The following is a 70,206-nucleotide window of genomic DNA, read 5'->3' on the forward strand; positions in this document are numbered from 1 at the left end:
GCTTCCTCTGCTGTCTGAGGCTCATTTGAAATTCAAATATTGCCTCGTTGTTGAGCCTCAATAATATTGACTTTCACTTACTCTCCAGAGGCACTGTGATATTTTTAGGCTGGGATTGTGATTTTTTTTTTTTTTTAACAGTATGCATGTATGCATCTGGGACTTTTATGGACTCCAGGCGGTGGTAGGTTTCTTTATTTCTCTGTGAAATACCAACCAAAGCTCACTGAAATTTCAGATTTACCTGATGTAATTAAGAGATAAAGTACTTCTTATGGGACTGCTTTAAAAATATACATCTCCATCTGAATAATGCAGATCTTTATTTATTTTATTTTTTTTAAGATAATTGAGCCAAAGGGATCGCTCCCAAAAGTGAAACTCCTTCAAGGGTTAACCTAAATCTCTGTTTGCTGAGCAGATTTTGCAGCGTGAACATGAGCAGCTGTCAGACAGTGATGCACATGCTGCAGCTGCACCAGGTGTCCACTAGATGGAGCACTACGTCTCTCAAGTTTCTCATTACAGCAGCATCACTGACATTTTTTGCCTATTGTGCATCATATCTAAGACATACATATACATACATATATATATACACACACACACACACACACACACACACACACACACACACACACACACACACACACACACACACACACATATATGTATGTCTTAGATATGATATCCTTGTCCTGATTAGATAATTACAATTGTACAATGATTGTACAATCAGGACAAGGATGAAGTCATATGTTTTCAGGGACCAATCAGAGTTTGGCAACGTTTAAATCAAAATGTAAAGACACTAGCATGTCAAATCAAATCCTCGCGTGCCTAAAGAAGCAGATTGCACAAAGTTCTTCAATTTTAAACTCCCAATAAATAATCACTTTGATTGCTGCTTAATTGGTCGTGAATATTCAGCGTAATAGACACTGACATAAACCCTGAAACCATTTTCACAGAGGTGAATATTTTAGGATTATATCAGTGATTTATGTTCTGATGATCAACAAATTACAAACTATTAGACTAACGGATGAGAAAACAAATTGTTTCAGTTCTGCTCAAGTTATTTAAATTACACCGAGTAAACAAACCGAACATCCGACCACCAGCACAGGAACCTATATTATTATAAAAGATCACGGGCTGTAAATAAGAAATAAAAGATCAACACTTTCGGCCGCATCTACCGAGGATTGAAGTGTCTGTAAACGTCAGGCTCGTATGACCATCCTAACTGCATTTTGATTTTAGGGTGTTAAGAATAATAAGAGTAATCGAGGCCAGCGGGGCGCAGAAATATAGGGGAAACCCTCGCAGCCCTAATTACACGTTTGAAAAGGGAGTCATCGGCGAGTTAGATCAGTGGGTGGAAACAAATTGTAAAATCAAGCCCTCGAGAAGCAGCGAGAGATCTCTCCCCGGGCCGCGTCGGCGACACACCGATCATAAACAACATGGGGGAGACGGCGGGCAATAAAAGCCGGCAGATAAAACTATTATTACGTCTCATCGTTCGCCACGTCGGACGGACTTCACGACTTCATCCTGCGGAACGTACTTTTATCAGGAGAGCCCGATGAAGAGGCAAAGTACGAGCTGTCTTTTAATGACAGCTGTAAAAGGGATCGACGGGATAAATCACAACGCTCTCGTTACCTTAAAAGTGACATTTAACCTCAGAGTGATAAACCGCGAGCAACCCCGGTTTATAGCTGTTGTGTTAATTTGATATTGTATTTATATTTTTTTACTGTTATTTTATTGCTTTCCTGTATCGATAAATGCTGCCGTGGCGAAAACATTTCCCCGTGGGGTTTAATAAAGTACCTACCAACCAACCAACCAACCAACCTACCAACCAACCTACCAACCAACCAACCAACCAACCTACCAACCAACCAACCAACCAACCAAACCAACCAACCAACCTACCAACCAACCAACCAACCAACCAACCAACCAACCAACCATTCAGTAGGAAACTTAAAACAGGGGATTTAAAGATCTCTTATTTGAAATATTGTGTTTACCATCCGTGCTGCGGGGCCGCTGACAACATCACAACTTGTATTTTCCGTCGGTGTTGGTGAACACAGGAGGCTCATTAATCAGATAAATTGAACCCAGATCTGAAGCACCCCCCCCCCCATGCAGATTCATCCTCCAACCATCTTTTTTTATAAACAACAACATCCGTCACGCCACGTTTCACTGACTGCCGTCGTTCCTCCTGCAGCTTCCATCCCGAGTGGATTTCGAACGAGGCGCAACGAAGTCAACGTGGAAAGTCCCGACTGGTGAAGCCTCTGGCCGTAGATTCTGGTTTTGGACAAATCTGGAGTCTGAAATGAGGATCGATGAGTCGGGAGGACCGGATGGACGGAGTCAACTGAACGACCCTGCAGCCGCTCTGCTGGCGGGAGATGGAGAGGCAGGAAAACACCGACAAGACTCGTGCAGGCGGATCTCGCGCGCACGCACACACACACACACACACGCACGCACGCACGCACGCACGCACGCACACACACACACACACACACACACACACACACACACACACACACACACACACACACGCAGAGCAGTCTGCTAAGTGATTTTCACAGACATGTCTGGAACTGTCACTAAAATGTGATGGGAAAAAAAAAAAGGGGGGGGGTGGCACAGATTTGACATGAATTACTGTGCTGAAACTTTTGCAGACACGCTGGTACTGCTCTTCCAACTCGATTAAATGAAAGCTCTCGGTAGAAAGTATATATTTTTTTCTTTCTTCCCCCTTTGGGTCCACTATTACACTAAGAATACCAGCTGAGGTTGTCACTGTCGAGCAGAAAGACATTTTCATGCCAAGGCACAACGCAGGGTGACAAAGGAAAGATTGAGCAACAGAAAGGGTCTCCGTTGAGTGTCCTGCCATTGGGCAACCGCACAAACACATCATGCTTTTTCCTTTTTTCCTTCTTCCCACAGGACGGCGCGACAGTGCCCGACCGGGCCGGGTTCCCCAAAGGGGAGTCGCAGACCCGCGGTTATTTATCAGCGTATCCTCGAGGTCGTGCGGCAATCGCCCTACGCTTGGCACACTCTTCAAATGTCCACATCAGCAGACAGATAATCAGCGAGATAAAGAATAACATCTTTCAAACTCAAGGAGGAGGAGGGAGGGGGGGGGGGTGATAGTGACGGGGCAAGGGTGCGTATAAATGCAGGAGGCCGGTGGGCATTCGACAATCTCACGGTCTTTGTCAGAGAGCTTCACCGGCAGCCGCCTCCGACCCGACGAGCCATGACGTTTAACGGAACCTGGAAGGTCGACCGCAACGACAACTATGACAAGTTCATGGAGAAGATGGGTGAGTGTGAGAGAGAGCACGCGAGTCCCTCCGTTAATGGGTGACTCGAGTCACGCCGTGTTTTCTTTTCCAATGCTCTGGCCTTATCAGCTGGTTTATGGAGGGCACCGTCGTGTCAAGGCGTTTACACACAGTTTGACGGGGAGGTTTAATTCAGCCGCAGCAGCAGCATTCTTCTTTGGTCCCGGTGTAATACTCGGGAGACTTTTAGATCAATTGCAAATTTACTTTGTAGTCGAGTGTTTTAATATCATCCAATAAATGCACACAAATAAAAATAAAACAAAATCCTGCAACACGTTTCTGTTGGTTTTGTTGTTTACAAAAGACATCAACATGGTGAAACGCAAGCTGGCCGAGCACGACAACCTGAAGGTCACCTTCGAGCAGACCGGAGACAAGTTCCACATCAAAGAGTCCAGCACCTTCCGCACCACAGACATCAACTTCACCCTGGGAGTCCAGTTCGAATACAGCCTGGCTGACGGCACTGAAGTCTCCGTGAGTGCCTCGAAGTGACTCACCGCGTTTCTGAAGCAGCAGAAGTCGGTTCGGGCGCTCCTTTCGTAAATAGTTTGCGTGAGGGGAAAGATTGACGGGTTCGCCGTTCGTAGGAAAAGCGGACACCGTGGCCAACTGAAGCTGCAGCTGAAAGCGATGGAACAACTCCAGAGAATAATTACTCGCAGAGCTGGAGCGCGTACGGCAAATGTACACAAATGTGCTTCAGACCAGCTGTATTGTTTGTTTTTTGTTTTTTTTTGCGCCCAGGGCTCGTGGGAGATGGAGGGTGACGTGCTGAAAGGCAAATTCAACAGGAAGGACAACGGCAAGGTCCTGACCGCCACGAGGGCCGTGGTGGGCGGAGAGCTCGTGCAGGTCAGTCGGTCCAGATGTCTCTCATCAATGCAAAAAAAAATGTTAATCACTGCAGATTTGTGTAAATAAAAGTCTCCGCGAACCGGTCCCGCCCTTCTGTCTCTCCCCTGCAGAGTTACAACTACGAAGGGGTGGATGCGAAGAGGATTTTCAAGAAGCAGTGACCTGGATACTTGACTTCAGATGTTACTTTTGTATAGATGACACAATACGGATTTTTGTTTTTCTAATGATGGGACATGGCCGAGTCGAGCGTATCCTAAAGACGCTTGATGACACATACATCACAAGGTTGTCATTTTAATAGTTTACAGAAACATTGTGACACTACAGCTGTATTGAATTGAGTTGAGTTTGTCTTTTCAAAATAAAAGAAGGAAAACAAGATCAAACCAATCTGTGAACCATCCTCTTTATATACTTGGGAAAACTAACAGCTGATTCTAGTATGTGGAGCCGGGAAGTCAAGTAAATACAAATAGTTGGAGTGTGTGTGTGTGTGTGTGTGTGGGGGGGGGGGCATCACCATGACAACCAAAGACTATTTAAAACGGGACTTTTCACCCGGATTACAATAAGTATATTTTCTCACTTCCCTCTACTGACATGTGGCCTTTCAAACAATTTTATTTGGTTTTGAGATATTCATCTGACTCTATTAGCACCCGAATACAATAAGGGTGACTGGAATTTCCTTTGAATTTTTTTTTTCCTGCATTGAAGAATGTCATTACAAATAAAATTCAACTTCCCACCCAGAACAGACGTCACTGCTGAATTTTTGTTTTTGTTTTTATGTCATTTTAAATGTTGTGAGCAACACCAACAAAAGTCCATTAAATTCTGATTTCGAAAGATGAAAATGAGGGAAATGTGGTCTAACACGATCATGTTTGGATATAACTACAAGTCAGTGAGACGCTGTTTCCTGTAATTTGGGTGAATAAATCCATGAAACATGTCTCAATCACAGAAACTTGACTTCCACGCACCGTTAACTGCCTCAAAACACCAGCAGTCACAGACTGAAGCAGCAAAAGTAATGATCCCTCGCAACATGAAACATATTAGATGTTGATAAGCGTTTTTAAAAAGCCGGGAAATACGTACAATTTGCACCCAGTGGTTCTGCTGTACAATCTTTTAAATAAACAAATAAATCATAAAACAAACTTTCACGTGTCACTCAAGTCTAATGTCGGTGTTATTAAATGCATTGCATTAAATATAAATGAATCAGACTTTACACCTGCATGTCACGCTGCCCGTTATGTCATCACGATGGAGCACAAAGGTCGCCGCTGGTCGGTGACTTTTTATGAGCGTCGTAAGATCATAATGGCGCTTGCAACATTTCGGCCTCCGCTGCGGCGGTGACCTCACGGAGTTCTGCCGTCATGTGCCGAACCTTGAGATCTATCTTCAGATCACCCCGGGGAAATTCACCCCGTGATGGGCCTGTAGAAATATAGCAAACAATGCAATTCATTCAAGAGGGGAAAATCCTTTCAGTCAGGAGGGTGGAGGGTGGAGGGTGGGTGGAGAATACGAGTTGGTCTGCAATGATCCTCTCTGACCACAAGAGGGCAACGTGTGCCTGCATTTTAAATCAGAGTTGCACAAATGTCAGCCACTGACAGTATTATGTAAAATGTTTTAGAAACTCTTTTGTATTGGAGGGGGGGGGGTGCAAAACCCTTCAGGTCAAAAAAAGAAGAGATAAAGCTGCAGCCTGATGCTGCATGATTGAAGTCAGCGATGTTACATGTGAACCAGTTACTGCTCACGATGTGCTGGAAGAGTACTAATAGTAAGTCTGGAGGATCCAAGCTGCCTTCTTTCATAGGGGAGTCACTATGGCGACGTTAGTATCCGTCATGCTGTGAATGTGAAATATTATAAAAGACTAATCCTGCCAGTACCAAATAAATATACATATAAAAGGTTATTCAAATAAAGTAATGAATATTCAGATGCTCACTTTAAAGATGTAACAAGTTGACTTCATAGTTGCGTTAATTAGGCACAAAATGAAAGGCGCAATCTTACAGCCACGGAAAATATTATGTCAAATATTATAAAAAAAACTCTTTTGGATTAGCAGCAAAACACTTTAGGTCAAAAGATACAGCTAAAGCCTGATGAAGTGGCTTCATAATTAAAATATAGTTGTATTTAAAGCAATAACTGGGGTCAGTAATGTTACATGTGAACCAGTTACTGATTTGCTGTAGTATTAATAGCAGCTCTGTTCTCCAGAGGTCCAAGCTGTCTTCTACATAGTGAAGTCACCACGGCGATCCGAGCGTCTTTCATGCTGCATGTGGGTTGGGAAATAGTATGGACGACTATTCCTGCCAGTAGGAACAAATATTTACGAACCGTCGGTTATTCAAATAAAATTGCTTCAGATCGAATGCAAAAACTTAATCCGGGTAAAGTTTTATCGTCACGACACGATTGCAGCGACGGACTGATCGTTCCCGAGCTCGACCACGCGAGACGTGAACAAGCCGACTCGATGCGCGACCGATAACCAACAACCAGAAAGCGTACCGTCGTCCCGACGGACGCCCCGCCCGCCCAAATCTGGACCGCCACGGACATCGATCGGCCGCGGCTCCCCGCCGAGTCCTGAGTGGCACCCTCTTTCATGGAGGTAAAAGCTTGCCGCGCACGAGGCTAATCTGGGCGGAGGCAGGGCTGCTTTGAACACCGGTTTTCCCCCCGAACCCGCCGCGGGGAGGGGACGTCCCGCGAGACCCTTCAGACGCTGGGAGGCTGAACAGATTTTCGAGCGAGGGAAAAAGGAGGGCTTGGCGGGCCTCCGTCCTTTGTGTTCAGATGCGCGGTCCAAAGTGATTCTTCATGCTTTCGCATTTTTAAAATCGGCGACATCGTGAGACACATCTATCCCGCTGATACTCGCGTACAAACGGGATGATCAGTCAGTAAAATATCATGGATTGTAACAGATTTAAGGGCCAGCAATATATGAAATAGCTCAGATTTAGATATTAAACTTAAAAGCAGCGGCATATAATGAAACGTAACTATCGGCACTGTCGTATTGCGACTTTTTGCTGTCGTAAAGAACGCGTTTTGTTCATCCAGCGCTGATTATGGGAGTCTACTGTAAAATGAATGCTGTAATGTCACTGTGCAACCATCGGGAAGCGCTGTGGAGCTCTTTACTTCCTGGGAGAAAAGGTCCTCAGTTGGTCTATGATGTCATCCTCGAGTCGAGTTATCGTATGACACGCACCCTATTTTCACAACAAAAAGAAACACGCCCGCGCGCACGCGCACCGATATAATTATCGGATCTCAACTCAAATTATTAAAATAATATGTACTTATCTGGAGATCTGGCGGAGAAGGCTGCAGGAGCATGAAATCAGTGAGAAACAGAAAAGTCGTGGGAGAGTGAGCCCTCGGTGTTTTGATTGCTGTGAGACAGGAGGGCGCTGAGGGGGGGGGGGGGGGGGGGGGGCACGGGGTGGGGAGAGGGCCCACCCAAGGAAGCTGCAAGCTGTGGATGAGACCAGAGAAGGATGAGGGGGGGAAAAGTAAGACGAGGTAGACGGGGGGGGGGGGGAAGACAAGAGAGCGTGGGGACAAAGGGAACACGGAGAGGACAGCGCAGGAAGAAAAAGCCACTCCTCGCCCCCCCCCATCCCTCCCTCCCATCCCTCCCTCCCTCTCCCACTCTCTCCTCTTCTGCCCTACCAGCTGTGAAATCAAATTCACTGACTCACTCCGAAGGCGTCGGCTTATCTGAAGGAGTAACGATCACAAAAGACACGGACGAGCGCGGCGGGGAGTGTCGCGGCTTTTGGTTGGGCAACGTTTCCAAGAAGACGCGGTCCCGTTTTGGCCAATCGCTGCCCAGACGATGACTGTGCAGGCCTCTGCAGACAGACGCATCCTCCCGGATGATGACTCAGGAGTTAGTCAGTGCCGAATACCGTATCAGCAGGGGGGAAGGGGGGGAGGGGGTTTGCATGATTATTCACGGGGAACAACGGAAGAATAAAGTATTTTTTTCTGATTATCTATACGTATTTTGGGGTATTTTCTTTTTTTTTTTTATTGGCCAGCTATTTTTGTTTTAGACAGGAGAGAGCAGAGGGTGACAGAAATCCAGTCATCTTCAACGCCTCTTCGGTACGAATGAAGGGAACCGAGTCGTCCTTTTCACTCCCAACTTCACGTGAGCGGTGAGAAGAAGCCGGTCGCACCAGGTGGACGGTCAGTTTCCTTAAAGGCAGATTGAAAAGGATTTTTTTTTTTTTTGTCGATTGCTTTTTGAAAACTCTCTTATTTAAAAAGTTTGCCCACCTCGATAAGTGAGACAGAAGGCAAGAGTGGGAACGGTTAGCACAAAGTGACGTGTGAACTACAGATTTGAATCTTCAAAATCGATTAGTGCATGTGACTTTCGTTCTTCCTTATTTCTTACCCCTTTTTTTTTTTTTTACTGCCGCCTGCTTGTAATGCATCACTCCCATCAGAAGGTGGCGGTAATGCGCCTGAAAGCTGCCTGCCAGCCGCCATTAAATAAACACAGGGGAGGGGGGGTGGCAAATATTCCAAGAAAAATCAGAACTAATACTTAAATTGATCCATATCTTACTGTAACTTAATAGTGAGTTGATGTGGGCGATGACGTCATTTATCTCTTAACTTTGCCAACGACCTAAACTCACTGAAGTCAATGGATAGAATTGAAAAGCCAAAAAAATGTCTGTTGCTATATTTCCTGCCTTTTTTTTCCCTTTCTCGTTTTGTTTACTTGAATGTTCCCGTTTTAAGTGTTATTTTTCCACGACTATCATCTACTAACGTTTAAACATACCCGTGTTTTCTTCTCCATCTCTTCTTCGTTGGTTACTGGCAGACTACCGACACTAACGGTGCACACCGCCACCTGCTGGAAGCTATGTGTGTGTGTGTAGGCCTTTTTATAGGCCTTTTAAACAGCAGACATGATAACTTCAGTTTTAATCTAATGACCATCTTAGTAACTTGCATTTCTCTAAAAAAAATGATAATGATAATAATAATAATAATAATTGGTAATAATGATAATTATTATTTCAAGGGGTGCTCTGATGAAATTTAGGTCTACTTGCTAAAAAAACAAAAAAACATTTTTTTTTTTAAATGACAAAACCTTCAAGGAACTAATGTTTTAAATACACGAAGAACACCGTGAATCTTTTAGACGCTCTTCGTGATGTTTTGTCAATAATTTCACCGCAAGAAAACCCCCCGGGTGACGTAGTTTGGTGGAGGAAAGAAGGCAAACCGAAGGGACCGATTGTCCCAAGCAGCGGATGGAATCCAAGGCAGCGGGTTTTGGAAATTGAACTCCGGTTTCGACTGTTTGCCAGACGCTGCTCAGCGAGAGGACATTCTGCCGCTGGAGGAGGAGGACGAGGACGAGGACGAGCGAGAGGCGGGGGGGACAGAAAACACCTCTTTAATGGACTTGTCAAAGGGAGTAACACCATTACCAAGTGTTGCCAGTTGGGTGTATGCATGCATGCACCCAGATGAATATGCACACTTGCACACACACACACACACACACAAACACACTCTGCTCTGACACCCTGCATGAACACCACCACCCCTCCCACCACCACCACCCCACCCCCACCCCCCACCCCCGGGCGAGGACGAGTTGCATGTCATGTGAGAAGCTGCTGTGTGCCACCTGGTGTGACCGAGCAGACGGAGGAGAGCGGAGACAGCGAACGGATGAAATAAATTGGCTTTGGCCTCTTGTCTCAGGAGTAGCCGGTCCCCCCCCCCTCTCCCCCCACCCCCTCCGGGTTGGACGGGCTATTCTTACAGAGGGCAGCGAGAGGTCTGCAGCTCCCCCGGCACACAAACCACTTTATAGGATCCCACACCGTGTTTCGACGCTCTCCTGGGATCGAGTGGGAAGGAGAGGAGGGGGAGGAAGGAGAGGAGGGGGGGGGGGGAGGAAGAGAGGTGTTATCCAATGACAAGTGTGAGAGAGAGAGAGAGAGAGAGGAAATGGGAGCTGCATGCAGGTGGATTTTAAAAAAAAAAATTTTTTATGTGGGTATAAAAAGGCAACTTCTGTAAGTGCAGGAATAATGACCATATCCAGTCTTAATTCTCTTTAATACGAAGGCCCACAGCGACACCGCTCAGGAGGGAAAGCCGCTTTAAGCCTCGCATTAGCCGACGCAGGGTTACTTGGCCGTTTCCGAACTTCCCAAAGCGTTTCATTTTCTTTTGCATTTTCCACACCACATTTGTAAAACGCTATTCATTTTTGCGGTTCACGTTGCAAGACGAAGCGTATTTCGGGAACCTCCGGGGCGACCGACTGTTCTTCCCGCCGGCGCGTCGCCGTCGGTGCGCGTCGCCCTAAAACGGAGGAACTATTGAGTTTGCCGTCGTGACGTCACGTTCGAGTAAAAGCGAAAAAGACTCGGCAGAAACGCGATAGCACAACAGCAGCTCAGCGGCTCCGTGGACATCTCTCTCGCACACTTTTTTTTTTTAGTAACTGACTGGAGGTTAAATATAATTGTGAGGCTGTGAAACTTAATTTATTTCTATTTCATCTGTAATATTTTGATTTTGAGGGGGGGGGGGCCCGTATTTCAAATATTCTTCATCTGGTTAAGAAACATTCAGAAAATAAACATGTCATGACAGCGGGGATAATGTCAATCTTTAATGGCAGATGGCCTGAAATGTCTTCATTTTAACATTTTCATAAAAACTTCTCATTTTGATCACCTTTTTTTTTTTTTTTTTCTTTTGTGTTTCAAACAAACAAACCCCTGCAAATCACGGAAATACAGTTTCTCCTTACAGCGGCCGAAGTACATAAATATCAACAGTACTGTATGCATTGAGAAAAAGAAAAAGAAGAACACACACATGCCGTGAACATGCACAGAAACACACACACACACACACACACACACACACACACACACACACACACACACACACACACACACACACACACACACACACACACACACACACACACACACACACACACACACACACACACACACACACAAAGCTACACACACGTTATACTGAAACAAGTTAAAGGAATATTTTTCATTGACAAAAGGAGGGATCATCAGATAAATTTCCAGGAACTTCTGTACCATACTGCTGGCAAAACACAAAAAGATCCATTCGTTCCAAAGAGCATTTTTTTTTGTTTGTTTTGTTTTGTTTTTTTTCTTCCTCTGGATTTCACAGTGAATTATGTAGGTAAAACAGTATTCACACATCACGTACAGTTTGTTCCAATCGGACCGATACGAACCAAAAAAAAAAAAAAAAAAAAAAAGAAGTTCTAGAAAATTAACCAAATGAATATAACAATTAAACAATAATACTTACAATGAATTATATGATGGGCATCTTCTAGGAACTTTAAAAAGACAATACCCATAAAAACACACGCGCACACATTTTTATAAATACTTGTTCTAATAAATCTGGTGCCGCACTCGGCTTAAAAAAATGTCGGTAAAAGCAACAAAACAAAAAAAAACGCTTCAGAAAATCAGTTGATATGATATATATGATGCATATTATCATTATTCGTTACAAACACCGACTACTGTATACGATTCAACCAGTCCACAGCTGGGCTAAACATTACAGGGAACATTGTTTTTCTTACAGTATCTCAGTTTTTTTGTTTTGTTTTTTGTTTTGATTGTCACATCACGGTGAAATGTGACTTAGCCTCATCAGAAAAGAAAAAAAAAGAATCAGGCGTCTGTTCGCGCACAAACGCGACATGAAGGAGAATTTCGGCGTCAAAATGTCACCGAAATGCGATCAGTCGGTGACATGTCACACGGCGGAGACGTTATTGCAGGCCCAGAAAGACACAAGATTACAAAAGATTATTTTTGTTGTTTTTTTTTTGTTTTTTTTTAGTTTCCAACACTCCAATCATCGCTATGTAAAATTCAAACTTTACAAAAAGCAGGTTGAATCACATCGGCTCCCTAAAAATAGACAAAAGAGACAAATTGCTTTAAGTGAATATCCTTTTTGGATGCAGAGTGGCTCTTTGGAGTGACACCAAAAAGGGACATGCAGCAAAAAAAAATAATAATGTCATACTTCATAAGAAATCAGACTGAGGACTACAAAGCAGTCAAAAATGGAATAATTCCACCAGCCTAGATTGCTCTCCAGTGTGTAAAAAAAAAAAAAAATGCCTTTGGTCTTTTGTTTCTCTATACTGTGCTGCTGTCCTCCCGCTACGCGGCGAAGGAGCAAAAAAAAAAAAAAAAAAAAGTCCTAATTATAGCGGAGCTGGGTTTGCCTCGTGTCTCTGGGGTCGCTCTACCTTCACCGGCGATGGCTTATTCCTGTCGATGCCTCTTTCTAACACATCCGATTACCTCAAAATGCAAAAAAAACACAAAAAAAAAACCCGACGAGAGCTGGGACCGGGCGTGTCCCGCCACTCGGCGTTCGCGTCGCCGCACGGCCGACCGGACAAGAAGGGCTTCCGCGTTGAGCTTTCGTCGCACGAGCGAGCCGCTTATTTTTATTTTTTATAACAGCACAAAAAAAACCAACATAAAAAGGGCAAAGAAAAGAACAGTATGAAAGATCCTCACACACTTTTAGCACAACAGAAACCAGTCGAAACAAAACCATTTCAAACGTCGTCTCGATTACAAAAATACCTTTTTTGTATTTCTTTAAAATATCTAAAAATGTACAGCATCGGGGTTGTTTTTTTTTTCTCTTTTTTTTTTTGCAAAGTCATGCTTCAACATGTATTTAATAATCATAATAACATTAATATGAATGATATACAGAATAGTAATAATTATAGTCATATAACTACATTACCCAGAAGCACTTTGGCCACACTTCCGTACGTCTGGCCTTGCTAAGTGGCTGCATAACACGCGCTCGCGCTCCTTTCGGCGGGACCCCCCCCGTCTTTTGCCCCTCGCGCGCCCCCGAAGTGCAAAAGACGGGGGGACCCGATAACGTTCGGACGGGGCGAACGGAGGCGGCGCGTTCGGCGACGGTACCGGTACCTTTCGCGGAGCCGTCAAAGAGGAAGGAGGTGTTGCCAAAGCGCTGCCCGTAAAATCTGGAGTATGTAACAGTATAAAAAAAAAAGAAGAAATAATAATAATAAAAAAAAAGAGGGACATTTTGGGGAGAGGTGGAGGAGGAGGAGGGGAGGGGGGGGCTCGATGTGTGATGGAGGCTGGGGGGCGGGGAGGGGGGGGGGGTCCAGTATGTCCTGAGGCCCATGAGGATGCTGCTGCCTGAGAGAGAGAGAGAGAGAGAGAGAGAGAGAGAGAGAGAGAGGGAGGAAAAAAAAGCAACACACAAAAAAAAAGAAGAAGAAAGCAGTGAGGTTGCCATGGTTACCACACCTGAACCTTGTACACTAATGACAACACAGCGGATCACGTGGAACTGTTGCACGACATATTCTTACACCCATAAAAATCACACACACACACACACACACACACACACACACACACACACACACACACACACACACACACACACACACACACACACACACACACACACACACACACACACACACACGCTTTCATATCACAAATATCAACTACTGCGTTTCTGGTGTTTGTTTTTAAAACATTTTCAGTTGAGCAAAAAGCTCAAACACACACAGATGAAAGTTGACACCGTGTCAATATGCCTGTTGAGGTCATGTTCATTCCAGCAGATGTCTTCGGCAGTGTGACACTGTCTCCTTTAAATAAATAAAAAATAATAATAAAATATATATATATAAAAAGGGACTTTCACACCTGTTTCTGCAAATCTACACTTTTCAAATCGGACGCGGACGAGAGACCACGGGGGGGGGGGGGGGGAGACGACGCTGGCGCGGCGGGCCCGAGGCGAGACCCTCGCCCGGGGAGCCCCGAACCCGTTAAACTCACCGACGGTGCGCTGCTCCGAGAGCCGGAGTCGGGTCGGTCCTCCTGGTTTCCGACGGGACACGAGAGCCAGTCAGCAACGCCCGTCACAGCCGGCCGCGGCCACCATCACACATCAGGAACCTGAGGACACGGAGGGGACGCTTTAGAGGCGCCGGTCCAACTTTAAATTCCAGTTCTGTTGCATTGGATCGTCCGGCGTTTCTGTTGTTGCACCCGACCACTGTACGGCACACGCCATATTTGAGTTATCATGCGGTGATAGTCTTAAAGGGGTATAAGAGTCGGGTACTTTATTCAAGGACGCTCACATTTAGAGATGATTTAAAGCTAAAGAACAGCTGTGACGTCAGCAGAGGACAGTCTTGCCTCTTGTATCTCGATGCGGTTCTTTTCTCTCCACATCCGGTCGAGGCAGATGGCCGCCAACTGCACAAGGGAGTTATTCTTTCACTGTTGGAGGTTTTATTTTCCTGTTAAAAGGGGAGTTCCCCCCCCCCCCCTTCAATTGTTAAATTGTTGGGTTCCTCTCTATAACACTGTACGGTTCTGTTGTTCGGCGGTGCCTTGAGGATGGGAACGCTCCAGCTATTTACTAATGGCACTCCATAAACTCGAATAGACTCAAAAGAACCGAAACATCTGGACTTTCCTCCGCTAATATTGGGCAAGTTCCAAAAACAGGAAGCTTACACGCCCAAATGCAAAGCGGTTTTTTTTTTGGTTGTTTTGTTTTTTCCCTCGGTCCTCTCTTATCTCTGTCATTAAGGCAGGCTTAGGTTACTCAAGCGAAGTCTCTCTACAGAAATGGTCTTCACAGAGCTCCTTCAGACTCGCAGAAGACCTTGTTCGACTGTTTTGTCAGGATGTGTGAGTTCTCCCTCTGATTAGTGAACTGATTTTGACTTCAGCGGACTGCTCCTTTAAAATGACCGCTTCTTTTTTTTTTGACCAAATCTTTTCAAGCTTGAAAGCTTGGCTGTGACACAGGATGTCTTAAGTACTTATGTTAAGCTTCTGCCTAACAACCATATCTCCCACGACCACCACACACACACACACACACACACACACACACACACACACACACACACACACACACACACACACACACACACACACACACACACACACACACACACCAGCAGACCAAAGAGAAAGGTCACCACCCTCCCTCCAGATGTATCACCTAAAATAGACATCTCGTGGAGGCCGTGGTAACTTGGGACGGGACGGGACTCTGGAACAATAAACAATTAATAAACCAAACATGGCCTTGAGAGAAAGAACGAGATAGACAGACTGTTGCAGGGAAGGAAGACGGGCCGGTTTGAAACTGTTCCCTGCTCAGAAAACGGTGCCTTTTTTTAAATTTATTTACTTTTTTTTATTTTCTTTTATTTGAAGGGGCACGGCTGGCCTAGCTAATGCCCCATTGCGCGTTCAATCAGGGATGAGGGAATCGATGCGCTCTCCAGCCGCTTGGCCAAACTGATGCGACGCATACTTCCAGATCACCCTATTTGTTCTGGCTGAGACACCAAGGTTAAAGACTGAGTTGATCATTGAACATGTCTGCGCGGATTAGGAGCAGGTTTAGTGATTTGCGGGCTTAATGTGTTACAGCCAATAACTCGGGCCCGGCGCATAATGTGAGATAGGTAAACAAGCCGTGTTTGAGAATGTGGAAGGTGACTGGGTTCCTCGTGAATGTGTGGGCTGTATTTTAGTTTTTTTTTTTTTGTGTGTGTGTGTTATTGTCAACCGGGTTTCACGGAGCAAATGTTCCAGTCTGTGTTATCACTGATCCTTGATCTTGTGCTGCAAATGAAGAACAAATTTGTAATCATTTGTCAAGCAAAAATCCCACCAACTAACTGGTTTACAGCCCCTAAAATGTCCATCATTTTCTGGGTTTTTTCCAAGTTTCCTCTAACGGCAAACGAAACAAGCAATTCAAATGTGTTGACTTAGTGGTGGGAACTTTACACTATTTTCTTAAATTCTTTTTTTTTTTTTTATAAAAAATAATTAATTAATAAATTGCGCTTTTGAGGGACTAGCAGAAAATAAAAATAATTGCCAGTTCTACTCTTAAATTAAAGCTTCCTGCTGCAATATTAACACATTTTTGCGTGCTGTTGAAAAGTGACAGGATTTGCGTAGCTGCACATTTGCCTGGCGGTTATAAAATATCTACAGTTAAATTTCTCTTTCTCTTCTCGCATCCAACTTCAAAATCTAGCGTCCACTGTGACATGGTCAAAATGACATCACTGTAAAGTTGACTTGATATTCACGGTGACAAATTCCATCAGAAATAATAAGAATGCTTCAAAGGGTTGATTTTCAAGTTGTAAGTAAAGTAAAGACCGATTTTATTGTCCGATCACCAATATATATCGGTATTGAAAAGATGCTCGGGGTCGATTAGAAATATTTCTCTTTGTGTTTTTTTAATGGTTATTTATGATCATTAAATTCCCAATGACGTTTATTTACTGCTTCAGTGCATTGATGGTTCGGTGTGTACAATAAAATAGCTTGCCTCCATTACATGTCTTTGTCACTGGTGTCAAAAGTGGTTGACAATCACATTTGAAGGCTTCCTGCACGTTTGTTTTATTTATAGACCCCGTATATTCATTGGCTCATATATCGATATTGGCATTTTTTTTTTTTTTTACTCCATAATATCAGTATTGGTATCCAGCAGCACTCGGGCTCTGGTCATGAGGAAATGATCACGTGAACCAGTGACTGCCTCCTGGACGAGCTGGCGTAAAACAAAAAACAGCCTGCATTCAAAAATGGTCCGAGAGGGTAAAGCACGGTTGATTTAAGTAAGTCGGGGAGCGAAAACCCCGCGAACACACCCACGCGGTCCTTTAAAGATCTCTACCTGTGCGACATGGCCGTGAAAAAGATCCCCGTCTGAAGCCCTTGTGATCTGGAGAAAAGCCTTTAGGCCCACGGCCGTGTTTCTCGCATACCAGCGATAGCTGCTGGAGCCGGGTGGTGACGAATGCAGCTGCTGACATGTTTCATGCTCCCGAGACCCCGTTGCCACGGTGCAGTCATACTGTAAGCCTGTTTGTGTGCGAGCGTGTGTGAGTGTGTCAGCAGGGAGTGGGGGTGGAGGAATAAAGTCCCACTTCCTTATTAGTAAAGAGCCCCAGCTGGCCCTCAGCGCTCGTCCAGTGGGAGTCAGTTCAGCGTTGCTTTGGTCAGGCTATTGGCCAAAAAAATGCTCCTGAGGGCAGGCGGGTAGACTGCACGCACACACACACACACATATTCATCTCTCCCAGGGTCACACACACACACACACACACACACACACACACACACACACACACACACACACACACACACACACACACACACACACACACACACACACAAGCATGCATGATAGGGGTTCACACCCACTCCCTACTCCCTCCGACCATGTCTTGTCAGATGGAAAATCCGGATTACCTTTCCCTCCAGTTCACCGGGCATTAACGTCCACTATTAGGTTGTCTTCGGACGGAGCTCTGTGCCAGAGCATAAATGTCAAATATAATTCAGCTTCACAAACATTCAGATGAATGACCCGGCCTGAGCCTCGCCAGGGTATGACAAAAAACAACAACAACAACAACCTGCAGAATAATATGTTTTTGAAGAGCGGTTTAAACTCGAACGAGGCGGCGCGTAAAGTTTTCACATGGTACTTTCCCCCCGGAGGGGACGGATGCCAGGTGATTAGGACAAGTCATTATGGCTAAACACTGCCTCACTCTCAGCTGTTCACACATCCCAGTCTCCCGCGGTTACGCTTCCTAAAGCGAGCCGCGAGTGTTTGCCGTACGTCGGATGCCAAGACGACCGCGCCGACCGGCCACAAGCCTCGACGGACTTCGGAGCTGGAAGCCGCTTCTGAATTGCGAAGGTTTTCGCTGTCACCTTCAGTTAGTAAGAATTCAAAAGCGCTGGCTTGTCCCTCGTTTCTTTTTTCTTTTTTAATGACACACTAATAGCAGACGGATTGTACAATAGTGGTGCAACAGGCTGGAGACTTCTTCTCTCCGTCCGACCCGAGTTCAAGTTTATTCTTGTCTTGCAGCTAGAAAATGTTTCACAAGCACTTTGCTTGGAGGGATTTTGCATTGCACAAATAAGCAATACCCTCATTACAGCCAACCTCCGGGACATCCAGCAACTTGTTGACTTCATTGTACGCGTTCAAGAGACAGACCCAAAAGACACAAGGTCTGGTACAGATGAAGTGTTTGTTTGCAAAGCTGCGGAGTGTCAGGGACAAACCAAGCAGGAAGGTTAACTCAACACTGAGTTTACTGGGACGGGTCCAAGACAGATACTGGAGGGGGGCGGGAGGAGGAGGGGGGGGTGTCGTTTTACTACGGCAACATGGGTCCAGTGAGATTAAACTCACTGCACCTTCACGCTGAAGAAAGTGTAGCCTTTGTGCAGAGTAATGGACACATAAAGTAAGTGTGTTAACAGGGTCCTATCGTAAAACCACCTCTTCAACCCAAAACGCGTTGCACAAAACACACCTCCGATTTTATACCAGATAAAGTTGCTGGCACCTCCGCCGAAAACACATTATTAACACGGCTTGGGAACGTGTTTTGTAAAGAAGTGAAGTAGGCTTAGAGGCGAGGGTAAGTGATAAATGTATACACAGATTTGGACTCTCTGAGATTTTCATCTCTTTCCAGAACCCCTGCTGCTCCGGGATAATCCCGAGACCTCGGGGTGAACGCTTTCTGGGGGAGGGATTCTTTGCTCGAGAGCGGCTCCAAAGAAAAGTGCTCGCGGTGAGGTCTGTGGTTTCTTTCAGGGGAAGAGGGGCACTGTTTCTGGAAAAACACAAAGCTGCTTATTTAGGTGTAATTTGTCAATGCCGTGAGCAACGTAAACACAATTTGTTTCTCCTCCGTTGCAGCGGTAATCACACACGCACACGCACACGCACACGCACACACATATCTCTCAAACCCGGACAACAGAAGCTGACCAGAGAGAGAAAAAAAAAGAAGAAGTTATTTTTTCTGTAATTTGGATGAACTGAGTGTTTTGTTTTGTTTGCTCGTCTGCGAGAGGCCTTGTGTTCGGGCACGTCCTGACGCCGCACATGTTGTGTACGTGTATATTTCTGCCTGTAATTATCCCGATATTCTGACTGGATGTCTCGGCTTCACTTCACCCTCCGCTGCGAGCCGGATGTGGGGATGTTGTTGTTTCACTCAGAGGCTAATATCCACTGGGGCAGCCTGACCGGCCAAATGACTTCCTCCTGGTTTGATAGGGTAGTAATTATTTCCTCCAATCCCCTCCCTCCTCCACTCCCTTCCTCCTTTAACCCCACCCTCCCACCCCCCCACCCCCCCACCCCCCCAGAGACACACACAAAAAAAAAATCCCCAAAACATCAGATTACCCCGACAGAATTTCTTTCTCTCATGCAATGTATTTAAGTCTCTGGAAACAGACAAGTAAGCGATGATGCGGGGTTAGAAGGGGACAATGGAGGACCAGCACCAATCAACAGCTTGATGAATGTTAGCCTCCGTGCTTTGCCTCCCTCCCCCTCCTCCCCCACCTCCCCACCCGCTCCCCAAGGTGTTGGGAGAACATGTTTCTTCCTGTCCCGAGACATTGGGAGGGAGGTTACTGGTGACAGTGTGACTGGCGCCGCGTGGACGGACACGCACGCACACACACACACACACACACACACACACACACACACACACACACACACACACACACACACACACACACACACACACACACACACACACACACACACACACACACACACACACAGAGAGAGAGTCGGCCAACACAGCTACACAGACTAGCAGGGGATTTGTTGTGCTTTGTGGTTTTGTTTTTCTGCAAGCACAACAGCGTTCGGTTTGTCTGAGTGGAGCACACGTGCAGCGCAGCTCATGCGTGGTTACAGCTGACTCGTGTACTTATCAAAGCACTTATTAGAAGCCAACTGCTCCGTGTTCAGTCTGCGGCTCCGCCGAAATGAATTCATCCGTAATTTATTCAAAATAAAGCCGCCGCTGATCTTTTATTTTTATTTTGTTGTAATAAAGGTTCATGAGAACGGCCCTTCCGGGCAGCACCCGGTTACTTCGGCCGTTCACGGTGCATATTCCACATTTACGACCTTTTGGATCGCGTCCTGTTTACGATTCTCCGCCGTGTACTTTGTCAGAGGCGGAAATGCAAAAAAAAAAAAGAGGTTTGAAATGAAAAAATGTATTTCATCCTGCCGGGGTTTGACAAAATGACAAACACGTCTTAATATCTCCTGTTTGGTACCAACGATATTAGAGACCAATATTCAGTGTTTATTATGGCAAAGCTGCAGCGTGCGCGCAATAATAAACCTCGCATACAAGAACAATAAATATCAGGCATACTGGAGCCAATAATTTCCTCTGATCCTCCGTTAAAAAAAAAAAAGGTACCCAGCACTGTGTGATGTTACTGAAGAACCGTTTCAGTGCGAAAGGATGATTTTTTAAAAAAAATTTAACTATTAGCATCTAAAGAGTGAGATATTAAAGGTCAGGTGGCCACAAAACATGACCGACTCTGAGAACATTTCATTTGGTATCAAAAAGCAGCAGAAACACTCGACCGTCTCCAAAACTGTGCTGGAGCACAGTACTTGTACGGAGCGACGTTCTGAACGTTACCCGTCAAAGCAGCCGGTTTTCACATTTTAGTCAAATTTTGCCGTCGGTCTGCTTTACTGAAACGTCAGCGTTGGCTCTCGTTGTATATTCTGTTTGACTCGCCGCTCTTGATGCCCGAGATCAACCGTAACGTCAATGGGAAAAGTCGGCCCGCCGTACCATGTGACCCGGAGCGGGAGGAAATAATGGTGTTCGCCCCCCCCCTTTAGATTGCACCTTTCATCTCTTATGATGATGGGTGAGGAGTGGCTCCTGGTTTCGACCCGCCGTCCTGCACTTTCCCCCGCATTTACTTCTGACGGGCCATGACGCTCTCTGCTCTCCGCGAGGTTGAAGACGAGGCCGCCGACTCGGTGTAACTGCCCGTGATATTCCCGACGTATGTTTAGGAATATCTCTGCGGCTGTTTAGGCAAAGTGTCATAACATTTACTGAAGTAGTTTCATGCCACGGCGGGACGTACACTTCTTCGACACAGCGGGACAGGGTGAGGTGTGTGTGTTTGTGTGTGTGTGTGTGTGTGTGTGTGTGTGTGTGTGTGTGTGTGTGTGTGTGTGTGTGTGTGTGTGCGGTTACTCACACATACTTCAGCAGAACTGCCTGGACTTCCATCCCTGAGGAGTTCCATCTGCAGGCGGGAGCCAACGAATCTAAACACACATGGTCACACGTGAGAACAACGCCAAGTCGGTCAGACTAAATGTTAGGATTTTATTTTTTTAAATTTTTTTTTACTCATTATGGAAAGTTTCAAGGAAGACGTTTTGCAATTTTTTTTTTCTTTTTAAATTTTGGAGGACTCTGCTTATGTTGCTGAGTGTGAGATGAGAGGATTGCATACCTGCACAGGAAATATGAAGCGGCAGGTTAGCTTAGCTCCGCGTAAAGAGCGCCCCCCCCCCCCCCCCCGCTCTGTCGTTCACGATAATATCAGGAAAATCTTAATAACGATAAATTAATCAGTATTTTGTTATATTGTCGAGAATGTCTTCATCACAGAAATAACCACAACTATCATTGATGTAACTTTAGGGCCATATCGTCGACGTTCACATCATTTGTCTCATTTAACTCAAACAGCCAAGACACTTTATTCATCTTTACGCGAGATGCCAACAGACATCGATGCATTACTTGGTTGGCAATGTTGCTTTAAGTTCACCAGATGTCACGGGACTTATTTTTACTTTGCAAAAACTGCTGACATTAACTCGCAAAGCAAAAACATCGGTCTACTCTCACTGAAGAAAAAAAAATGACATCGGCTGATTAACCCGGCAGCCGGAAAGGTGAGCTGGCGTGAACATAAAATAGATTTGATCATTTAGTCGTGTGTGTGCGTGTGCGTGTGTGTGCGTGTGCGTGTGTGTGTGTGTCGTAAGACCTGTTCATGTACACATTCGTATGCCTCACATCAGCATCTGCTCGAGGTCAGAGTCTGAATTGCCGACGTTAATCACAACCCCTGACTGAAATCTCAAAGCCAGATTCTCCTTGTCAGTGTGTGCACACACATCTGATGCAAATGGGTAAAAAAAAAAAAAAAAAAAAAAATGCCGGCGCGGCAGATTCAACCTGCACTCATTTCAAATTCTGACATCATCTGAGCTTCAGCTAGTGTCTTTGCTAGAGGGTCTTTCTACCTTTATAACTTTAGTATCTTTATTATATGCGGAAATATACTCGATACTACTCTTTCGCAGAAATAAACCACGTTAGGGGACTCGGGGGGGTGGGGGGGAGCTGAAACATTTTGTGCTTAAAATTCTGCAGTATTTTAGGCTGAGGGATCAAAGCGAGCTTTCAAAAAAAAATAATCAACAGACCTTCAGAAAGAGTATGTCGAATACCGAGATTGCATGAGAGTCAGCCTGCATCAAAAAGACTTCATGAGAACAATTTCAGAAGATCAATAATGAACTCTCATGTGAACTCACAGTGGAGCTGCGCAGATTAGAAGACCTCGATAAACTGGATAATGGTTGGTTGAAAAAGAGGAGTTTAAATTAATGAGGCAGATGATGGTAAAATGATGATGCAAATATTTCAAACAGCTGGAGTTCACAGCTGTATAGACAAAAAAACAACAAACAGGTTTTTTTTTTTTTTTTTTTTTTAATCAATTACCAAAAACTATGTTCTGTGATGATCTCTTTTCTTAATATTTAATTTTTTACTTTGTAATAATATGTCATGAACTGGGTGTGTTCACTTGAGCTCGCAAACAAGCCTCAATCTGAGGAATGTTAATGACTCATTTGTAATCAGGTTTTCGAGATCAAAGCACGATCCCTCCACACTTCAAAGGATATTTCAGTTTGTGGGGAATTATGACATTTTTTGTCTAAATTTAAAAAAAAAAAAAATTCAAAAATAAAAGGATTGTTCACAATAAGCATTCACTAGAAATTCAGCAAATAACTTGTAGTAGAGTTATTTTTTTTAAAGGAATCTGTTTCAATAAGTAAATTGTACAACTGTGAGCTCTCAAAAGCGAAAGTCCATAAATATGTTTTTTATGTCTCGTCCTGCAGTTTAAGAGCGAACGTTTGGATTAGTTTAGTTTACTTCCTGGAAGTTGATGGGATCCGGTAGCTGCTCGTCTCAAGAGAAGAGTAAAGATGCCTCACACGTCTGCAAAGGATGGACTGTAAATTAAATATTTATAAACTCATTAACTTTACTATCAATGTAAAAATTCAATTGTATCAGATACCTGCTTTGGTGAACAGAGCAGGTGAACATGACTGACGAGTATTTTAGAGATATGCTATGAAATGACGGTTAAAATGTTTGCTTAAGAAAAGGTTTAAGAAAAAAAACAACACGTCAGCGCAGGAACAGATGTGTTTAGATGTTTTTGTGGGAGCTGCAACGTGTTCACATTGATATCACAGAACAACCACCAAACATAACTTGACATATGTAGAGACAGAAAATTCTCCATGCGTTTGCCTGCGCGTAAGAAAAAAAAAAAAATACAAAATCACAAAAATTCCCCGAAAATAGATTCACCTCCATGACTTCCAAACAAGTTTAACCACTCGCTATTTAGTTTATGCTTCACAGCCAATTAGTACTTCTGTAATCTGCAAAATCATACAGTGACTGGCTGGTGTGAGGTGCGTCTGTGGGATGGAGCAGAGAGGGATTTCAGCTCGGGGATAGGTGGTGGGGTGGTGGCGGTGGCGGTGGTGGTGGCGGTGGTGGCGGTGGGGGAGGCGGTGGGAGGGAGAGAGGGTGTGGGGGGGGGGGACAGGAGGCGGGTGTGCAGGTTACCTGAGCGTGGAGCGAGGAGGGGTAGGTGAAAGCGGGTGGAAGCGCCGGCGACAGCTCCGCCGGGTACAGCGGGTAAGACGCCCACACGTCTGGGCTGCTGGGATATAGAGCAGGCACTGTGAGCTCATCTGTGGAAAGAAGAAGAGGAGGAGTGGAGTGAGGAGAGTGGCTAGTGGATGGGGTGGGTGGCTAGAGAGACAGGGTGGAGGTGGAGGTGGAGGTGGCGGAGGGGAGATTTAACCGTCTGAAGTCGCTTCCTCTCGTTTCATTTCTTTAAAAAAAAAAAAAAAAAAAACAACTCGCTTAAAAACAAACACCCGCAAACAATTTGTCCAAACTTTGTTCTGTAACTAGACACAGCAGGTCTGTAAGCAGACTGTTAGCTGTAGAAAACAAATAGACCACGAAGAGGGCGAGGGATTTTTTTTTTTTTTTTTTTGCAGCCTTTTCAAAAGCCAAAAATACAACAGCGCCTGTAATGCTTTTTTTTTGTTTTACTTGCTTTTAAAGGAGGTTTACACTCCAGCAGCACAAGCCAACAATATCTTACCGCCTTACATTTGACGCAAATGCCATAAAAATACAAACAAATCCTACTCGAAGCTCAAACCTCGCAGCTTTAGCGACGCATCGTTGTTCTAACCTGAAGCGTCGAGCGCTTCTACTCCAACCTGAGCGGCGACAACTGTAACAGCTGTTATTTCCAGCCAGCACAGCCGGATGTCGTCAGCTGGAAAATGACCGGCCTCCATTCAGCGCACCTCAGTCTGAAAATCAAGCACCGGTTGTTTCGCAAAGCGCTGCGATTTTCAGCGGTAAAATCAAGACACCTTTTATCGCCGTAATTTACACGCGTGCCGCGCGAGAGCGGAAATCTCCACGGGCGTAGCAACAGTCGCTAAGAGAGGTCACTTACACTCTCGTAATCACATCACTTCAAGGGGAAATGAGAGGAAACCATCTCGGGCACGATGATTTACCGACAAAGTCGGGCGCAAAGTGACCGAGAAAAATCTAAAAAGAAAAAAAAAAATAATAATCGCACTAAAGAGCAGAGTGCACGAGTGAGGAGACGGCGTAACGCAGAGCGAGTGGACGTTTAAAAAGAAATGCAGACTCAGAAAACATTTCTTTGGCGAACCACCAGACGGCCCCGGGGTTGGAAGGAGCGTTTCTCTCCCGGTGACTGTTTATCACAGCGACGGATCAGGAAAACGGCTGATTTTAAACGTCGCTTATCAGGAAATGACAGCGATCCGTCTCTCCTGGAGATCACGTCACGGTTTCATTTCACGTTTCCTTCCATTTCCCTCTGGGGCCTCAAGTACACACTCCAAAAAAAAACACAAAAAAAAATCTAAGATAAGAGCAGCTTGGTCATTCGGGAAGAATGTAGTACCACAGCTGGCCTATGTTTAACTATCAATAGCTGATTCTTGCAAAAATCCTTAACCCCTCAGAAAAATATTTAACTAAACGGAGAAAAAGGTACACAGCTGCATTAGCAAATTCCAAACACGCCTGGTACTTAAGAGGCCTCGAGTCCAAATTATCAGAGCAGCGGTTAACTGTGAACATGCACTGTTGATGAATCATTAATCCGACAGGGGGAGAGCTCGGTATCAGCATCTTGCTTCAAACAAGCTCTTTGTCCAGTTTCCGGACAGGATTTGATTTCGGCAACGCGTCACGAAGAAGAAACCGCATTTGAAAATGTTTCGGTGAGGGATAAAACATAAAAGTAAAACGTCTCCATTTTCCACGTGCAGTCACAACAGAAGCACAACAACAACAAAAAACGCCTCTAAAAGGAAACAGCTGTCCAGGCCAGTCCAGCCTGAACGGAAGCAAGCAGCAGAGACAGACGAGGTAAAAAAAACAAAACAAAACAAAAAAAAACCAGGAGAGGAGCTCTGGGACGGGCGGACGCACGGCCGGGAGTACTCACATGGGTCCCTGCTGATGAACTGGGGCCCGGGGCTCTGCTGGGAGGGGAGGGGGTTGGGCGTGCCAACCAGCTTGTTTTTGGCCATCTTGGTGTTGGCCTTGGCGAACTCCAGCCTCAGAGTTTGGGGAATCTCTGGATCAAAACGGACCCCCTGAGATCAAACAGGAAAGATCTGTTAGCAAGAAATGAGGCTTCCTGGGAAGCGTTTTATCCACCAGCAGTCAGAGCGGTGGAAATGTACCGATAGAGATCGTTTAGTTGGACGGAGCTCGAAAAAGGTAAATATCGCATATTTCAGTTGCGCAATGGAATCAAATTCTAAAATAAATGTAACCATGAACCTTATCTTAAATTGAAATTGAGAAATAATAAAAAAAAAAAGTCACTAATCAGAGTTGTAGCTCAGTAAAAACATCATGTTCTTGAAAATAAGAAAAAAAAAAAAATCCATTGTTGCAGAATTCTTAAAAAACTGGATCCCAAAGTTAAACTGTGGATTTAAAAAAAAAAAAAATTAGGTTTCATCATCTGTTGGTAGATCAGAGTCATAAATAAAATGATTGGATCATTTGTGACCAAATGCCTGATGAGAGTCTGAATATAAATCCTGTCCTGAAGTTTTTACAGGAGGCAAACAGACTTATAATTTTCATAGAACAGCTACATATTTTCTTATCTTTTATGGCTATGATTAAAGCAGTAGTTTCCACAGGCCTTGAAGAGGTCAAAATGAAAATTCCTGGCAGTCGCATTTATCTGCAGAAATGGTCACAAACAAGATATTTTGTGGAAGCTGCCAGGAAGTTGAAAAATATTTTCAAATGGCATCGATTGCAACTTAAGACTGTAACTTGCATTAATAATGGAGGACTTGTTTCTTCTGGGAAGAAACCAACCGGCTTCCAGAGAGAAATGGTTCATATTGATGCACTTTTGAACCCTGAGCGTTTAAAGTTTCCACTTTTCCCTTGTTGTTGTTGTTTTTTTTTTTTTTTACAAGCCGATCAATTTTGGTACTCAACATATTTTCCCCTCACACGATGGTCCCTGTCAAAACATGGACGCGGGCGAGCTGTTTTATAGAGTTCTTAGATGTCCTTTCTTTTCATAGACGGTTGCTGAAAGTCGGCACCTCGGGAGACGCCGGCGTTGAGAGCGATTAAGGTCGACCACGTGAAGACTTAGGAACGATGTAAAAACACTGGACCGGGGATCATTTTGGTTTTTGGCGAGCGCGCCTGAAACAGGCCGACAAAATAAATAATTTTGCTCCCGAGTGAAGTGGTGATGTTATAAATAATAGAGATCAACTGAAAGACTTGCTGTCTCGTGCCTTGAAGTGGTGATGAAGCAGACTAATTTAGACCACAGCGGAGCGAGATGTCGTGCGCGTCTTCCACTCGCGCTGGTTTAGACGTCCGGCGGGAGCCGACTGTTATCTGGAATTGTCGCTTTCTATACTTTTCAATTACTTGTAATCCCACGATTGAATTTAGGGCCGAAAATCTCGGCGGCGTGAAGACGTTTTCATCTGCGCAGACTGGGAAGCCCCGTCGTAAACGGCCCGCCGTGGATTGCGGCGTTATTCCAGCTCGGCGCGCACGCGAGTCCTAAATCACTACCCGATGACACAAACCTGGCGCGAAGTCTTTTTTTTTTTTTTTTAAACAGCCGAGCCCCACGAGCACCTCCGCCGGGCACCCCGACTCAAGATATGTAACTGTAATTTAACATCGCGACATCGAATCCCCCCCACCCCCCCGTTCGCCCTGACGCGCGACGAGCATCACCTCTTCAAGAAAAAGCTGCTGAATTCTTGAGATGCCACAACTAAAAGCCCTCTGACACGCCGCTGCTCACAACAAGTCAAATACAAAAAAGTAATAATAATTCTCTCACATCTACATCAAATAACTCCACACCTGCGGTCGTCCAGATCAGTTTTCCTCACTATTACTTTCGCCTGAGGAAATCTACAGAAAGTGACATAAACAAAGGTCTTCTTCACCCCTGATATTTGTTTACTTTCCTTGGAAGCAACGGGGATGGTTTTTTGTTTTTTTTTACCAGCGACTCCAGACACACTCTGAATTAACCTCATTCGATTGTCTGTAAAAGACACGGGAAAGGAACGAAGGTCAGATCATAAAAAGTTCTGGGTTCTCGGCTCGTCCCTGCAGGCGAAGCTGAGCTGCGAGGAGGGGGGGGGGGGGAATTAACTAGGATTGCCTTGGCTCAGTGCACTCGCGGCTTCTGCCAGCAGAGGCTGCGGAGGTATAATAAGGAACGTGGATATAATGAGGCCGGAGCACACCTCTGTTTGAACTGCGTCGAGTATCCACCTTGAAATGTGGTTTTTTTTTCTTTTTGAGCATCCTCCACATTAATTGTTAGAACGGTGTCGGCGAGAGACTCAAGTGATCTTTTAGAATAGTTTGGAGGAAATCTTACACTATGATGGGAAACAAATCCCCCTTTCTCCCCCCCAGTTTCCTCTGTCTTTCCCATATTTCAATATGCAGATAGATGTTTGCAAAATCTGGTTTATCTCCATATGACCCCCGGGATGTAGCTTTTTTTTCCCTGAAAAACAAGAGCAACTCCTCAGTTCTCAGCCCCACTGAGTGATTCTATGGAAACAGACTCACTGTTGTTGGTTCATAATAAGATGATAATTTTTTTATCCTTTCTTCGACTCCCTGCTCTCGCCGCCTTTGATGCGCACCAATATCTCCACATCTGAAAAATTGACAGACTCTTGCTCGTGTTGTCACAGTCCAACTTTAGCAGGGTGATAAAAGTGAGCTTTCCCCCCCCCCCCCGTGACAGAGATCAACAAAAACTTAAGAAGCAGCAGAAGTGGTGGTGCACATCTAGAGTAGAGGGAAAATAAAATAAATAAAAAACAGTGGGAAAATAAAGGTGTGCGAGAGCTGGCGTTCATTACCGTGTATCTATACTTTGTTTCAAGAGGGCTGAATAAAACCCTGTGAGGATGGGCTTTGTTGTGTATTTGAATCTGCCTCATCAAGGCTTTTCTACTGAGCTACAATCTGAAAAAAGTGAGATTAAAATTAAACCCTAGATCAATATCTCCTATTTATATGTGGAAGAAGCGCTAATTTCTTCCTGACCTTGCAGGATCTCTGATGAAGCTTCAAGAAAAAAAAAAAAGAAGCTTTATTTACTCAAAACAGAAACACTCGGATGTATTTAGAGCCACGATACGATTGCCTTCGCCACCTCTTTCTGTCTTTTCCGCGCGTGATAGAAAATGCGGGAGCCTTTTTTTTTTTTTTACGTTTTATTATTTCCGCCCGGTATCGCGTACATCTGCGCTGAGAGGAAGAAAAGATGCGAATCCGAGGGGCATGACAAGATCTACGAGCGCTGAGCTGGTGCTGGAGAGGGCATGACACTTACGTTCAAGGCATTCTTAGCAGCCTCCGCCTCTGATCGACTGTCAAAGCTGACAAACCCCACTGGCTGGGGAGACAAGGAGACAGAACAAAAGAAAAGAAACATGGTTTAAGGCAGAAAACTGAGTCGGCATTTCTGTCTGAGTGACAAAGACATGTTGTTCTTTTTTTATATATATATATTTTTTTATTATTTCTTATCAAGCCCACCCCTCCACCCCACCCCGCTCTGTCTCTCTCTCTCTTTTCCTTGCCCTGTTTATAAAACCATGGCGAGAGAGAGAGAGAGAGGGAGGGGGGGGAGGCTGGACGCTTACATTGTACAAAAAGAGTTCATCCATTCGGCTCCCCTTTGCCCAAATATGGGCAATGTGAGAGGGAGAAAAGTGCATGTATGTTTGAGTGTGTGTGTGTGTGTGTGTGTGTGTGTGTGTGTGTGTGTGTGTGTGTGTGTGTGTGTGTGTGTGTGTGTGTGTGTGTGTGTGTGTGTGTGTGTGTGTGTGAGAGAGAGAAAGGCGGAGAGAAGCTGAAAAAGGAGAGAAGATGAGAGAGGAGAGAAAAACGAAAACAAACAGGAGGGAATTTGGAGGTCAAAGGTGAGAATGAAAGAAAAGTGAGGCGAGAGGTGGAAAGAAGTTTTTAAGACCTCCTCAATCAGGCCTGTCGGCGCGATATATTCTCGCTCACATCTACTTCGCTGCCGCTCGCTTTATATTCCGGTGACATCACTTCGGAGCCGCTGCCCGCAATAGTAAAGGTGAAAATAAAAAAATAAATTAAAAAAAATAAAGTACAAGGATGCAGGTGCGGCTGTCAGATTTCCAAGTGACTGCAGAAACGAGCAAAGAATACACATTTCTTTTTTTTTTTAGTCGGAGTATTTTGCGTGTGGATGGGGATGTTGGGAGAAAGAAGGCGGGGGCGAGCAGAAAAATCTCTAAACATGTTGCTCCCATGGGGTCACACTGCTGCGTGTGATCTGGAAAAGCAGTCGAGGGTTATGGGAATTTTGGAATAAGTAAGAGTGAGAAGAGGAGGAGGAGGAGGAGGAGGAGGAGGAAGAGGAGGGAGAGGAGGGGGAGAGAAAAGAAGAAACACACACAGGAAAAGAAGAAAAAAAAAAAGAAGAAGAAGAAGAAAGAGAGAAGGGCTAAGTGAAGACGTCAGGAAGGAGGAAGCGTAGCAGGAATATAAATAGAAAAAGGGTCTGAGATCTGGCTGTTGCTATATATGGAGATGGCTGCGAGTTCTCGGACTGGAAGGGAGATCGATTGATTCGCATCGCCGCTGTCGTCGCCATCGGTCGGGAGGAGAGTCAAAACAAACTCCCCGAGGAACGCCGGGACACCTGACTGAACATTACTCACGTTTTAACGATGGTAATTATGGGGGGGGAGTGGACGCGACGTCTGACCCATTCAGACAAACCAAACCGGCACGGACCGCGTTTTTCTAGTTCATAACATGTGAAGCACTTCAAGCAGGTTAAGTAAAGTCCAATTTAAAACTAAACATACAGCGAATCACAACAATACTGTCAGTTTCTGGCTTCTCCAGCGAGCGGATTTCACATTCTCGGGGGTTTTAAAGTGTTCTCACATTTTATTGACTAAACATTGAGCTGATTAAGAAAATAACTGGCAACAAAACTATCTTAACTACAAAACAAAACACAACGAGGTATGTAGTTAAAGAAAAAGCTGGTAAACAACAACGCTAAACTGGACCTAAATATATATTTTTTTTAAAAGTGCATTGGTACGGTTGTTAAATACCTTTTGAATGCTTCAGACAGCATGCAAGCAGAGTGAAATAAAAAAAAGGAAAAACTACAACAGGACTTGTTCTACGGCAAAGAAAGAAAAAACAAAAGGGCTTCCTTTGTTCCGAGTTTTAAAAAGGTATTATACTCAGCACATCGGATCTAAATCGCCCTAAACCCCTCTAATGAGCATGTCATGTCTTTACGGGAAACAAGGGTAATGTGGTAATAAGTACGCCGACATGAAGCTAAATTGCTTAACTCTGGATGTGGACACCTGCCAGCTGAGCTCATTTTCAGTCCCGCATACCCTGGAGGCTAAAAAAAACCCTCCACCATCAGTACTGCTCTTGTCAAAACGCTCGCTTTGACACCTCGGAAACATGCTTTACCCCCACTTCGTCTCTCTTCTTCTTCTTCCCATCCACGCACATCCCACCAGAGTCGACTGTCTGCGACTACAAGCACGGTATCCGACTGCCAAAGGCAAGTTGGTGCAACACTTTTCCCCTCCCCCCTCCCCCTCATCCCCCCTCCTTGTAAACCTCTTCTTCTTCTTTTTTTTTTTTTTTGTCATCCTATTAAATGGTACTTCCTGACAGAGAGGGGGGCGGAGGGGGAGGGGGGGAGGAGGAGGAGGGGAGGGTCTGATCCTTCTTACTCAACAAGCAAAGAGGAGGAGGGGGGGGGGGACAAATAAAAAAAAAAATGAGATCAGGGAAGACACAGAAAATGTAAAGGTGGCGGTGAGCGCGAGGTTGCGTAATGCAGAGAGTAACGGCGCGATGAGAGTCTGACTGGCTTCATTCAACAGTTTCTTTGTGTGAAAACGGTGCGTCATTCAGCATACCTGCTTGGAGGTGAGTTTTATCAAGGAGCCCTCGTAGCCCTGAAACACAGAAAACAATGTCAGATATGTGCAAAAATAAAGCCGAGACAATCGCGCGTCCACAAGAAAATATGATATTTAAAGGAATTATAGTGAGCAAAACGAATTATTTCAAACCCAGGTTATTGCCTACCGGTTGTGTATTTAATGCGTGGCAGGGCTAACTGAGCCGGGGTGTTTCATGGGTCAAGGAGCTCTTATGAAGACCACATGCACTGGATTGTTGTGTCTTAGCTGAACAATGAAGATGTGCTGCTTTCAACGCTCCTGATATAAACCATTTACCAGAACATACCATGAGCGTTGTCTAAGTGAGGGATTAGATGCACAGCAAATGTCCCATTTTTCACTTAAACAAGCGCTGCTGCTGCTGCTGCTGCTGCACCATTAAGGTGCATTATTCTCGGGCGCCGGTCCAAACAGCTCGCAGCGTCTTCATGCAGTCACCTGAACTTAACTCGGGGACTCTCGGTGCTTGTGATAAAGTGGAGTTTCTGAGGTGAAGCAAGTAGCTTTGTTTTTGTATGGCAGGCATCGAGCCATTTTTCCACGACACACACACACACACACACCAGCGTGATCTTCCCGTGGATCAAGACGTGACTGAACCTCGGCTTTAGGAACACGAGACACTTGAACCTCGCGGGAGAGTTTCCATTGCCGTTTGTTTCATCACCATTAATGGAGGTCCCATTGACTGCTGGAAAAGAAAGCTGCTAAGAATAGCCGCGGCCCATCCATTTAAAACATACAAACATACCTTAAATGGTCTGAAGAGGAGATAGAGCTCCCGCGGTTTAATATCCAACGGTAGTCCGCTGACAAATAGTGTTCGGACCTGAGGAAGACAAGAGAGAGATCATGTATTTTTCATTAACCTCCACCGGTTATAAATAGCTGCACTCCCTATCTGAAGGTAACAGATGAGGTTATGAGGAAAAGGACAATGAACACGAGTTAAATAGTTGCCAGCGTTGGCTTTACACTTAAAGATAGACTTTTCAAACACAGATAGAGATGTCTTTCAGTTGGGCAAACACACACACACACACACACACACACACACACACACACACACACACACACACACACACACACACACACACGTCTACAGTAAGCGTATTGTCTTCTCCTGTGTAATCTACAACCCGCCGCGTTTTATGGCAATCCTCCCTTTGCAGCTTTAGCCTCTGTTTTACATTTGAACTTTTCAACTCGAAACTTGAGCCGGCATTGCTGGGGAATTATGATGTATATGTTAGCAACGAGGGGCCGAAGGGAAACGTGATTACCGTTGCCCATACGGAGTCGGAGAAGACGTAAAAGCGCAGAGGGAGCAATGTACAGGAACAGCGACTCCAAAAGTGCTTTCATGAGTTAAGTTGTCGTGTTTTTATGGGCGCTGATGACCTGCGTGTTTATGTTTATTTATAAATATATTACACCTTTTGCTGAGTGTTTTTTTTTTTTTTAATCTTTTATTGAAATCTAACTTCACTTCCGCTTTGAGGACATAAAGTGCATCGACTCCCTCAATGTCAAAATTTGAGCGATGGAAAAATGAGGAGGTGAAAACCAGGTAGGTGACGTCAGCGTGCAAAGTAAACAGCTGCAGGTGGGAGGGCTGAACTCACCTGATTGTGCTGATAAACTTGAAATATTGCTTTGAGGAGAATGTACTGCAGGACAGACTAAAACTTAACGTACACTACAATGTAAATGCTTTTGATTTACATGCATAGAGGAGGCGACACAAGAAAATGAATACCACCCATAAATATGAAGAAGTTACAACGAGCTGTCAGTTAGATTAGTTTAGCATTAAAAACATGGTGCAGCCTTTTTTCCTACAAGTGATGAAATAAACTATATATATATATATATAAATCCAGCTTTCAGCAACAAAATGAATAGCAATACCTCCTCCAACTTCTGCTCCTGTTCCTTTAGGAAACTGATAACAGCAGAAAGTGGCAGACAGTTTATTTTCAACCCACTGCGGAGGGCACGGACACCGTTTCAGCAAATTGGCCGAAGCCGTCAACGTGAGGCTGTCACCGCTCTTATTTTTATTTGCACACTAACTTGGCGAGTTATTCAATTGTCAACATGGCTGCCGTGTCTAAAAAGGCTGGTGTGAACAGCAGCGCTGCGCAGTATGCACACCCATTAGCACCGGTGCCAACATTTGGGAAATGTGCCGGTGCCGAGACGTCCCGTCGCAAACCATGAATGCAGATCTGGGGAAACAGGGAAATCCTACCCCGTTACATGTAACTGTAGCCAAAGAAAGAGCTGTTAACGCAGGTATTTCTAACTCCAACATGTGTTTTCTATTAACACCATGGCTATGTGTTTGCATTTATCTTCTCTTAAGCTCCCAAAACAAACAACAACAACAAACAAAACAAAAAAATCCTCCCTTTTCTGATAAAATACTAAGATAACTTGGTCAGACATGAAATAATAGGTGCATTCAGACGACTGTATTACCTAAAGAGGCACTGATCACACCTTCTACCTGGAGTTTTCATTCAAGTTGGCTCGGTACAGGAAAATAATCGCTCCACCAAACAGGGGAGACGTCAAAATCGAACAATAGACTGCAGCATCTCACCTCACTTCCCAACAAACTCCACCCAACAAGACAACGTCAATTCTTTGACAGCGTAATATAATTATTTATTTAGTGATCTGATTCTATCCGAGGCCGAATTTTAGAAATAAAACCGTCGGTATGCAATTACGCAGAGTAGATTTGAAGCTCCCACATTCATTAGATGGTGGATTCACAACTCGGGTGGGGTAGGATGGGATGGGATGGGATGGGATGGGAGGGAGGGAGGGGGGCAAAGGAACTGCTGAACTAACACTACATCTCATTCCCACATGTAACCTGATATGCACCGCTGAAGCCAAAGGCAGAGCAACACACAAACAAAGGAGCTTAGCAACTGGGGGAGCGATAGCTGGCGAGCACGGAGCTGCCCATCCTGCCAGCAGAATCTCACCTCGCCGACTTTCTCACCTCCGCTCTTATCTTATCTTATCTTATCTTATCTTATCCGAGCCGAGTTGAACCCCGCAGGGCCGCAGCTACGCTCCGTCTCTGACAGGCCCGCTTAAATAAACTCCATTGAGGGGCTCCTTATATGGAGCTGCACGGGAACAAAGAGTCAGAACAGGATGGTATCAATCAGACACCAGCGAGGGCAGTCACTGACAGCTGTTGATAAAACTAATAAGAAGTGCTGCCAAAATAGAAGTAGAGCTGAGAGTTAAAAAAACAAAAAACAACGGCGCTTAAGATGTAGACATTGAAGTCACAAGAAAGACACCGAAGCGTTATCAGGAGCCGGTTCTGTTTTCACTGTCAGTTTCGGTGAATTTAACTCCTGCCGAAGCTGCACACGACCGCAAAAAAAGATCGCCGGCAAAAGGATGCGATGTGACTGTAGACGCTGCACTCGCACGGTGCCGTCGGGATGACAGATTTACTGCACATGTCACTCCGCAGACTTGAAATTTTACTCTGTGTGGCTAAAAGCCAACGCTGAACATTAGATTTGAAGCTTTAATAGAAAGCTGGCACACGTATTAAGAAACTCGTGAGCCCGGCTTGCCAAGTTATCTCAAATCCCATTTTTGATTTAACTCCTATCTTCAGCCATGAGGCTAATCGACTCTTGAGAGCTTGACGTGGTTCACAAGTTCAGACAAACACACACACACACACACGCAACAGCGAGTCGTCCGCACACTCAAGAGGAACAATGGGACATTCTTGGCCGTCTCGGACCTCATTCCTGAGACTTCCTGACGTCAGCTGTTGTGATATACGATCGTGTCCGGAGTGGACCTGACTTGCACACGTACGTTCACAAGCAAATGTGTCAACAAGCTCTCGTGCGCAGGCATCTGCTGCTGATTACGGTACGGGTCTACATTTGTGTGTCTGTGAGACCGGCTCCAAGTTGTAAAGGGAGCTGACACCAGGTGAAGTGAGACATCAAGAGTTTCACGACGCTGTAAACTAGGATCGAAGGTCGATCCGGTGGGGGGGGGGGGGGGTCGAGCAGATTCTGCAGATTTGTAAAAAAACAAAAAACGTCTGGCACCGTTTTCTTTGTTTTATTGGTTCCTCGTGAGCCACAGACCGACATTTCCAAAGTGCTGAGTGGCCCTGTTCGAGCCTTTGAATCATTGACCATTTATGGCGTGCTCACACACACACACACACACCATCATACAGGCGGGCAGCCTTCAATCAAAAACAGCAGTCCCTACCTACCACAAGCCAGCTGAGTACCTCACAGCCGGCGTACCAGCGCAGTTCCCTGGCAACGCCTTAGCGGAGGCACAGCAGAGTGCGCAGCCCCGGGCCAAAAACATCAGATCCTATTAAGGCCACTTCTGCAGCGAGTCCCAGGGGATCTGTGCACCTCTAATCAGAGATCCTTGACTACACAAGCAGCGGATGAGGTCATCACCCTATTGATACTCTATCGTTACACCTTGCCGGTTTTCTTGTGCCACCGTACGGGTGGTGGATGAGGAGGAGGAGGAGGAGGAGGAGGGGTGAGGAGTCAGCAATACTCAACAACCCAATTGAGGTGTTAAGATATCATATTGTTGCAGCTTTGATCGTATTTTGAAGGGTTTGGCCATTTTTTTTTTTTAATTTTATTTTGAGAGGAGGCAACTAGGGCTGCAAATATGACTTATTTTCAACCTCAATTCATCTTCAGTACAGTTAAGCTTAAAGGTTTGAGTCTGTAAAATGTCAGGAAAGAGTAAAACACATCCCATCGTAACTTCCCAGATGTCACGCTGACGCCCTCAAGTTCGTCACATTATCTGAACAGTCTGGAGAAGTTTCAGATGTTTCTATTTTTACCCGTCATGGAGGCGTCTGATCAGCCTCAAACTCGTTCTCCAGCAAAACACAGAACCCTAAACACACGAATCTCCAGCGACAAGGAAGAGAAACGAGTCCTGCAGCAAATAACGTGGTCTGATCTCATCTTCACGGAGTCGGTCGGGATTACGTGAAGAGACGGGAGTCACTGACAAAGCCTAAATACACAGGACTGTGGCAAACCCTCCGAGGTGCCAGGAACAACCTGGCAGCATGAAAAACTGTCACCGAGAAGAACTGCTGATGTTTTAAAGTTAACTGGTGAGTAAAAGCTGTTCTCGGTGGTGCAGTTGAAAACATCGTCAGTTTACTGTTAGTGGCTAAAAGCTTTCACACAGTACTGTATAATATATTTTCTTTGTATATGAGAAATGAGAAACTGGAGACAGATGGCCTTGATTTTTGTCAGTCGACTAATTTAATAATCAAACTTGCGTAATTTTACTGGCAACACGGAAACATGACTGAACCAAAGTCCTCCAGGGGAAGAAACTCAATCATTCAGACAAGCAAACAGGTCACAAACAGGAACAAGCAGTTTCCCAAACCACCTTCATTTAATGGTGAAACTGAAAGCCAAATGTTTGTCTGCCTGCTAGTGTTTCTTATCTGACTTGTTTGCTCATGTTGCCTTGTCCCGAGACCCGAGCAATCAAGTTAGTGAGACCAATGTAACAACAATGAGGAAAGGCCTTGAAAAAAAAAAAAAAAAAAAAAAAAATCAAATCCAAGTCGTAATAAACCAAAGTTGTCCTTTAAAATGATGAAGGATGGTACATTTTGTACTAAAACTGAACATCTGTTGCTAAAAATATCCAAAACATAATGATGTTTCCTTCTGGCTGTAATAATAAAACATCACGTGGAGGGAAAAAGCTTGATTACGTCTGACCCAAGAGACCAAACTTCCACCGAACGGCCGTTACACAATCAAACAAAGACTTAATTAGCAAATGTTGAATCGCTGGAACCATAACTGACGGGAAAACAATGCAAAACTTGTACAAACGTATTTTAAATTCCCTCCATCGAACATTACAATTTGTCCGCCTTCACTCACTTATTCATGTGTCATTTCTATTCAGCTTGCGTCGTGGACTTTGTTTAATTTGTTACACCTATCGCCCGCGATGCCTCATTATAATCCACGCTGCGCGACTCCCTCGCATATTTGCTCCGATTTTAATCGAGTGCTTTTTTTTTGACCGTCCAATCCCGGCTGAAAATAAGGCGACCTTGGCGGGACGCGAGGAGATTACTGGGCGTTTCCGTCCCCCGCCCCCGTCCCCCCGCGTGCCCCGACAGCCGAGTTTAATGGACGGAGGTCCCCGCCGGCCAGATGTGGCGGGACGCGGCTGCGACCTTGAGGGGACGGCGACGGTAGCGCGTGTGCGTCGACGACCCGGCACGAGAAAATCAAATCAAATCGTCCAGCGCGCGTCCACGCCAGCTGCTTTCAAGTTCCCCGTGAACCGGGCCGAAACCAAAGCCGACCCCGTGAGCCCACGTGGGCGAACGGCAAGTTGACTTTTCTGGCGTCGGTTATTAAAAACAGTCTGACTGACTCACGCGGACTCATCGCTGCTCCATGTTGACATCGCTCTCCATCATCCCCGCCCCTCCCTCCCTCCCTCCCTCCCCCTCCCTCCCCCTCCGTCCTCCCTGTCAAGAGGACGTGAGGAGTGAGAGAGCGCAGGCCCGAGGTGTCAAACGACCATAAATGGATGGACTCCGTTTGTCCGCTGATCGCCCGGGTTCAGCGGGTCAAGTTTCACGTTCGGGGTCAGAGGTCGTAGGTTAGGCCTGGGTTTATGGTGCAGGTCGGGGAGGGTCGCCTGTGAGACTGAGCACACTCCAAACGCTCTGAGTGAACTCTTGAGAGGAGACTTTCTTTGTTTTTCCTCCCTCGCTCCCTCTCGCTCTCTGTCTCTGTCTCTGTCTCGCCCTCAAGTGCTTTTGGCTAAACAATTAGAGCTCAGTAAGGGTCCGTAAATGTTCCAACAGGTTAACCTTTAAAAGACATTTCAAACAAATGACCTCGACGAGGAGGCGAGTCGGGGCCCGATCCTCTGTTTTTCCTACTCTAGCTCTTTTCTTCCTGCTCTCGATAACGGCGCCCTGTGTTTTTAATCCAACTCAGAAAAAAAGGACGATCCGTGCTCGAAAACACAAATACGTCCTCTCTTTTTTTCTTCTTTTCTTTTCATCAAACTTTTTTTTAATTTTTTTTAACCCCAGCAAAAATAGGCCTGAAGGTGTCATTTGGGTGACGTGTGGAAGCGAAGGACGACCCGTTCACAGGCTGTCAGCTACACATCACTTCGACTGCGCGGCTGTCAGCGTCGACTTCATCAAAAAACCATTCATACCGTCTCGCTCTCTTCCTTTTTTTTTTTTATTGTTACCCGACGAGTCTCGATGAGCAGGACTTAAAATTCCAAAGTGCTCGTTAATGCGAACTAATCTCCGCTGCAGCCTTTTTTTTTTTTTTCCTGGGCTCCCTTTGTTGCCGCCTGCCCGAGTGGACACCTTGAACTGTTTGTTTTTTGTGGTTGGGTAGGCAGAGGGTTAAAGTGTCTTGCGCAAGTGGGGAGGGAACGAGAAATGAAAAAAAAAAAACAACAACAACAGCAGCAGCAGCAGATACTCAGTCATCCTCTGCGTCACCATGAAGAAATCTGTGCCTGCTGCTAATGGGGTTGTTTCTGTTATGCGATACAGCTGTTTCTTTTTGCTTTGTCAAGAGATGGCACTTAAAGGGATCCTGTAATTCTATCTGCTAATGACGACTGTTTTGAATCACCTTTTAATCAATTCGTTGTTTTCGGAAATTAATTCTTAAAAATGTAGGAAATACCTGGTCGCTTATTATCCTGTAAATGTCACTTAAGGCCACAGTGGTTGGTATTCCATCGCAGCCACGTTGTCTCACTTTAAAGGTTAATTACTTCAATATATCAGAGAAAATAAGGCCTCTTTTTTTTTTTCAAATACTGCAAGTCTGCATTAGTAGGCAGTTTTGTTGGGTTTAGTGGAGGTAGGGGAACAGAGACTTATGACAAAAGTCATGATTAATTACCAATATCTGGACTTTGTTAGCAATTTCCTACAACAATGCTTTTTACTATGCCAGTTTAAAAAAAAAAAAAATCAGTTTGAAGCAAATGAAAATGAAACTACAAATCTTCAGTTTCCATGCGGTTTAGAGGGGGAGAGGGTAAACAAGGTTGTACAGATGTCCCCTAAACGCCTCACACGGAAGCTACTGTTAGGCTGTACAATTTCCCCGATGTTCCCTGAACACCTCGCTCCCAAATTGTCCATAATATAAGATTTACTTGCGCAAGTTGAAAACGAGTGATTTCATCTACGTGGGCGGGACACCTAATTAGAGCCAATGGAGCTCACTGACGCTGGAGAGGTTTACTGCTGCATAAACGTGGCAAAACTAATAGGATTTTAAAAAAAAATGAAAACAATTTGTGTGGATGAGGCGTAGTTATCGAAATTTAGTAGCTAATGACTATGTATTTTTCAGCGAACGACAGTGTCAAAGTAATTCATTTGGTGCCATAAAAGTATCACCGGGCTGATTCATGATCTTTAGCCCGAAGTGACATATTGATCGTTTTATCCGAGCAAAAACGTGACGAAACAGCATCAGATCGTTACATTTCCGAAGCCGCAACGAGCAAAGTAGCCTGATTATTTATAAAAGCGGTTGCAAATTAAACTCATAAATTCTTTATTTCCACTCTAAGATAGTCATATTATATTACACCCAAAACATGCAGCCTTGACTTTACTTTAAAGCCAGTTAACAGGGGGGAAAAAAGCTACTTTTCCTCTGATTGTAAAGTATAACTTTGCAGCCAGCGATGGACAACATGGCAAGAAATCAGACCCAATTAGTTAATCCATCTCGGCCCACTGACAGACTTTTCCAGTTTCAGGCTTTGTCCTTTTTCAAGCTAATCTTCAGAGGGGTTGACCTTGGATGGCCGACTCTGGCCGGCCAGCCAAAAAGGCTGTTGGCACACAGTCCTACAGACAGACAGACGAGTTTCTCCCCGTTACCGTTTCTGCCTGGCCAGCTCCTCTCTTTAAGGTCTTCCCATGACCATAAACGGTCCTTGTGCTCGGGTGGGGAGGGGGGGGGGGTCTCAGGGTCATGCTTTCAACCTATGGGCCCGATAAGGGATAAGGAGTCTGTCGACCAGGACTAAATTGGGTGCGAGGGAGAGAAAGAAAGAGGGATGGAAAAAAAAAAAGAAAAGAAAAGAAAGAAGAGAAACGTAGAGAAGAGGAGAAGAAGAAAGGCAAATTATAAACAGTGCCCGGGTGGAGGGAGGGAGGGAGGGAAAGTGGGAGGAAATGGCCAGAGAACAAGATAAAGAGAGAGAGAGAGAGAGAGAGAGAGGGAGGGGAGGGGAGGAGGAGTAGGAAAGGAAGGAGGGAAGGAAACGGAGGGGAAGGGAGATAAAAGTGGAGAGAGGGAGCAGAAAAGGATGGACGGGGAGGTGCAGGGAGAAGAAAGGAGATGAATTACAGACCGAGGAAAAGTGTGCGGAACATAAAAGGAGCGTGAAGGCAGGTGGAAAGAGAGACGGAGACGAGACACTGTACACTGTAAGGTCGATAATTATAGCTCGTGAGTAAGCAATATTTAGTGGAGGTGACAGAAACACAGGATGACAAAGCAACACAAAATGGCTGGCGCTTGTACGGGAAAGGAAAGCTCACACTTCCTTCTGTTAAGCAGAGCGTTATTTATTAGAAAGCAAACTCGCAAGTTGACAGCCAAGGTTTTGTTTTTCTTTCTTTCTTTTGAAGGAAATCAGAGTCACCTGCCCCCCTGGTCAGTTTTAATGGTTTATATATATAAATACTTTTTCTCCTTTTCTTCTCAACATCAGTTTAGACTCCTTTGCCAGCCGTTCCTGACGCTAAGCCTTGTTGTTGTCTTTTCAAATACCTCTTGTCGCGCAGCTGACAAATGGCTAAGATAAGATGACAATTCCCCTGGCGCTTTTATAAATATACTCCAACCTATCAGACTGGCTAGACGGAGCGGGGTACTTTTTTTTTTTTTTTTTTTTTACTGTTAGCTCGAGCCTGGAAAGACGTATTTTACCGCCGACATCAACGTGCATCTCGCCGTGCGTTTGTGTGCGGTTTTGAGGGCGCCTCTTCATCTCCGGTGAATCTTCAGCAATAAGATCCTCCGTGTGTGTGTGTGTGTGTGTGTGTGTGTGTGTGTGTGTGTGTGTGTGTGTGTGTGTGTGTGTGTGTGTGTGTGTGTGTGTGTGTTTTCCCTGGTTGCCCGATCACGGCCACTTCACCCTCTCTCCGCTCCCCTCTGGTAACGTTTCATGTCACGGAGAGTTAATATACCCGTGTGCCCTTTTCATAGATACATGCACATGTACACACACACACACACACACACACACACACACACACACACACACACAGCGCTTGGCCTCCCCATGCTTCCACCGTGCTCCTCCAGCAGTGCAGCTCCCCACCTCCATCTCCTCACGGAAAAGGTCACGCCGGCCACATGACCTGCTATTTGAAGAGGACCTGGTGGACACCCAAAGCAGGCCGAGCGCAATCCAATTCCACCCCGGGGAGATACGCCGCATTCGCTGAACTCGGCCCGGCTGATATTCTGTCTTCTCTTCGGGCGCTCGTAAAGATCCGCTTACACGTTTATGGTCAGCGGAGAACCAGAATCAACAAACGCCTGACGAGGTTCAAAACTCCCGCGGCTGCGCTGCGTCGTTTCACCCGGGAGGGACGGTTCGGTTGTCCCCGCGAACTACGACTTCGAGCGAAGGAGCGTCCCACCCGGCGGAGACGCCGATGGCGGCGCAGACGCTCCGTTGTTCGGCCGTTTGGCAAAAATCGACAGTTTTACCTGATAAATGGTTTAAATTATTAATTTATTATGAAAATGGGGGCTGTAACTAACTATGGTGATGTCTTCAAAATAGTTTGTCAATGTCAAATCACTCCAGTAATCAAGTTGGTGGTTTTTTTTTTATTCAAAGTCTTATATAAAAAGAAAAAAAAAAACCATCAAACCACACGCTTCAGACTGATAGAGAGTTTGAAATCGGTTCATTTTCTGTCAGTCAGCAAACTGACTAATCAATAATTCAACCTATAATTTTGGTGTCAAAACAAGTCAGTAAAAGTTGGGTATGATTTGACTCTCAGTGCCCCGAGTTTGTTCCTTCGGTGCAGTGACACGACGCCAGTCGCCACATCTCCATCTCCACGGTGAACACGGGACAAAACACACACGCCTCTCTGCGGAGACCGCCTTCAAACGATGTTTATAGAAAATGAGATGTAATCCGAGATCCACCGCAGGCCGCCGTGTCCGTAGAAGGTCTGGAAACCCGGGCTGAAACCTATCCGGGGCGACGCCGCGTCACCTCCGTCCGCGTCGGCGGGCCGCTGAGTGCTCGCGGTACGTGAAAGCATCCAGAACACCTGATAACGAAATGCTTATCAGAAACCGGCCCGCGAGATTAAGAAACCTGCATACCTCGCCCGCGGCGCGACCATGTTTGGCGAGAGCGCTGGCCCGCGGAAGATAAACACCGAGCGCCGTCGAGCCCCCGGCGCACGCTTGACGATAGCGTGCGAGGTTGAGCGCGGGCGCGAGAAGCCGAGCAACGGTGCTTTACTGGTGCGAATCAGTGATCCATTGAGTTGCGTACTGCGCAGTGGGGGAGGAGGTGGGGAGGAGGTGGGGAGGAGGTGCCGCTGCTGTTGCTCAGCGTTGCGAGAGTCATACCGGCGAGGCTGTTCAACTTTGGCCCCCGTGAGGTCATCGTTCACGGCGACTTCGGTGCCGCGGAGCACTGAAGTTGTTGACGAAAGGAACCTCGTGAAGGCTTTTTTTTCTCTAAATGAGAGATTTCAATCGGGAAAACGATGTCAAATTGCGCCGCGGCGTTCCTCCAGGAGGATGAAACGCTCGGCCGTACTCAAAATTACTCGCATCACTCTTCGTCTCGTGTTTATGTGCTTACGTGCGACGATCCGCACCTTAACCCTCCCCTCCCTCGCCCCCCCCCCCCCCCGCCCTAAAATAAAAAATAAACATAAAAACCTCGCCGCTCCCCTGCGTGCAACACACAATCATTACGCCAAAGATAAAGTGCTTGCTGTCTAACCTTACGTTAATTCGCCCAAGTAAATTTGAAAGTCCCTGCCCGTCTGGACGGCTTCCAAACATTTCGCACAACCATTAGATCCCTCCGGCCGTTCCTCTCCCCCGTCTCTAATGTCTGCCTTTTACACAACGTCACAGACAAACTCTCGTCCCTCTCGTCCCTCCGGCTCGCAGGGGGACGTCGCAGAATTTCAAAAGTGTCGCGGCGAGGCGCAAAAACGGGGGGCTGCAGCCGATTATTGTGGGTTTTGTTTTTTTTTTCCATCGTGGATGAAACTCTAAGTACTTTTCAATTCAGCGTCACATAAAAACAAAACAAAAAGCAGCAAATCCTTCAATTTGACCAAACTTTTGCGAGCCGATACTGGCATTCCTGCTTGAAAATGACTCGGGACTTATATTTGAAAAAAGGATCAACGAATTGGGTGAGATATCTTAAGAGGTACTGCACGAGCTGAGAGTTGTACAAATGTATATTTTTCTTGTGGCGCTTTGCCCTCTTCAGTTGAAATCATCCAGCTGAAGCAAAGTTGTTAAGCCATGCAGAGCTGAACCAATTTTGCGATTAAATCGATGAACAGAAAACAACTTAGTCGTTCTATTAAACAAAAACAAAAACACACAAATGCGAATAAATGCTGCTTTTTGACTTTTAATTGACTTTTGTGCCGTCAGTCGGGCAAAACGAGATATCTGAAGACGTCTCCTTAAAAGCTCTTGGAGCTCCTCCAATAGATTAAAACGAGAAGAAGTTAATAATAGATTTCCCAGTAGCAACAATAATCATCAGCTGCAGCTGCGGAGTCACATCCGGGTTAACACAGACACTGAGAAGCGCAGTAAAGTGTTTAAACTCCAACTCTCCACTTCTGAGAAGTCGGGCTCTTTGACTCTTGACCTCGTCGGTGCGGGGGGGCCGCAGAAACCCCCCCACCCCACCACCCCCGCGTCCGCAGTAACCTCAACGGTGGACCAAATACGGTCTCGCATCGGGCTGGGTGTGTTCGGCGGTTCGGTCACAAAGTGACGAAAGACCACGCAGACCCTTATGACCCAATTGCTCCGAGAGAAATGTCCGATATAACCCGATATATATATATATATATATATATATATATATATGTATATATATGTACCTATTCTCGCGTCACTCGGCCGCGGACGTGTGGAGCTCCGAAGCGACGCGTCCGCCGTTTGAACGGAGGTCAATCTGCGCCGAAGAAAACCGCCCCGTGCGGAGAGAGTCGCTACAAACTCGGTAAACAACAACAACAACAACAACAACAACAAAATAGAGGAGATAACCAGATTGAGCAATGTTTACAGAAGAGAGGAGGAGGAAGAAACCGGGCCTGCTGTCCGGCAATGTTTCGAGAGGAAATACATTTTCGAGTTAACACGGATTCAAAAAAAACAACAACAAAAAAACACATTTCGGACAAACAAATATCATCCCGGTGTGTTAAGTTTGGAAGTAAATCACAGCCGCGTTGGAGGCGACTTGGTGCTCGACTGTTTTTTTGTTTTGTTTTTTTGATGCGGTGGGTCTGCATTACAAAAGAGATATTGCCTACATGTTGCAGCAGCAGTTGTTTGAACTTGAATTGCTCCCTCGGCTTCAGTGAAAACTAATTCGCCCTGGCTCAGTATTCCCTTTACTACTCTACTTGCTTTTTAGTGTTGCGTGATGTCTGCCGTTATTGTACAGTAAGCCGTAACCGGCGATGCTCTCACATCAAAGCTATTCAGGAACTACTTGTTAGTGATTCATCAGAGAGCTCAGGTCCTACTTTGTTCTTTACTTGACCCCCCCCCACACACACACACACACACACACTCCTCTCTCTCTGTTTTCCAAAAACCCTCGCAGTAAGGTGCTGCAAAAGAAATGGTGGACAAGAAAAAAAAAAAAAGTGAATTTATGTTTAAAGAAATAAAAATTAAAAAAATTAAAAATGAAGGCAAATTGTTGATAGGTGAACTATTTAGTAAGGGGGGGGGAGGAGGAGGAGGAGGAGGGGGGGAACGGTTCACTGACGAAAACTTTTATGAGGTAAAAACTAAATGACGGAGCACAAAATGCTGCAAAAAAAAAAAACAGTCCAGCTTCTACAGCGAGAAGAATATTTAACGAGTCGTAGAGAAAACGCAGATTTTTTTGTTTTTGTTTTTTGTGGTGGCTAAAAAAAAAACAAAAAAACAACCAAGAAGCAGCGCGACGTTTAGCGTGAATTTTCTGGATATTTAAAGGAGTCGTTTTTGGGTCAGCGACGCACGGGCACCAGGTGCGGATACGTACCTCCTCTTCGTGGTTGGTGAATTCGCTCGGCTCGGTTTCCTTCTCGGTTTTGTTGTTATTCATTCTGAGCCCGGACTTCTTTTGTCACTTCGCACTCGGACGGTCTTGTTCTTCTCTCCGCTCTGCTTTCGCCCTCACCTCCTTCTTTCTCCTTCCAGGACCCACAAAATTATTATTATTATTATTATTTTTTTTTTTTTTTAAAAAGCACCCACCCCTTCCGATAGACAAATAGTTCCGCGTGCGGCCGCTGTCCTACTGGACCGGAGCTTCCCACTAGTTTGGCGACATCAAATGATGAAAGTGGATCTATGCTGTTGTTCTTCTTTCCTTTTCTTCTTTCTTTATTATTATTTATTAAATTTTTTTTTTTTTTTTTTTACAAAAAGAGCGGAAATGTTAAGCTGCGAGCGGTGTTCCTTGCGCTGTCAGATATTCCTCAGCGTTTCCCTGGAAAGCTTCTCCGGAGGCTCTCGTTGCTAATGAAATACAGTAAATGTTCACTGGACCGCGCCGCAGGCAAACTTCTCTCCCCATCTCCGCGCGAGGGAGGGCGGGGAGGGGAGGGGAGGGGAGAGGAGGGGTTTAGGGTGGGGTAGAGGGGCGGGATGGATGCGCCGTCTGCTTCGGCTTTATCGAGATTTATCCAAGTGCTGCAGGAGCGACAGTGGAAACCATCAGTACCGATCACCTTTTTGGACCAGCTGGGTGTTTATTTTAGTCGCTGCTACGTTCCTGCAATATTCTTCCGATGTGGTGGCTCGTGCGGTTATTTTGAACACCTCTGTTATCATTTGTCTGCTTTAAAGGTGCAATAGGCCGTGCACGATTTTTATTTTTTATTATTAGATATTTTTTTTTTTTTAATAAAAAAAAATATTTAAAAAAAAAATCAATATTTAACAAGAGTGTTTTGAGACGTAGCCCTACGTCCTCGTCTTGTAATTGTAATACCACCCAGCGCCCGAAGAGGCGATAGTGAGCACCGATAGGAGAGGAGGGAAGGAACCGGTGCGGTCCAACCCCGGTTTGAACCGTAGACCGTTTTATGAAAGCGGACGTAGCTTCTGGGTCTGAAAAAGTGAAGTTTAAAGTGGAAGTGTCTCAAAGTGCAATACCGGTGAGGGCCGCTAAGGGCTGGCTCCAAAACAAACAAACAAACAAAAAAAACCTCTAATTCCATTGACTCCCATTCAAATTCTCTCTTGAAATACAGCGAGTATGTTTTTATACCACAAATCAACATGGTGTCATTCACTAAAATTAGTTTCTCTGATTACTTTTCTGGCAGTCCATCTGAGAAGGACTCCATGATTGATTCGATCGCAGGCCTCAAAAAGTGATATGTTTGGGGGGGGGGGGGGGGCGTGTCTGGTTTGCGGTGGGCGGGGCGTTGCGTCCTTGGGTTCCCAGTCAGACTGAGTCAGATATACTACTCGCTCCTCAGCTCGTCCAAATATGGTCACTTCTGGTAAAAAAAAAAACTAAAAAAAAACAAGAAGATGAAAGCCAATGTGACGAAATCGTGGCTTCAAAACAGCAGATCACAAACCAGTGGGTGACGTAAATTTTTTTTTAAAAAGTCGATTGCGACGTTTTTTTGTGCCCTGACCTTTCTCAGGCCCCTAATGCCATTCCCTAATCAATTAATGGCATCTTTAATTAACATGGTGCTGACACTGTGCAGGAACTCAAGACTTTCTTTGACATGTTTAAGCCCCCGTCCACCGGGTGTGGATCAAACAATGACACGTGTTGAAGAGGACTGCCATCAGCCTGTTAAAAAAAAAAAAAAAAAAAAGTCCACATGCATCTCCAAACTATCTGAACAAAAATGAATGATCAACAACATGTAAGTTGTTTTTTGTTTTTTTACACTGGCCCTTTGTTACTGCTGGATTTTTTTTTTTTTTTTTTTTTTCCACACTTTTTACCTGCGTATCCCAGCTGACGTTGGGCCAGAGGTTTCCAGTCAATCACGGGGGGCCAACACATAGAGAGAGAGACAACCAATCACGCTCGCCTTCACACCTACGGGCGCTTTCAGAGTTTGGCTGACCTGCACGGACTTGGAGAACACGCGAACTCCCTGCAGAAAAGACTCCCCGTTCAGCCGGTGAGAGGTCAGACCCGCCGACCCTCTTGCCGCGAGGCGCCGAACGCGACGCCGCGCTCCTGCAGAAAAACACACTCGTCGCCGTCTTCCGTCGATTATTAGCGAACCTATATTTAAGTTTTATTTATCTCCGCTTCGTATAAAGTGGACGATACGCGAGTTGAATGACGTAAATGTAAAAAAAAAAAAGAAGTCATGTTGTATTTCAGCAGCACTTCAATACTTTAATTGCTTGTTTGTTTTTTTTTTTTTTTTTATCAGACGTGCCTGGAAACAATTCAGACCTGGCTTTGTGTTTTTGTTTTGTTTTGTTTTATAATTTTATAATGTAGTAATCTGTTGCCCGTGTACCGAAGCGGTACCGCGTTATACACCGTCGGTTTCCGCCATAAACACGCCATCGTGAGGCGACTTGTCACCCAGAGAGGCGCGCGCGCTCGCTCGGGGGCGTTCGGTTCCCGTGTCAACGCCTGGAAACGTGGCACTCGGCGCAATTCAACATCTGCAACGGCGCACCGAGCGAGGTTCACAGGCAACTATCAACCTGAGCGTTTAATAGGTTTCACGTGGCTCTTCGGTCGATCGTTTCGAGGCCCCTCGTTTCGGGTCGAACAGTCCCCCCGCCCCTCCGGACGTCGGGGGGGACTGTTTGCGTCCAGGTTTAGAACGAGCCCGGCGGGGTCGTGCCCGTGGAGAGGAACCGGAGGCAAACACCTGGCTCAAGACCGCGATACGATAAGTTGCGCGAAGCCGCTGTCCGCTCACCCAAGACTATTTGATTTATGACCTTTGAGTGGGGGAAACAGCCGGGGCCCCTGGAGCCGTGGAAGTGACGTCTCGACAACGGGGGGGAGACGAAAAAGACACACAAAAAAAACCACTAAAAAGTTGACTGTCACGCCTGTTATTGTCTACAGGGGCCGGGTGCAAAACAGCCTTAAAAGCAGCGATCAGGTGACAAGCCAGCCTTGAACGCTCCCCCCCCCCCCCCCACACCCTCGTTTCAAAACATTTATTTTGAGCAACTGCCTCGCTTTGTATCCGCCGATGAAAAGTTCAAGAGCTGACAGTAGCTCGGCAGCGGAGACTTTGACTGTATGTCGCGTGACATTTATTGCACAGGACAGACGCTCGCTTTTTGTGACAGCCACTGCAGAAAACAGAGCGAGGCGGTTCTGCTGAACTTGCACCTCAAAAGCAACAAAAGAAAGGGAGAAGCAGTCGTCGTGGATCGGTCTTGGAGATTTCTGCTCCCCCCCCCCTACCCCTACCGATCATGTCTATATCAATTACGCCGCGTCTGAAGCACGCACAGTGAAGAAGGGGGACATGGCAGAGTCTTTTATGCTGATGAGAAGCAGTTCGGGATGATGAGAGAGGGAGGAGGGTCTCGGAGTCTTTCGAAGCGGATAAAAATGGAAATGCTCCCCTTGCTGCTCGACACCCCTGTATCAAAGCTTCCTGCCGGAGTCTGGGGAGCGAGGAGGGGGAGGAGAGGTAGGAAGGAGGAGGAGAGGATGGAGGGAGGGAGAGAGAGAGGGGGGCGCGGGGGGGGGGAGGTGGGGGAGATGTCCCAGCTGTGTTTGACAGGTCTCAGGGCTGAGCTGTGTGGTCTGATGCTCAGAGAGGGACACACACACACACACACACACACACACACACACACACACACACACACACACGGGTTGGGTGGGGTTGGGTGGAGGATGGAGGATGGAGGAGCAGCTACAGGAGACGCTCTGGTCATGGTGTCCTGGGTAACATGTCAAAGCCTTGACATGGTCCAGCCTTACGTGAAGATATCTGCGGGTTATCTGAGGCACCGCTGGTTTAACAGGCTGCAACGACGTCCGCTCGACCGGCGGAGGAAGCTTTGTTGTTTCAGAGTCAACGCAGGCAGAGAAGAAACCGCGCACGTAACGTCACTTGAAAGGAATAGTTGGACTTTTTTTTTTTCTTTTCCCTTTCTCGTCAAAGAGATGTAAAAGAGGACCGATGCTCACTCACATATCTGCGAATATGAAGTCAGCAGGCCGTTAGGGTAGCGTAGCACAAAAAAAAAAAAAAATCTGACGATCAGCACCTCTGAAGTTCACTTACTTTTCCAGCTGTGGATCTTGGAAGACATCTTTAAAGCACTTTTAGAGGAGTACAGCTGGGAAATGTTCCCAGCGAGTCTGTTAATGCGCTGTTTGTTTGGTCTGGAACATGTGTGTGATTACGGTGTTGTCACAAAGAACTGTCAGGCCATTAAACAAAACATAAAATTGGATACGCGAATCCATTTAATATTTTATTGATAACAAAAGGAAGGCATTGGTCTCTGAAAAAATATACTCACTCACGGTCAAAAAACGCACCATACCTCATTGTACGCCACAGCTGTACAAGTAGTCTTACACCTTAAATAGACCACCATGACTACTTAGCGACCACGTGCCAATTCACAAGCTGAGGCAACACCAACACTTGATTTAAGTCGAGCTGAGATGAGCTATTTCCTGGCTACGTTTCTGAAACAGCTTCGGCTCGAATCTTTGGTCCGAAGTGTACTTTGAACGATACAAAGGTCAAGCGTGAAAATGTTCTGAAAAACTCCTCGTCACCGTGATGCTGCCCTGCAGTGTCCCAAGTATCCAACGCATCACTGTCCATAACACTGAACGTGATCATTACAGGGTTGGGTTTTTTTTTTTTTTGCGCTAAGTCATTCGGCTGTAGTGATTTAAGAGACAATCTATTTAAATAAAAAAATTTAAAAAAAAAAATCTTCATTGCTTCATATTTAGTGTTTCCCAAAATGTCAAACTGTTGCTCAAGAATCAGAGATATTTGATTAACTAACAATTCAGCAACAAAGGCAGGAGAAAGAAAGATTGAGACATAAATCAGATTATCCAACGCCGTCCTTCTGGATCACTGAGTCATAGCTAAAAGGCCGGCTTGATATGAACACCGAGACATGAATCTGTCCCGACACGTTGCCGATGTATCGACCAGCGGTGGATCCCCGAAGGAGGGACCCCTGCGGCTCGAAACATCTTCATGTCAGACGACTTAAAAGTTGTTTTCTTCCTCTTTTACACTCTTACTTTTGCATTTCTACAAATCTAAAATAAATTAAAAAAATGTTACTTCATCAAGTATGACAAACAAACAAAAAAAAAAAAAAACAACAACTAACAATGTTGCAATCTATCTGGAGGTCATCTGTAAAAACAGGCCGACAGCTCAGCGTTTGGCAGAGCAACGCACTTCAGCCTTTTGAGTGATGTGGGGTAAGTGGCTCTCATTGGGCTTGGAGCCAGGCCATTCCTTTCCTTTGACTTACTGATGCACATTGTTCCTCCCTTTTTTGCTCAGTGCCCTTTGATCTTCCTCTAAGATCACTAATGAGCAATTTGCGGTCAGCTTGACCCGCTCTTAATTGGCCACGAGAGGTTTGCTTTCTTTGTTTCAATTTGCTCAAGTCGTTTTCGGCGGCTTCCCCACAACCAAAAGCTCCAAAGCTCTATTTCCTCCGCCCGCCGCGCGACATAAAAACACGTTGTACCACAACACCAGTTGTGTTTGACTTTCTTTATATCTTTTTTTAACAAGCGATGTCATCCGTCATCTGAAGTGGTGTGCGTGCGCGCAGCCTGTCGAGCTTTCGGAGATGCCATTTGCTGCAGTAAATCCTCCCATGTTTCAACAAGACAAAGCTGCTCTCGCCTGTTGATCTGGCTCTTTAAGGCTCTTTGTGGCTCTGTGAAGCCGGACGGATACTCGTGCGGTCGGCACGGCCCGCTGACAAACAAATGTCTTTAAAGCTGGAAGACGATCGCATCTTCGACCGCGTGGACAAAAACAGAGAATGGACGCGTTACTTTCAGCAATTCTACGATCAATAGTACAAAAGAAGGAAACAAAAAATACAAATATATATATATATATATGTATATGCAGATGTCTGGGTCACGAAGACAGTCGGCGTCTCTCTGTTCTGCAGGGAGGTTCAGTTGTAAATTACAGCTCGTTACGTTAAGACACAACATGTGAACTACCACAATATTATCAACACGAGGTCACTGCAGTTCACAGTCAAATCTTTGGAAAGCAACCAATGTTGCAAATCCAACCGAGAAACTGCAAAACCAAACAGTCCAGCAGATCACCGGACAGGTCTTTAAAAGCGGAGGTGGGCTTGAATTAAATCAGAGGCGACTGATTTTTGGGGATCTTTGAGCTAAATGCTACAGGAACTTTCTAACGATAACACATATATATATATATATATATATATATATATATATATATATATATATATATATATATGCTTCATGCTGATAAGAATGAAATCATTTTGCTGGTATTGGTTATAAACCAAATGTACCGGACAGCGTGGCTTAAAATAACAGCTGATTGGAAGCCTTGATTAAATTTAGCAGAAGTTTCCGTGTTTTATCACTTTGTCGGCGTGCCCGAGGTTTGAGTGCTTTCTTCATTCCTATCAGGGCACACATGACGCTATGCTCTGCTTACTGTCAATCGCCAAACACCCGCAGGACGAAATGCAATCCTCTGCCAGGAAATAATCCCTCAAGAAGGTGTCACTCTACAGACCTGCGTATTTTCTTTGTTTTGGGAATCTTTTGTTTCTTTTAGAAAAGTTGATTTAAAGTCACGTTAATATATATTTTTTTTAAAAAGGCCCCAAAAAGAACTCCAAATTGAAGAGGCGAGAGTCTAAAAGAAAAAAAAAAAGGTTGGTTTAATAAGATCGGCTTCATCATTAGTTTGTATTTCTGGCTCAGCGGGGCAGAGGACGGGGCAGAGGACGGGGCAGAGGACGAGGCAGAGGACGAGGCAGAGGACGAGGCAGAGGACGAGGCAGAGGACGAGGCAGAGGACGGGCCGGGTGGAGAGCACAGGCCGTGTTGAGTGCGTCCCCCGGGGCTTGAATTCCCCAAATGTTGACACAGGTCTGCGTAATGCACTTTAATGTTCCCTTTGAATGCTGTTGAGTGGTGCTAAAACGTCTTCGAGCAGGTCAAAGGGAAGTATGTAAAGTTATATCGTCTCTTTTGTTCCGCAGTGGAACCAATAAAAGGTTAAACTAAAACCCCGGTCAAAGTCTTCGTCCCTCCCGTTTCCTTTCATCTTTCCTGAATAACGTGCGTGTAAAATAAAACGCTACGAGTCGCATAACAACGATGTACTTTTTGTAAGTGACCTTTGCCCGCAGCGGATATAAATCTTTTGAATTTAAGTCATTTTTATTTGGATGTTTTACTTTTTCATTTTTGCTACATCTTGTAATTATCCCGTCCGTCTTGTTTTTGTGAACTCGCCCTTTTTATGAGGGGTCATATTCGTTTTTTTTATTGTGTTACCTCGAATCCTGTTGGAATATAATCATTTGAAACACATACACGACGCGTGACGCAGTAAATCCAACGGGGCAAACGGTAGCGGATCAAAACGTGAACTTCTTGTGAAACGTTGGGATTATCTGACGGGAGTCTTCCTCTGAGGAGTCGTGGACATTAGTACCAATGCCGTCCGCTCAACAGTTACCGACCCGGCGGAGTCGTCCACAGAGCCGCGCCGCCGTTGTGACCGCGGGAGGGCCCGACGCCGACCGGCTCTCAGTTCCCGTTGTGACGAAAATCATCATCTTCCGCGGGATTGCGACGGAAATGGCCGCGGCCTGTAGGTCACGTTTCAGTTGTCGGAGGTTTCGCCGACCCAGATGCAAAGGTCAGCTGTCGGAAAGCCTTTATCCTCGCCGAGCAACCGGTGGCCCGCTTCACGGTGACTGACCGCGGTGGACCGGAGAAACACTTTGAACTGTGTGCTGCAGCTCAAAGCATCAACGCGGTGCGCGGAGAAGCTTTTTTTGTTTTTGTTTTGTTGCGCGAGATGATGCTTTTCCAAACGGTGCTCGCTCGCGCTTTCTTTCTTTTTTTTTTTTAACAGCGACGTCCCTCAGCCTCCAGAGCCGCAACTACAATCCCCCGCTTCTCTTTTTGTTCACGACAGGGTATATTATATTATCGACTCCCCCCTCCCCCTTCCCCCGGAGACGGCTGCACATTGTGGCAAAGGCCAAACATTGACTTGAGATAATCGTATGAAAAGAAAAGAAAATACTGCCGCGATTCACAATAGTCGGCTCTGACAAACAAGCGCGGGCCGGATAATTCAGTTTCACTCCAGTAAAGGAGGAGTATAAATAACCGCTTCCAAATATAGAACAACATTTGAACTTCCTCTCAAATTCCTGCCGTGAGTTTCTATCATCGCATTCGTTTAGCCCCGTGTAAAGACCCGCCGCCGATTAAAAGGCCAGCCCGCCCCCCCCCCTCCGGCCCCCCCCCATGTGAGGTCCCTGTCACTCTGCACATCCGTGCAACTGTGCGCAGCATCTGTCCTCCTTGTCACGTTAAAGTAAACTGACGCTTTGGCAACACCCCCGAAATAAACAAAATAATGGTGGTGGAAAAAAAAAAAAAGAAAGAAAAGAAGTGAGAACGGAAAGGAGCCTGGACGGGGCCCCGGCTGCACTCCACGGCTGAAATAATTAGCCCCTGGTTGATACGCCTCTCCTTGTGGGACCTCCTCCACCGTGACATGTTTAAATCAGTATTGGCAGTGCGCGGCACCAGCTGCGGGCCTCCTACGGGGAGCTGCTGTTCTGTGCAGCGTCGTGCCCGCGGAGCACGACATAAACCCTTTAAAACTCCCGACGAGCAGCAGGAGGAGCAGCAGGAGCAGCAGCAGCAGGAGCGGCGGCGGCGGCAGCGGCCTCCAGCTCCTTTTTACTTTTTTTTTTTTTTTTAATTTTTTTACGGCTACAAAACAACTGTAAAAGTGTGACATTTGAACTTTTGCGTGTCAGGTGTTTCAGGCGGTTTCGTGCTACTACACACACACACACACACACACACACACACACACACACACACACACACACACACACACACACACACACACACACACACACACACACACACACACACACACAGCTGAGTCCGCAGTGCAGATGGGAGCACCACCCCAGGGGGGCTCAGACACGAGGAGGAAGAGGAGGAAGAGGAGGAGGGAAGGGGAGGGCGGAGGGCGGCGGGGGTGCATTAGTCAGACCCCTTCCTGCAGTAGAAATGCAAGTTGCAGCCACACCCGAGTTGGTCACAATGAACCGTGCTGTTATTTGGAATTCCAACTCTACCGTCAGCACCAATTTGGCAAACACTCCCCCCCCCCCTCCCCCCACTCGGTGGGGAGGGCACGGGACTGGCAACCCACCGCATCCAAGACGGGGACCACCACACCCACATATGTGTCTTTTTTTTTTTAATGCTCTCCTTTGGCTCAGTGAACGCTACTTTAAAAAAAAAAGTCAGTTACCGGTTCACGTGTCCTTTGCGGGGATCCATTTTTAGCCCAAACATCATTATATTTAGCTCCGCGAGTATGATAACGTTGATATTTTTGGTTGTTTTATTAATAAATGCCACTTTAATTGGGTGTTTCGTGTCACCCCGATGAAACAAAGCCTTCAGACTTTTAAAAGAAGGTACAAAAGAGCTGCTCAACAGTTCCCCCTTGTGGCGACAAAATATAAGACAGGCAAGCTCAAATGCAGATCTCTTGAGTGAATCTTTATTGCAATCCTTATGTGATTACACCGAAACATTTATAAATATAGACGAATGTAAGAGCTTGACATCAAACGGCACAGCATTTCAGGTGCGAAGTACGTCATAAATAGTCAGAAACTTGGTCCGAAAGCAAAAAGTGCAGAAGTGTGTGATGGTCACTTTCAATGCCGGAGGTACTCCAATAGAGATTAAGGACGGCACAACACTAAAGTGTGAAACAGGTGCATGTTGAGGGATGTGTGTGTGTGTGTGTGTGTGTGTGTGTGTGTGTGTGTGTGTGTGTGTGTGTGTGTGTGTGTGTGTGTGTGTGTGTGTGTGTGTGTGTGTGTGTGTGTGTGCGCGCGCAGGTGCTTTGTTTTGCAGGGTTTTTCTTTTACCACCTCTGGATCCAGATGTTTGTTAGTTCCTCACAGGCGTGCTGTTTCCTTTCATCGTCTTCTTCAGGTGATGGTAGTTTGGCAGAATCTTCATGAGGAAGTCGAGCTGCAGGGTCTGAGGCTGCGAGGATTACCGAAAAGGGAAAAAGAAAAAAGAAGTCCGTTCTCGGTCACACGAATTTTGCAAAAAGCCTCACGACTCGCAGACAAGAACGCACAGCGACAAGCAATCGGTGTGAGGAGCTGACCTGCGGCTTTTCACTCTGCACGCGGCGGATGCAGTCCGAACCGTAAACGACCGTGTTCTCCGGCACGACCTCGCACGTGTTGATCTGGCAGCACGCGCCGACGATGCAGCCGCTGCTCAGGATCACGTTCCTCCCGAGGTCAGCTGCTCCAGTTCACGTCAGAAAACACAACATCTGTTTCTCTTCCGACGGCGCGGTGCGAAATTAGGAAAATGAACCTCGTGGCAATATGTCGTGATAAAAAAAAAAAAAAAATCTACCGCGTGATGACGCAAGTTGACGTCGAATTGCAGAAGTCGAGCTTTTGACCCGTGTCACTTACCCTTGGACTCGATCACGTTGTTGTCGCCGATTTTCAAAGCTTGAGAGACTGAAGCAGAGACGTTAAAGATGTCAACCGGTGAATTAAAAACACAATTCACAATCACTGCAGATCAATGATATATTCTACACTGGTTTATATTGTGGAGCACATTATGTTAAGGCTTATTATTTAGTTCTTTAAAGCCAATAACTGTCACCAGAGCAGGACAAATACAGATGTTAGTGTCCTGGTGGACAGAATATATAATCAGTGATCTCAAACAAATCTTTTCTTCTTCTTTTTTTTACCACCAAGTGCAATTTATATTTTATTTTTACACCTTTTTTGGTGCATGTTCGACCTTTTTCAGTGATGCCCGGACACTAGTTGTTCCGTATTAAATCGTGTGCATGTAAACGACGCGCCGTGGTTACTTGCCGCGCGGCATAAATCCAGATGTGATAAGCTCATATCGGCAGTTTAACACTTGGGAGTTGTGAAGGATACCACACCCGACTTCAAACACATTGTTGGTCCCCACGGTCATGGTCTTCGGCTCCACTCCCTCCGTGTCTGGCATTATATTCTCTGGATAACTTACAGACGGGCAACAACAACAACAACAACAACAACAACGTAAGAGGAGATCAAATCAAAGTTTAATCATCACGTGGGGAAATCAATGAGAGGAGTAAATAGCACTGCAGGACCGACCTGTTAATAATGAGTGCCTGCTCCTCTATCAGGTTCCCCTCTCCAATAACGATGGGCCCGGCCTCGGCGATGATCCGTGCTTTGGGGTGGACAACTGTTCTGGCACCTGAGAGGGAAGAAGAAGAAGAAGAAAATAAAAAAGATTTGTTTTCACTGCAGGAGGAAACAGATTGTTATGATGTTAAAAAAAAAAAAAAAAAGAGCCTCTCACCAATGGTCACATCTCCTCTTATTTCGCTTTCGACACACACAACGGCGCCAGCTGCGATTTTAGCACTGCAACAACAGAGAGAGATTATATAATAATAATAATAATAATAATAATAATAATAATAACAAGTCAGATCTGCACGGGAACCACAAACAAAGCTGCAGGACAGCACCACCGGGGCTGTTACGGTGTCAACAACTCACAACATCACCATGAATCCGTCACCGTCTGTAAACATGGGGAGCTTCATTTCCTGCCGTTGTCCCAAAATAAGACTTTTACGCGAACGGTGATTAAACATAACGATGATGTCATGCCGTACCTTTTCTGTGCCACGAACTGCTTGGCGTCCGACATCCTCGCGCTGACGAATTAATCGATCGGCAATCGATTATTGTTCCGTCAAAACCTCGGAGCTCGAGGTTGATTGTGTTTGTCTGGCTGAAACGTTGCTGCCCCCTGGTGGTACTGTGGGGACATTGCGATAAACTTCAAACCGTAAAAGCCATTCAGTGTAACTAAATTTACATTTGATCTCAGTATTAACATATTAATGAACAACAACACAAAGATTATTACTATAGCTACTTCCTATAAACATGAATATAAATACTTCCTGTAGCTTTATACTGGACTACACATTTGATTTTAATATGTTAATTACATTTTTTTAGGACCAATTCCTCTCGACATCTGTTCAAAAGTATAAGGACTTGTTTTTTGTTGTTGTTTTTTTTTACAAATTAATGATGATGATCCATCTTTTCCTCCAACTGCAGTGTCGCTGTGCGTCCTGCAGGGTGCAGCAGTGAGCCGTAAATGGGACGTGATCCACTGAGCTGTAAACTTGACGTCTTTATTAGTGGATGAGAGGAAAACCTCACAGTTGTAAACAAAAACAAAAACATTATCTGTTCTTGCATGTGTTTGGTGACATTATCTCTACAGTTGACTAAGAAAAATATATATTTTTTATTTATTTTGGATCCTCTGATGTAATTCGGGATACATACAATATTCTCACTGTTGGATGTAATTTTAGGGACGCACGAACCTCGTTTTGAATTTGCGTCAATGCTGTGTGCGCTAAACGGGATCAGACGTCTGTTAAGTGAGCCATAGTTCACTAGGAATAACCGGAAATGGAATAACTCCACATTTTCAGATTAAAAACAGCTACTTTGCGATGCATTAAAAAAAAAAAAAAAAAAAACATCCAAAATGATCTGTCCCTCTGATTACAGATTCAGTACTGCATTAAATCTGTTTTTGTGCATTGTGACTTGTAGTATTGTAGGAAAATATACACTACTTACAGAAGAAACTCTCTAGCAGTATAAAAAAAAATCGGATCAAATGTAAACCACTACATAATAATACCAATACAGTCACACATATGATGGGACTGTTATCTTTATGCAGGCTATAGTTTATTGCTGAAAGGTTGCCTCCATTCATTTAAAAAAAAAAAAAAATGATCAAGCTGAAAATGTTCCTTTTTCATAAAGCTTATAAATTGGGCAGACTGAACCATCACGTTTGATATGCTCTCTTTTTGCTCTCCGTGCATTTGTTTAAATATTTCCTCGACATGGATACTGTCTTTGTGAATACGATTTAAATGTATAAACCTCGTTAAAAAAAAACAATATATATATATATATATATATATATATATATATATATATATATATATATATATATATATATATATATATATATATATATATATATAGTGAAAATGCAGGTTAATCTTCAGCTTCGGACTTTTATTTTGAAATCCTTCACCGGAAGTGCCGCGCGTCACTCCGTCGCACTTCGAGGCGGTGGAGTTTTGAGGGAGAGCGGAGCGTCGGAAAGTGAGCAGCGGACGCGGCAGCACCTGAGCCGGCATCATTACGCCGCTGTAACACGGAGTAAACAGCTTTAATGGAACTTTTAATTTCCTGTTCAAATGTACGTAAGAATACAACTTGCCTGAAACGTTGGATATTTGTTTTTATTTTTCTTTCTTTCTTTCTTTTTATTTATTTATTTTTTGGCTCTGATTGGGAGTGAAGACGCGCAGCCGGCGAGAGGAGCTGATTTCGGTGCGTTTTTGGGGTTTTTTTGTGTGTGTTTTTTTTGTTTTTTTTTAAAAAACAAGGTCAACTTTTGTGGAAAATATGTAACTGTGACAAATGAGACTGTAAAATGGAGCAGTCGGCTACTCTCGACGTAGAGACGCTTAAGGTGAGCTCACAATGTTATAAAAAAATAAATAAAAAGTGGCTTTTAAATGTGATTTTAATAAGGTTTTGTGAAATATTTATTATGCTCTTTTTTTTTTATTCAGTCGTCCGACCTCGAGTCATCTGGTGTTGCTCCCTCTGCAACAGGTGAACCCCCCCCCCCCTCCCCGCCCCCCTCCCACGGCTTCAATTGTTCCTTTAAAGAAAATTTAAAAATAAATAAAATAAAAATAAACATAATAAGAACAGCTGACCACTTCTCAAAGCCCGGCTGGGACTTCTTCTCCACCCTCTTACGCTCCACCGCGCGAATTCTCCTCTTCCAAAGTTTGTCAGAGTTGTATCTAAGTAAAAAAAAAAACAAAAAAAAAACAGAGGCTTTATATTCAGAAATGCTTTTGTGACGTGATTATTATTTATTTTCCCCGTTGATAAGGCCGTGTTCAGTCTTGCACTTCCTCCATGTGCATCCGACTGGAGAATGCAAATGACTGCCTGTGGGGGTGCTGTCCAAAATGGCCCCGTTGGCTCTCTACGGATTTGCGAGGGATTAGCAGGGAAAGCTCGTTTACCGTGGAGAAGTGTGTGTCTGTTTACATCAGCAGTTTTGTCCCCCCCCCCCTCTTTTTATTTCTTCTTCTGCCCGAGCCATCATCATCATCATCATCATCATCATCATCATTAACACTGTGGAAGGAAGCGAAAGTATTTGAGCCTCCGTAAATGATGCAGAGGTCAGAGGTACAAATACCTTCCTGTGAACGTGTCAACCAAAGTCTCTGAAAACCGTCTTCAGCCTGTGATGTTTGTCCCTGTGATGTTTGTCCCTGTGATGTTTGTCCCTGTGATGTTTGTCTGATTGAGCAGCTGCGACCTTTTGTTGCGCCGGACTTACTGGAGATCTTTGATTCCCGCCGGTCTCCTCCTCACTAATAGAGTCACCTTGTTGCTTTGAGTCAGAGGGAGGTGCACGGGCGTCCGTCCGTCCATCTGTCCGTCCGTCCGTCCATCCATCCATTCATCTATCCTTCCGTCCATCCGTCCTTCCATCCATCCGTCCATCCATCTATCCGTCCATCCATCCATCCGTCCGTCCGTCCGTCAGTCCATTCGTCCATCCATCCATCCATCCGTCCGTCCGTCCGTCCGTCCGTCCATCCTTCCATCCGTCCATCCATCCATCCATCCGTCCATCCATCCATCTATCCGTCCGTCCATCCGTCCATCCATCTGTCCATCCATCCGTCCGTCTATCCATCCATCCATCCGTCCATCCATCCATCTATCCGTCCGTCCATCCATCTGTCCATCCATCCGTCCGTCTATCCATCCGTCCGTCCATCCGTCCGTCCGTTCGTCCATCCATCCATCCATCCGTCCGTCCGTCCGTCCGTCCGTCCGTCCCTCCATCCGTCCATCCTTCCATCCGTCCGTCCATCCATCCATCCGTCCTTCCGTCCATCCTTCCATCCGTCCAGAAAGGACACCCTGTCTGTTAAAAAGAAGAACCCTTAGATAAACTGTTGTTGCTCCACAAACCTTGGACTTCCCATGTGAGCGGGTGATGACTGACAGCAGAGGCTCCGCCCCCACGTCCCATCAGTATGAACACCGACGCACGGCGAGCAGCAGAACTGGCGTTCCCAGTTCCAGCTGTGTGTTCAGGCTCCCTCCGTCTCTTCCATTGGACTTTCTGTCAAAAATAAACAGCTGCTTTTCCACCCGGAGCATGATTCTGGTTCTGGTTCTGATTCTGATTCTGGTTCTGATTCTGATTCTGGCTCTGGTTCTGATTCTGGTTCTGATTCTGGTTCTGGTTCTGGTTCTGATTCCGATAAAAGTTACTGTGCAGGTGTTCGGTTTCTATGAACAGGAGCCGCATGTAACCGGGACTGCAGATGGCGAACGGCCCGATTTCAAACCCGTCTGTTCGCGATGACCCGTCGACGGCTGCTTGGACGTTATTTTGATCGTTTCGTAAAAAAAAAAAAAAAAAAAAAGCTTCACCTTCGAACTGGTACTTTTGGGACTTTCAGGCCTCAAAGTTTGTGTTGGTTCTTCTCAGTTTGAGATCTCCGACCGTGCACACGTTGGTGTGGTCGTCTGCCAACAGGATCTTTATTATCATCACGAACGCCGAATTCGTTGCTTTCAGGCTTTTAGGCGTCCGTCTGTTCCCCCGAAACCTTTTTTATCACCTCGGCTGCTCCAGAAAAAATTGCGACGATTAAAAGCGCAAAATTAACATCGTCGCGCGGTCTCCGATCGGAGTCGTTTTAAGTCATCGTATTCGCATCGTCGCCAGGATCATCCCACGCTCGCGTCGGCCGCGACGGCACGCCGACAAAACGCCGGCCGCGACGCACTTCCTCCGTTCGCTCTGTGAACAACCGAGCTTCGGGAGGCACGACTCCGCCGGGGTAATATATGCATTAAAACTCCTGCGAAAGAAATCACAGGATCCGCCGGCGTTGGGAACACTGGGGTTGCCATAGAAATTACAAGTACTGAAGTTTCCCCTGGCAACAGAGGATTTGAAAATAGACTGAATCTGTCCAGCAGGGCCGTGGCTGGAGGCTAAAACACCGGCTTGAGACTCTTTTGTTTTCTTTTTCTCGGTCTTATGAATGTGTGCATTTTCTTGTAAGTACTTTACTTGTCAGACTCTTTTGAGTTTCTTCTTTTCGGGTCGGTCGTCGCATTTTTGTTTTTTGTTGTTTTGGCAGGCGGTGTTTAACAGAAAGGATTCAGGGCTGCAACTTCATTATTATTTAGGATTGATTAATGCGTATGATTAATGCCGGTTACGCCTTCCTCGCCGACGACAGCCGTCCCCGGAGGCGTTTCGTTTCCAGGCCGCCTGGAGGCGAATCTCTTCAGACACGGACTCGGATAAACCGATCGCATTTTGGCGGGCGAAGGTCAAAGGTCACTGTTCCAACAAATCGGTTCCAAGCTTGTGAACGCGATATTTCAGAAAGGAATGAACTGCATTTTTTTTGTTGTTGTTGTTGATATTTGTCAAAACTCTTCACTTTAACTGAAGGATGAGCTGTTGAGATTTTGGTCAAGGTCATTACTAGTTCACATCTGTTTTTCACTACGGACGCACGGAGGACATCTCGACAAAAGTTCGCACAAACAGGCGCGCGTACGAACCGCATCACGACCACTTCGGTGGTTAGCGGAGGCGTACGACCAGAGTTTGAGTTTATAAAACTTTAAAAAGTTTTTTTAAAAAAACAACCACAATATTCAAAGTTTCGTCCCCCTCGAGCTCGAGGACATCGCGTCCTTTTGCTGCTGTTGTTGTTGTCGCGAAGGGTTTAACGTTCGATAAACGAATGAAAACGTTTCCTACGTCATTCGACGAAAAGCGAACTTCAGCGTCTTTGCTTTCGTGACGACTGAAATTCATCAACCCGCCCGGCCTTGTGACAGACGGGGTAAAGGTAAACGGGTCGGCCGAACGCGAGCGGGAATGCCGAGGGCCTTGTTTTCAGACTGTTTTCAAAAAAAAAAATTTAAAAAATGGAATAACGCAGCCACGCTTTGTAGCCTCGAGTCATTTTGGTGGCTGCTCGCGAGGGTAATAACCACTTTCAACACGCGTGTGCTGCGGAGTGAATATATCCTCGACAGCCAGCTAACGCAGAGGTCGCCCGGTGTGTTTGTTTGCCAGATTACCCAGGAGCAGTTTATCCCGGCGTCCCGGTCCCTGCACCTCCGGCGCCCGGGCTGCGACGCCGCGTACCCGGCGGGCCTGTACGGCTGGAGGAAACGATGCCTGTATTTCTTCCTGCTGCTGCTCCTGGTCACCATGATAGTGAACCTGGCCCTCACCGTCTGGATCATCAAGGTCATGAATTTCTCCGCGGTGAGTACGGCGCCGCGTTGTCCGCAGTACGGCTGTTGGGCCGCGGAGACCCGGGTACGGTGCGTATTTTGAAGTGAAAAAGTAAACGCTAGAAACTGCGGGAGATTTTAGACCGAGGTCAATCGGGAAGAAACCACACCTGCGACTTCGTCGTTAAAGCCGGCGTCTGAAGTACGCAAAGCAGCATTTGGATAAAAGAGGACTTTGATAAAGCGCGACTACATTTGTGGGGAAAATGTTTCGAGGACTGGTAAGAAGGAAAAAAAAGAAAAAGATCCGAAGCGACCAAAAGTTCACAAGGACCCGTTATCACACCCACCGGCACTGTGAACATCCAAGTGGTGCATTGAGTAGATGCATGAACTCATCACTGCTTGTGTATTATTTACCTTAAGAGCACATTGTGTTGGGTCTGCTCACATTTTATGGCTACTGTATTATGCCTTTGAGGCGTGGGGGGTGGAGGGGGGGAGGGGGGCAGAAGAAACGCTGCATGAAGAATGGACTCCATTTTAAATGTATGTTCGCTGCAAGCGTTTTTATTTACTTGTCTCGACGATTAGTCTGGAATGTACGTTTTTATTTTCAATGGATCATTTTGTGGAAATAAAGTCACAAGTTTTATGCAAGAGGAGAAAAAAAAACAAGTGTCATCCCTTAGGATTCCTTCTATAAACGGGATTACGACAAAAACAACCAGCTTCAGGATTTGAGTTTGATTCCCGGGCAAGCGACGGCAATATCGATTTTCTGTATACGAGCTCGAGGTCGTCAGATAACTTAAACCAAACAGGCGGACGCCTCGCGAGCTCCTTTCACATTTTCAGGGACAGTGCACACAATTTGCCATTTTGTCAACAAACAAAGAGAGCGCGGCCTTCACGTGCAGAAATACAGCAGACAAGATACGAGCGACGCCTTCGAAAGCAGGCGTTCCTAACAAAGCGACCGGTGCGTCTGCAGTACAGTCGCTGTGCTCGCTGCTTTAAAAGAGCTCCTGCTTTCACCGCTGTGCTTTTTTTGAACTTCTTGTTCTATCTCAACGCAAACCGCTGATAATCATTATCGCAACGTTCACGTCGCTCAGGGGACTCAAATTTACATAAAGTCGTTTCCGAGAACGATGCCGTCCACAGCTGACACATCAGCCTTCCTCTCCTCCCCCTCTCCTCTCCCTCTCCTCTCCTCCCCCTCTCCTCTCCCTCTCCTCAGCTCCCTGACGCCCGAGCGTTGACACCTCCATGTCATGTCCTCCCTGTCACTCAACCTGTCCGCCGACCTGTCAAAGATGCTGCTCTCTCTCTCTCTCTCTCTCTCTCTCCAACGCAGGATTCCAGTTTTTATTTATTTATTTATTTTTAATTTTTTTATGAATTCCAGAAGATGCAATCCTTCTGAAATCAAATCAGGAAATCGGCATTTGATTTACGTTTCAGGACGGGATGGGGAACCTCCGGCTGAACCGGGACGGGATTCGTCTGGAGGGAATCAGCGAGTTCCTGTTGCCTCTCTATGTGAACGAGATCCAGTCCAGGAGGGTAAGTTGCTCCCTTTTTTTTTACTTTTTTTTTTTAAACTTTTTTTTTAACTTTTTCTCACCAACTTCAAGTTGCCTGTCGATCAATACTCTTGACACCGATGAACTAGGAATAACAAGCATTGACTGAAACACATGCAGAAAGGCTCCTGGTGGGGTGGGGGGGAGGGGGGTGAAAGATCTCTCCGGAGCTCGGCATCGATCTCCGCGTTGAGGAAAGTTATGATCAATTCATGATCAACAAAGGGCCGACTTTCCCTCTGAGCTGGCGCTCGACAACACTTTGATGTTACCGTCTGTTTGTGGCCGGACAGAAGAGACGACTCGATCTGCCCTTCCTCCTCCTCCTCCTCCTCCTCCTCCACTTCCTCATTTCCTGTCGTCTTATCAGGGCCTCCCATCGGCAGGAGGTGGTTAATAGGCTGCCTCTCAGCTCCTCTCCGGCCACGTACAACCCTGCAGGAGATTACAGACGATTACAGGGGGACCGGAGACTCTGCTGGATTTCCAATCAAGCCCACGCGATAAATCCCACCCCTCCTCCTCCTCCTCCTCCTCCTCTCACACACACACACACACACACATACTTTCTCCTCTTTGATGTTTAGTAGATTAACCAACACAGCTCCAGCTGCAGAAGTTGATCCAAATTTCCCTCTCCCACACGGATGGCAGACGCTCGGGTGGATCATCCCCTTCTTTCACTGATTCGGCACGGCGCAGAAAGCAATTTCAAGCCCTGGAAAGCCGGGGTTCCCGTGTACATTTTTTTTTTTGTGAGGGACGCCGACGGATGAAGCGGCTCGATAGCCGGGTCCCGATTTGCCACGCCGGAGAGAAGAAGAAAAAAAAACCAACAACTCCGAATTGCCCACTCTCACGCTTTGATGTTCTCGTCGGAGCTAAAACGTCGATTTAAATATAACACTTTCGCAGCGGGGGGGGGGGGGGGGGGGGGGGGGGGACACCTCAAGGCCACGGCAGACAGCCGAGCCGAGCCGAGCCGAGCCGAGGACAAAGCCGGTATTTCACTCCTGGGTGCAATAACCACCCGCAGACATTTTATTTTTTTTACTGTCTTGTTTTTTACAGACCGGTGGAGGGGGGGGGGGGGGGGGGGGGGGGGGGGGCTGCGCCGTGGCCTCCTTATCTACCGACTCCAGAGATATTTGCAGGACCAAAAAAATAAATAAATAAAAATCTCTACGGGTCACTCAATATTTCTCACCTGAGAAAATATGTCAAGAGAGAGAGAGAGAGAGAGAGAGAGAGAGAGAGAGCGGGGATTATGGTTTCCACGGCGGCGCCGTTCCTCAGCCAGATAACCAGCGGTGATCAATAAGCCGTTACCACGAGTGGCGATGAAATCAATCTGTTGCTCAGCGTCGATTTCTGAAAGTCCAAATATTATGATTATTATTATTATTATTATTCTTTTTTAACTCACTGTAACTTCAGTATTCACCACCAGCACCACCAGCACCAGCACCACCACCAGCACCAGCACCACCACCAGCACCACTTGAGGAATCAAGTTGAACGCTTGAAATTTGTGACCCCCCCCCCCCGTCTGAAAGCGACTGTAATTTCAGGCTTTTAGAAATCTTGCGTCGTTCATAATTTCAAGCGTTTGTAAAAGGTTTCGCGCTGGTATTTATTGCCCCCCCCCCCCCCCGATCTCACTTTCCTCCCAAGGAATTTCAAACGGGCAGAATACGTTCGGCAAAGACGGAGTAATGGCCGTTTACGGATAAACGTGTGAAATTGTTCAGACACCTGAGAATTTTCCATTTCCATCGAACCGGTGTTTCTGCCGGACGACTTGCAGCGTTGGTTTTCGGTTTCTCCCGCCGGTTGCGGGTCGACGGCTGCGCTTCTGGTTTGGTCAAATGAAAGATTCGCAAAAAAAAACCCAACAACAAATAATTTCTGCGACCTTCTCCGTCTCGGGGCTCCTTCGTGACGTCGCTGACTTTCACCTGAAGTGGTGGTGGTGGTGGGGGGGGGACAAAATTAAAATAAATCAGAAAGTGTATGTTGGAGTTTGAAAAGCGAGAGCTGTCTGTCTGAAAACAGCGGTGCGGCAGGAGGCGACGCGGTGCCCGCATGCAGCTCATCAACCGTCGGCTGCTCGGGCCGTCGGCTCTCGTTGTCGTCTCCGGGGAGCCCGACTCCATCTATAAATAGCAGCAGATTGCAGGTGTATCTCCACCGGAGTGAAGCTTCTCCTTCCCCGAGTCTCACCTACTTGCATTCGATAAAGCAGAGCGACAGGTGATTGTGAAGCGGCGCTGCTTCTGAATCCTCCTCCTCCTCCTCCTCCTCCTGCCCCCTCCAAAAAAAAAAAAAAAAAAAAAATGTGCAAAAGACGGCTTAAGCCATCGACCCGTGAACGTCTCGGAGTTTAAACCGGAGGTTTTTTTTTTTTTTTAAATTAAAAAAAAAAAAGATAAACATTGCCGAGACGTGTTGCCGAGCTGTTGTATCGTAGGAATTCACCAGCCAGAAGTTTGAATGTTATGGCTGATCGGTGTGTATCGATTATCGTGTTACTGTTATTGACTGCATTTCCCTTGTTTTACCAGAGGATGGTAATACAATCTTACAACTGCCACCAGGTGGCAGTAAAGCACCTAAAAGCTTTTTTGCAAGCTGGCATTAAGCAACAAAAGGGCAAGAGAAACGCGTTACTACGAGACTTACAGTATAACGCGTGGTGCTGTGAGGAAGTTCCAAGTATAATTCCACTTTAATAATCGTATTTACTCCACCCCCCCCCCCCCAATCCCCTCCCGCTCCTTTCTTTCCCCCCCCCCCCCCTTGCCGTGCTTCCCTCAGGACAGTTTGCTGGTCTTGCAGTCGGAAAAGAACGTAACACTGAACGCCCGAAACGGCCGAGGTCAGCTCACCGGCCGGCTCACCGTGGGTGAGTTTACGCTCCTTCGCCGCCTCGTCGTCCCCCTCGGGAGGACATTTCACCCCGGGGAACGGTGAGTCCGGGACACGGCCGAAAGGGGGGCGGGGGGTGGGACACGGGCCGCGACGTCACCGTGCGACATCGCCGAATTACGCAGATGTTAAGATTGATACGCGACCCCGAACCGTCCCGATCAACTTCGGTCCGGAGTCGTGCAACAGTTCCTTTTCTCTGTTAACGCCCCCCCCCTCCCCGCCCCCCCAGACACTAACCTTTGATGCACTCGTTGAAAGGGCGACGGATCCGTCTTATTATCATCGGTTTCAACCACCGGTCAGCCCAAATGACCGAAGTCATTTACATGATTAATGACCGCCGGAAAGCAAACGACCTGCTCATTAACGTTAACAGCTATCGATCTCAGCCGCCGCGAGTAGGACGTTGACGCTGATTCAACCAGACCGGCAGACACGACGCTTTTTCGGTCGAGCTCGACCTCCCTCTTGAAAACGAGCGCCCGCTTTTTGTCGAAAGTCCTTTTTTTTCTGAAATGAGATGAAACTTGGCAGAAAATAATTACCCCCCCAACAAACGACATGAATGGCATCGAACGCTTGCAGCAGCAGCAGCGGCAGCAGCGCCGAATGAACCCCGGCGGTTTTCCGGCGGCGTTTGGGTTTGCGGTTGAAAGCCAGCGGCGCCAACCCGTCGGTCTCTCTCCGCAGGACCGGAGGCCGTGGAGGCCCAGTGTCAGAGGCTGGAAGTGCGAAGTCAGGACAGAGGCAAACTCCTGTTCACCGCCGACGAAGAGGAAGTCTTCATGACCACGGAGAAGTTCATAGTCACCGGTACTGGTATATTCATTTTTATAAGCTTTTGTTTTGTCCAAAAAAAAGTTGGTTTATAATGACTGAGATTACCGGTCAGTAAACGGGACCCTTTCGTAAACGTTTCACCGGCAGGCTCGGAGGGCGCCGCGTTCGGACGCTCGGTCGAGACCCCGCTGATCCGGGCGAGAGCTTCCGAAGACCTGAAGTAAGTGTTTCGCAAATGCAGCGACGTCGACGCGAACCCGTTAAAGCTTTCACGTCGCGTGTTCACATCCCGCTCGGTTAAAGCGGGAGATCCTGGAGTGACGGTGATAAATGCGCCGTGGCTTTTCAAAGTAAAATAAATAAATAAATCCAATTAAAAAAAAAAAAAAAAAACACGTGGCAGGAACCATTACTCACCGGCATCGTTATCTCGAGCACGCCGGCGCAGACCGGAGCATCGACCGGCCGGCTTGCCTCGTTGCAAACGCGAATATAAAACTAGATTTCACCGTTATATTCACTTCACGGCCGACGGGCGACCTA

The 70,206-nt window shown here is 45.9% G+C and overlaps 4 protein-coding genes across 15 annotated transcripts in view; 2 read left to right on the forward strand and 2 right to left on the reverse strand.

Moving 5' to 3' along the window:
* The first annotated feature begins 3,244 nt into the window (after positions 1-3,244).
* LOC138636014 (fatty acid-binding protein, intestinal-like) lies at positions 3,245-4,757 on the forward strand. The gene is made up of 4 exons (XM_069723792.1): positions 3,245-3,374; positions 3,703-3,875; positions 4,146-4,253; positions 4,367-4,757. Exons 1-4 carry the CDS (start codon positions 3,308-3,310, stop codon positions 4,415-4,417), a joined length of 399 nt encoding a protein of 132 aa, XP_069579893.1. The 5' UTR covers positions 3,245-3,307; the 3' UTR covers positions 4,418-4,757.
* Positions 4,758-10,961: 6,204 nt separating this feature from the next.
* LOC138636025 (RNA-binding protein with multiple splicing-like) lies at positions 10,962-46,761 on the reverse strand. 8 transcript variants are annotated; one of them, XM_069723814.1, is made up of 10 exons: positions 46,671-46,761; positions 33,022-33,099; positions 32,223-32,261; positions 29,615-29,677; positions 26,192-26,342; positions 24,244-24,371; positions 23,533-23,612; positions 21,551-21,614; positions 14,237-14,356; positions 10,962-13,579 (listed from the first exon to the last, which is right to left on the reverse strand). In XM_069723814.1, exons 1-9 carry the CDS (start codon positions 46,731-46,733, stop codon positions 14,342-14,344), a joined length of 681 nt encoding a protein of 226 aa, XP_069579915.1. In that variant the 5' UTR covers positions 46,734-46,761; the 3' UTR covers positions 10,962-13,579; positions 14,237-14,341. The 8 variants fall into 8 exon arrangements, with proteins under 8 accessions (XP_069579915.1, XP_069579914.1, XP_069579913.1 ...); XM_069723813.1 differs by having other exon boundaries at positions 10,962-13,575; positions 21,545-21,614; XM_069723812.1 differs by having other exon boundaries at positions 21,545-21,614.
* Positions 46,762-56,729: 9,968 nt separating this feature from the next.
* LOC138636017 (dynactin subunit 6-like) lies at positions 56,730-58,731 on the reverse strand. 2 transcript variants are annotated; one of them, XM_069723800.1, is made up of 7 exons: positions 58,609-58,731; positions 58,287-58,351; positions 58,076-58,181; positions 57,869-57,957; positions 57,380-57,427; positions 57,058-57,200; positions 56,730-56,930 (listed from the first exon to the last, which is right to left on the reverse strand). In XM_069723800.1, exons 1-7 carry the CDS (start codon positions 58,641-58,643, stop codon positions 56,832-56,834), a joined length of 585 nt encoding a protein of 194 aa, XP_069579901.1. In that variant the 5' UTR covers positions 58,644-58,731; the 3' UTR covers positions 56,730-56,831. The 2 variants fall into 2 exon arrangements, with proteins under 2 accessions (XP_069579901.1, XP_069579900.1); XM_069723799.1 differs by lacking the exon at positions 58,609-58,731 and adding an exon at positions 58,490-58,585.
* A 1,371-nt stretch (positions 58,732-60,102) lies between these two features.
* LOC138636016 (zeta-sarcoglycan-like) overlaps positions 60,103-70,206 on the forward strand; it is an 18,437-nt gene continuing 8,333 nt past the window's right edge. Inside the window, exons 1-6 of one of the 4 annotated variants that reach the window (XM_069723795.1) lie at positions 60,104-60,518; positions 64,200-64,394; positions 65,831-65,932; positions 68,770-68,857; positions 69,574-69,696; positions 69,811-69,883. In XM_069723795.1, the coding sequence (XP_069579896.1) occupies positions 60,480-60,518; positions 64,200-64,394; positions 65,831-65,932; positions 68,770-68,857; positions 69,574-69,696; positions 69,811-69,883 (620 nt within the window). In that variant the 5' untranslated portion in view covers positions 60,104-60,479. Of the gene's footprint in view, positions 60,519-62,967; positions 63,161-64,199; positions 64,395-65,830; positions 65,933-68,769; positions 68,858-69,573; positions 69,697-69,810; positions 69,884-70,206 lie in introns of those variants that run through there. The other 3 variants (XM_069723796.1, XM_069723797.1, XM_069723798.1) reach the window with 3 other exon arrangements.

Source organism: Brachyistius frenatus, unplaced genomic scaffold (assembly GCF_029030835.1).
Source record: "Brachyistius frenatus isolate BFR_SWC_R1_liver_20210118 unplaced genomic scaffold, ASM2903083v1 Contig_345, whole genome shotgun sequence".
NCBI lineage: Eukaryota > Metazoa > Chordata > Actinopteri > Embiotocidae > Brachyistius > Brachyistius frenatus.

What these genes read in the sequence shown, in the direction of transcription:
- LOC138636014 (XM_069723792.1), top strand. Translation starts at nt 3,308, where the DNA reads ATGACGTTTAACGGAACCTGGAAGGTCGACCGCAACGACAACTATGAC. An exon ending in CTGACGGCACTGAAGTCTCC is followed by an intron (nt 3,876 to 4,145) that starts GTGAGTGCCTCG and finishes TTTTGCGCCCAG; the next exon opens with GGCTCGTGGGAGATGGAGGG. An exon ending in TGGGCGGAGAGCTCGTGCAG is followed by an intron (nt 4,254 to 4,366) that starts GTCAGTCGGTCC and finishes TCTCCCCTGCAG; the next exon opens with AGTTACAACTACGAAGGGGT.
- LOC138636025 (XM_069723811.1), bottom strand. Translation starts at nt 46,733, where the DNA reads ATGAATAACAACAAAACCGAGAAGGAAACCGAGCCGAGCGAATTCACC. An exon ending in TCACCAACCACGAAGAGGAG is followed by an intron (nt 33,100 to 46,670) that starts GTACGTATCCGC and finishes TGTCTTCCTCAG; the next exon opens with GTCCGAACACTATTTGTCAG. An exon ending in ATCCCATCAACTTCCAGGAA is followed by an intron (nt 21,615 to 23,532) that starts GTAAACTAAACT and finishes ATGTGTGTTTAG; the next exon opens with ATTCGTTGGCTCCCGCCTGC.
- LOC138636017 (XM_069723799.1), bottom strand. Translation starts at nt 58,536, where the DNA reads ATGAAGCTCCCCATGTTTACAGACGGTGACGGATTCATGGTGATGTT. An exon ending in TGTGTTTGAAGTCGGGTGTG is followed by an intron (nt 57,428 to 57,868) that starts GTATCCTTCACA and finishes TCTCTGCTTCAG; the next exon opens with TCTCTCAAGCTTTGAAAATC. An exon ending in TGCAGAGTGAAAAGCCGCAG is followed by an intron (nt 56,931 to 57,057) that starts GTCAGCTCCTCA and finishes TAATCCTCGCAG; the next exon opens with CCTCAGACCCTGCAGCTCGA.